Genomic DNA, 72,089 nt, shown 5'->3' with positions numbered 1-72,089 from the left:
GCAACTGTCCACCCAATTCAATTTGCATTGAGTACATACTTTAATTTCATGTGTTCTTGTAACAGTAAGCTCAAAGTTATGCGTATTTCGTCTACGAACTTATCTATATTTCATTAATAAGCCACTCTAATCAATTTCAGTTTCAAATTCCGATTGAACTACTTATATTGATCACACACCAGTTTTCAAAGGAGGCCGAGGAGCCTGAAAGATTAAGAGCCATTGGTCTAGTCATTCCCAGAACAAGGAAATATGCTCACGAAGTCTATTAACGCTGTGGTAAAAACTTTTTGATATAACGATTAAAATATTAAAGAGTTGTGCACATAAATCTAAAACAGTTCTTTAAATAAATTTCATTCATGAGTGTAAAACTATCTTTCAGTGTGTTTAGTTTAACTGTATATCCAACATGGCTGGCTACCCCTCCACTAACTAAGAGTTAATTTGCTTAAAATTAAATAACGCTGTCAAAAATCGGCGTAAATGACATATATCCAGAGCTGCCAACTACAGTTGAACCTCCATTAAGGGACACCTCCGAATAAGGGACACCTTTATTTAAGGGACATTTTTTCGGGTCCCAGTCCCTTTGAATGGGAACTTCCATGTATTTGCCTCTAATTAAGGGACACTCTGTTTAGGGGACAGTCACAAAGCCCAAAAAATACGAAAAATATTGTATAAGCTTATAAGAAATAGTGAATTTACTGGAATTAAAGTTTCACTATTCCTCTAAAAATTATTTGAGGTAAGTTTCACACAAATGTGAAGGAAACCAGTAATGTATTGTATAAAAACTTGCTGAAATTGACATGCATGATTTGTCCTCTCAAAAAATAATTCAAGTAGATTCAAAGCCGATGGAGAGCACACAGCAACTAATTAGCTTTGTATATTAAACTTAAAATTTGAACATTAATCATAATTCACATAGTATTGCATTGTAAATTACATAACGTAAATCAAATATATGTAATGAATTACTTCAAAATTATTTTTGTATGCTACAAAACTTTGTCATTTCAAAATTTTTGATTAAATTTTAATTAATAAAATAATATAAACTTAGAAATTTGAATGATTGAATTTTATTTAGCATATATGAAATATTTTCAGTATTTAATCATAAGTGTTAATAGTTAATGTTTATTGTGATATTATATTACTAAGTACATGGCATGCATCAATTCATCCACCTCCAAATAAGGACCACACCTATTTAAGGGGACAAAATGTCCGGTCCCCTTAGTGTCCCTTATTGAGAGGTTCCACTGTACTACGATAAAATCGTAGTTTCTGCGAATTACAGCTTTAAACTACGACGCTACGAAAGCGGATCCAAAACTACAATTTTCGGATATTTTAATATATAATCCCAAAAGCACACACACACACACAAAAGAGAAAGAAAACGAAAAAAAAAAACAGCATGAAAACTAAACCGGTAAGCTCAGAAAATCTAACTTCTACACGTGTGCTGACGGTCTCTGTGCAATAAGCATCGCTCTTCGAAAAGTGCATGGTGTAAAGATGGATCGGTTTTTAGATCGCGACGCTAATCCAGTCATTGAATCTTTGGCAAAAAACGGAAAAACTGAAAAAAATTCCATGAAGAATATAATTTTTTTTTAAAAATCTGTATTAATATTTTCTGTATCATACTTGAATGTTGTTATGTATCACTGTTTTTGTTCTTTATACTGTTGAAAATTCATCACTGTTCAAATTGGCGGCAACGGCCACGCTCCCCCCCCCCCCCCTTGCCGCAAAATGCTGATACGATTTTGGATTTTCAAAAGTTAGCAGCTCTGCATATATCCTTCACAGTCTCATGTCTAAAATGTAAATAATAACTTACATCTCATTGCCATAGGATCCAACTTGCGAAGTCCATTGAAAACGTGAAATCCGTCTCTGACACAACTTGTCGATAAGTTTAAACCACTCGAAAGTTTCATAGCATAAGGTAAAACAGTCTTAGTCAACTTTTTCATACCTCCTTGAAGCATATCGTTCATTTTTTGCCATCTCTCCACTGCATCGTCCTCTCCTTGGTAATTACTCAAACCCATCGCAGCTTTAACCGGAGCAATATTGGTAAATATTGCAAATAGCACAATCAATATTGGAATTCTCGTCATATTTTTTTCTTAACGTCAAACTATATTATAAAATATTTATTTGGATGCTAGGATATACTTTTGTGCAAAAAGATGGAATTCATATCTTGGTTGTTCGATAACGAAGGAAACAAATGCACAAGGAATTTCTAACGTTCTCGACGAAAAAAACCAAAGAAATCCTTTATTGTATAATATTTTTATTCTTCCTGAAGCTAAACTATGTAATAAAAATTACTCTATTGTTTGACCTTCAATATCGGTTTCGCAGATCAGTAGTGTTAGGCTTTTGCGTGCTCGCAATTACGTTGAATAAGAGAGATGAACAAGGAAAATAATTATTGTATTTTTATGGTTTGGACTAATGTAAAAGAAATCACAATTTCATCGGTCATTAAATTGGAAAATACCTAACATTGTATAGGAAATTGATCACTCGAATTACGAGTTTTTGGCGTTTTCTTTTGTGGAGAAACGAGAATTTACCGTCGCTACTTCCCTATATGCTTGACTGATTTTGCGCATAATCGCTGATCACTTGATATAAGTTTATCAAAAGATATTTTATGCGTGGATTGTTTTTTTTTTCTGATTTGAGAATACAGTACAGAAATATGTCTCAAAAGACGTTTTGTTATGAAGTTTTAAGCCCACTTTCCCTTGAAAAGCAGGAAAAAAAGGAGGGGGGGTGGCTAAAGATAAAGACTTAATAGTGGGCATCATTGGCTGCCGCGTATTGTTCTTTTGCTGGGCGCTAATAGTACCGTCGAGGCTTGTTAAAACATTAATATTCAATTTTGAACAGTTCAAAAAAACATCGACGCGATTTGTGGAAATCTAACAGAACAGCTGATTCTCCCCCCCCCCCCCCCCCCAAAGTTGATAGAATGGAAAACAAAAAGGAAAAATAATAGCATGGAGCGAGGAAAATCTTTTTCTTTTTCAAAACGTTTAATTTTTAATCAAGTTTTTAAAATGCCCGATTTTTCATACAAGGCATGGTCTTTATGACGTCACAAGTGGTGCGTACTCCGCTGGCGCGCTGAAATCTTACTAGGGTTTCCAATCCCGCGCCAAATTCAATCCCGCGGGATATCGGGATTGTAAGGAGGCCGTTAAAAATATAAAGCCCAATCCCAGGGATCCCGCGGGATTGACTTCAGTATTCTAAAATTAAATTTTAATTTCAAACAGAAAAGATTGTGCTTTTTGGAAAGAACTGTTTTTGTTGCTTGAATTAGTGGTTTTCCCGAATTCCGTACATCAATTGTAGAGCACTACAAAGTCAGAACCCAATTTGCAATTTTCGTTTAGTACGCAAAAACGACGCATCTTAACCACTTCAGACGGAATTTTGAAATACTTACCCAAAAGTGTTTTTATTTGGTAAACAGTGTACTATGATAAAGAGTGTTTTATACACAAAATTTCAAGTTTATAGGAGAGAAATTAAGAATTACGACACGTCCAACAATCCGGACATATGTTATTGAAATACATATTTCAGATAATAAAACGACGAAACATCAAACAAACTTCTTTGTAAAATATTCTCTAAACAGTAATAAAACATAATATAAGCATTTGAAATGATTAATAAAAAAAAATATATACTTATAAAAAAATTAGAAAAAAAAACTCGTTTTTGCGACGAGAAACCGTGGTTGGGAAAATGAGCCAGTCCCATTCTCTCCTAACCGATTTTCCTTCATGTTGTCAATCCCAAAATGAAAAATTCTTACACAGATAATAATAAGCAGACTGTAAAGAGTCAACTGGGAACAAATCGAGTAATTTATTCAATTAATAAATGATTAGCAGCTGTTTAAAGTTCATGTCCGGTATACCGGACGCCACGTCTGAAAGGTTTAGCAAAATATCGTTCGTATGGGATGGGAACGGATTTTTGCTCGAAAAATAATGCGCTTAATGAAAACGCATGTTGTGGCTTCTTTCTGTCTTGTGATATTTTTAACCAGCGACAAACAAAGGAAGGAGTTATAAGTTTGGCGTGTCTGTGTTTCTGTGTATCTGTGTGTCTGTCTGTGCCCGTCTAGCGCCTAAACGGATGGACCGATTTAAATGTATATATATATACATAAAAAAAATACATTAATTTGAATTTTTGGCATCTTGAATTCAAATTATGTTTTTCGCAATCACGAACGTGTGTGTGTATGAATGCGCGTGTGTGTTTGTGTAGGCGCATGTGTGTGGGTGCTTGTGTATGTGTGTATGTATGCATGTGTGTGCGTGTTGTGTATGCAGTGCTGTGTGTGTACGCGCTCGCGTGTGTGTGTAGGCGTTCGTGTGTGTGTTTGTGTAGGCGCATGTGTGTGGGTGCTTGTGTATGTGTGTATGTATGCATGTGTGTGCGTGTTGTGTATGCAGTGTTGTGTGTGTACGCGCTCGCGTGTGTGTGTACGCGCTCGTGTGTGTGTATGTAGGCATATGTGTTTGTTTCTGTGCAGGCATGAGTGTGTATATGTGTATGTGTGTGTGTGTAGGAGTGTGTGTTTGTGTCTGTTCGCAGGCATGAGTGTGTATGTGTGTGTAGGCATGTTTGTGTATGCGTATGTGCGTGTAGGAATGTTTGTGTATGCGAATGTGTGTGTAGGCGTGTTTGTGTATGCGTATGTGTGTAGGATATGGACGCAACCTGGAGACGGTTCTCGCTAGAGGAGCAGCATCGTGAGGCCGGTCGACGCGACGGTGGTGCTGGCGGGAAAATAAAATAATAGGAATTCAAAACAGTCAAATGAGAACAATAAGCAATCGTGATTGCTCAAAAAAAATTGTCCGAAAGGAGAGTTGATCGAGAGTGTTCTTAGTTAGGTTGCATTGTTGGCTGACATTAATTAACAAAGATATCAGTTAAAACCCTCTAAAAGTTTTTTCGCGATTTTTGAAGTGAAAACATAGTCAAAAAAATTTTAACTTAATCCCAAAATAAAGAGAATTTTTTTTCCGCGTCTGATAGAATGTGTTTGGAACTTCCATGTTTCATAGAATTCGAATGATAACGTTTTTTAAAAGCAGATTTTAATAACGGCTAAGCCTTGATTCACGCGATCGATAACCGAATTCATTGTTGGCCGACAAGGAAATAAAATGCAATGATTTGAAATTTTTATCTGTTGCTAGTTTCTATTTAATAACAAATAAAATACTTGACATCGGTTTTTAATAGTATAAGGCTTTTAAAAGTATTTTCAATTTTCCCTCTTGATTCTACAGTTGCAACTCAGTCGGGGTTTTTTTTAAATTTTAATTTTATCGTTGCTTGTCTTTATTTTTTTTCTAAAGCGTAATTTTCTAAATTTTAAAATTTACAGATTGTTCTCGAAACTGTTTATAATTTTTAAGCATTTTCTCAATTACTGAACAAATGGAAACTGAAACCTCGAATGAGCATACCAATTCGCACTCAGAAAAATGTACTCTATTTTTATAGTGTTCCGAAATGGTAAATTCACCGCACATCTCAATATTTTTCTTGCTCTTCTTGTAGAAATACGAGGAAGATGATTCAAACTTCAGATGATGCCTGTGAAAATATTCGTTTTACCAGCGGCAAAGGATGGAAAACCTATGCATGTAAACATTCTGTGGGATTCGAAATGCCGCGGGATTAATCCCGCTAAATATCATGCGGGATCCCGGAAGATTCGGGATCGGGATTGGAAACCCTTACGCTTGCTGTCTACCGCGTTTCCAGCTTATAATAATTCAGAAGCGAATTAAATATTGCACTCTACGCTTGCAAACAACCACATCGTTGCCAGTACATGCGAGTAAAGAAGCGAATTAAATATTGCACTCTACGCTTGCTGTCGACTATATCGTTGCCAGTACATGCGAGTAAAGAAGCGAATTAAATATTGCACTCTACGCTTGCTGTCGACTATATCGTTGCCAGTACATGCGAGTAAAGAAGCGAATTAAATATTGCACTCTACGCTTGCAAACAACCATATCGTTGCCAGTACATGCGAGTAAAGAAGCGAATTAAATATTGCAGTCTACGCTTGCTATCAACCATATCGTTGCCAGTACATGCGAGTAAAGAAGCGAATTAATTATTGCACTCTACGCTTGCTATCAACCATATCGTTGCCAGTACATACGAGTAAAGAAGCGAATTAAATATTCCACTCTACGCTTTCTATCAACCATATCGTTGCCAGTACATGCGAGTAAAGAAGCGAATTAAATATTGCACTCTACTCTTGCTACCAACCATATCGTTGCCAATACATGCGAGTAAAGAAGCGAATTAAATATTGCACTCTACGCTTGCTACCAACCATATCGTTGCCAATACGTGCGAGTGAAGAAGCGAATTAAATATTGCACTCTACGCTTGCTATCAGCCATATCGTTGCCAGTACATGCGAGTAAAGAAGCGAATTAAATATTGCACTCTACGCTTGCTATCGACCATATCGTTGCCAGTACATGCGAGTAAAGAAGCGAATTAAATATTGCACTCTACGCTTGCTATCAACCCTATCGTTGCCAGTACATGCGAGTAAAGAAGCGAATTAAATATTGCGCTCTGCGCTAATGGCAACAGTGAATGGCATTTCCTCACTTGTGATATCATGTGCAGAAGTGTAAAAAAGGAAATTGAATCTGAATTTAAAATAACTTTTAAAATATACATTGAAATTTGTCAAATTATTTAAAAAATGGTCAAATCCTACACTCACTGCCAAATGTTAAGCACGGAGAGGAAAATGTAAATTTCTGGAAGCCAATCCGAATTGGAGACGCTGCAATTCCCTGCAGAGGTAGATAGAAGTATGCAAATAAGTACGGTTACAGCCAATCTCACGATTTCGTGTCGAGAAATATGCAGAAAAAGCAGTCGTATAAGAAGGCAGCATTTTGAAGGGTTACAGGAGTTGCTTGTAACTGCCGATAAAAGGTGTTTAGAACTTTCGTACGATTTGTTTTCAAGACAGACGTGTTTGTATTGCTTCCAGAAGACGATTGGAAAATTTTGAGCGATGGCGCGGTGTCAGAAGCACTGAAGCAGGACAATCAATCACAGATGTTGCTCTTTTCTTTGGCGTTCATCATTCCGCCATTTCACGATTATGGAAACAGTTTCTAATGAGCTAAACATTTGCCTGAAGATCTATGACTGATCGCCCCCAAGGGTTAAGAACCACGTTGAAGATCGATATATTGCTGTTGTAGTCAAGTGGAACCGAAGAGAGACCGCTACACGTGTGACATCTACGATTGCAGCGGCCATCGGTAAGACGATATCATTCCCTACTGTGAGCCGAAGTCTATACATTAATGGGCTGTATGCACGGGTACCACATGTTTGTATTTCTCTCTCACTCCAATCCAGAGGGGCACGATTAAAGTGGTATTGCCAACATGTCAGTTGGACTGGGCCTGCTTGGGGAAATGTTATGTTCACAGATGAGTCAAGATTTGCTCTGTAACCCGATGTCAAGCGTGTAAGGGTCTGGCGAGAGCAAGGCACGCGTAATCGTCCCCAGAACATCACCGCACATCACGCATTCCGAAATGGAAGAATCGTGATCTGGGCAGGGATTTCGTTGGGGTTTCGCACCAACCTGCACATCCACAGACGGGATCTGTGATGGCTATGCGGTATCGGGATGAAGTCCTAGGCACCACTGTAAGATTGTACGCTGCAGCAGTGGGTCCTGCTTTCATTTAAATAGACGATATTGCGCGTCAACATAGAGCTGCCATAGTTGAAGACTACCTGTAGATTGAAGATATTACGCGTATGAACAGGCCGGCGTACTCACCCGACCTTAATCCCATTGAAAATCTTTGAGATGCCCTCAGCATTGCCTTTAGTACACGTTTTCCACCCGCTGTCACTCCCACAGAGTTAGCAAGTCCTCTACACGAGAGAAAGGGCGATTACTCGACTCTGTGGTGGTTGATCCCATCATAAACAGCATGTTAACACTCTGTAAACTTTGTATGCAGATGAGGATGCTCACATACCCTATTAATATCAGTTTCCGTTGTTTGTTTGAATTGAAAAAATATTTTGTAAATGATTACGATATGACGTCATCTTATAATTTATAAAAAATTACTTTTGTTTTCATCTCTGTATGTAATTCTTTGTTTTTTCATTGCATAAACATATTTGCTACTTTCCTGCCTTATTTCATTTCAATCAAAGCAGTACTTATCCATTTTTTCGCATTTTACCTCTTCGTACTGAATTTTTTCAGTGAGTGTATGTTTTTAAGCATGCTCTTTCAGAAAAAATACTTCTAAAATTTCGGAAACGACCCCACATTCTAACGTGTCAAATACTTTATTCACAACAATTTAATTCCCAGCGAAATGCATTTTCACAAACAGAAAAAATAAGGCACATTCACTCTTTAATTTGATTATGTAGATGAAAATGAGTCTCATTTTTTAAATGAACGCAGATTGACCTCACAAAACAAAACTCTATTTATATCTCCAAAGTGTCTGTTCTTCATGGTTTAATGGAACTTTTTAATGGCATTTTTAAACACACTACACACGATTCAGTTTAATTAAATCAACATTCGGAAAATTCTCCGGTCAATAGTTGACTGACTTTTTCCGTTGTATTCACATGAGGTAACTTGGTTGAAATAAGTTTACTTCTAATTAGCCGAACTTATTTGAGAAACTGCTCTACAACACTCTAAAACTGAACTGAATTGGCAGTCGACTAATTTATTCGTGTGTAGAGCGAACGCTCAGCAATGTCCCGATGATTTGAACCAACTAAAAGTAGATTCAGTTCATCGGGATGAGAATGGTAGCGGCACCCGTGCCTGATGAGTTGACAGTCGTGTAAAGGACGTCAGGTGGTTCCTTCACTTTTTCTACATGGTTAAGGACTGTTCACTTATCGGCCGTCCGTCACGTTCGCACCGATTTTTTCCACCCGAAACAGGTTTTCTTTGTTGGTTGCCATGGCAGCAAGCCATCTTGGACGGGGCCAGTTTCGATTAGAGTCGCTATATAGGTAGGCCGACGTATCAGCTCGAATTTAGCCATTTTGGATCGGATTTATTATTGTTGCTCTGCTAGGGCTACCAAAGCAAAGTTTCGGGTTTCGCCAAATTTGTCGAAAATAATACTTTATTTAATAAACAATTCACGTGCCACTAATAATCGCTCGTAGCGAACAATCACCAAACGCGATAACTTGTCAGAAAAGACAACCACTCAAACACGCTCTCCGATCCAAAATGGCTAATCTTAAGTTGATGCGTCGGCTCGTATATATAGGGGCCTTCGTTTCGATCAGAAGAACCTTGATATCTGACGGCCGTCAAAAGTAGGACAGCATTTCATTGGTTTCCGCCAAACAGCGCTCTCTTCTCTCTGGTGGGTGAATTCAGTCACGTGATTGATATACGGCGACCGTATGTGAATGCTACTCTGTTTTCGTCGGCAGTCCGTAACGTCAAATAACGGGATGGACGGGACGGACGGCCGATAAGTGAACAGCCCTTTAAACTTCCTAACAACCTTCAGAAAGCGATTCAACTAAGTTGTCTCGTGTGAAGAAGATCTCAATGTCTTTTAATGGTTTGCAATACTTATTTGGCAGTTTACTCTATATTTTTATGGAACATGAATTTTTGTTTCATTTAGCTGGCAAAATATTTTAGGTTTTAATGAAACGTTTAATGCTAAGAAAACACTTGTTGTAATGCATTTGTATATTTTTCGCAATGGGGTTGTTTCCTTTAGTCAAAATAGTACTTTTTGTCACAGAAATTTATAGAATAGGCAAAAAAAAAAAAAAATAATAACATGGACCCAGAAAAAACTTTCATTTTCCCTAACAGTTATTTTCTAATTAATTTTTTTAAATGTCTGATTTTTGAAACATGGCGCGGTCTTTATGACGTCACAAATGATGCTCTTTGGTGCACCTTTAATCGCGTTTCCACGTTATGATAATCAAGAAGCGAATTAAAATTGCGCTCTACGCTTGCTATCAACCATATTAGAGTCGCTATGTAGATAGGCTGACGCATCAGCTTAAGTTTAGCCTTTTTGGATCGGATTTTTCATTGTTGCACTCCTTGGGTTACCACAGCAATGTTTCAGATTTCGCCAAATTTGCAGAAAATAATATTTTATTTTATAAACAATTCACGTGTTCTTAATAATTGCTTACAGTGAACAATCACCAAAGCGATAACTCGCCAGAAAAGACAACCACTCAAACACGCGCTCCGATCCTAAAAGGCTGATCTTAAGCTGATGCGTCGTCTCGTATATATAAGGGCTTTAAACCATATCGTTGCCAATACACGTGAGTAAAGATGCGAATTAAGTATTTTGCTCTGTGAATGGCAACACTAAATGGCATTTAATCATTTCTGATGTCATCGACAGAAGCGTAAAACAATGAAAGCGCACCCATTTAAGTTTTTTTTTTAAATATTAATCTTAAACAAATTATTTAAAAAAATGATCAGATCCTATATTTCTAAGCATGCTCTTTTAGAAAAAAAAAATACTTCTAAAGTTTTGGAAACGATTCCATTGCTTTACTCGCTTATATGAAGGACTATTTTATCTGAGATAGTGAGAAGCAAAGGGATGTGTAAGTGGCAAAATTAAAAATTTGGAGATAACCAGTACAAATGGTAGATGAACCTCTCCTCTGTCTTTGGGCAAGAGATGGTACTGGTAGCCCCGGTAGTTGCTGCTATATAGCATGGTTAAGAAAAAATGTCAATGAAAGCCTACCTAGGATCTGATCTTTAAACGCGTTTTACTCGAAACTTGAAAATGTCCACTTACATCCTTTTGCTTCTCAATGCCTCATATGTCAATGGAGTATTTTTTTAAAAAATAAAAGTAGCTTCAATAGCATGTTTTATTTAAAAATAACTTTGAGATACAAAATAATATGTGATATCGCCAAATACGTAGGTTCAATTTCGACCCAGCAGGACAGCAATTAATAAGGCTACCGCACTGTAGCAGAATGTCGCCAAGTAATTAATCTTAAGTTTCCAATTGCTGCAAATTCTTACCACCGCCAATGCGTATAGCCATGCGATGTGATCGCATCTATTTCTGTGTCAAAATACGAAACAATAATAACTGTGAGTTTAATTCCTAATGCCTCATAATGATAACTATAGTTTGGCTCTGATAACTTGAACTCCGATGGAGGAAAGATTAAACAACTCTATTTTTTAATTAATATTTTAAATATAGTTGAGGAAAACTGGTTTGCTTCACTAGTAATGCGTTGCGATTGGTATTGGTCAATACAAGAATTCCTCTTTATTCTCTCTAATGCGAAATGTACGTTCTCAATGTCAGGTACTTCGTTATCAGAGACATATTACAATTCGATTTAAATTACTTTTTACAGTAAAACATCGAAGAATTCCCACAAAACTCCATTAAAACACCGAGACTACATCAGTAGCATTTAATGTTCAAGCCTTCCTTTTAAATATAATTTATTCATTTTTTTACAGGAAAAGATTTATAAATGCTTGTTTAAATTTTTCAAATTATTGAAGTGTTCAAAGTTTTCTACATTTTGTTCTGCAGTTCCAATTTGAGATTCTATTTTATTAGTCGACATTTGAATTTCTTGTACTTTTGCTTTAGCTGAGAACATAAATTTCTCCAGCGCAAGGAATGGAGCTTCAAGCATTGCAGTTCCAATGAGGGCTAGACCATACGAAGCAGTCACATAGGCGAAGAAAAGCCAAACCTAGAAAATAAAAATATTTTATGATAAACAGAAAATTGGGAGTCAAATCTTTAAAAAAAAAATAACGAGCTGATGTGTGCATCACATGACTTCCTTTTACACCAATTTAATGTTATTTCCCCATTATTGGCAATTTTAATGTGATTCAGTAGCTAACTCTCTAAATATCGCCAATAGTGACCAAAATGAAACCAAATTTAAAAACAAACGCCAAATTTATCGCCAAGTTGGCGACAAAACTCGGCGACCAAAAGCTTGGCGATATATCACCAAGTGTTTGCCAAACTATAACACCATTTGAGTTTGCATTGAAATTAGCACTGATTTCTCCCCCAAAAAGTTGTAAAAGACCCCCTTTGGAACATCCGAATGCAGTCAAAAAAGGAGGTGCACAACTAGACCCCACTAGGAGTCTATGTACCAAATATCAACTTTCTAGGACATGTCGTTCTTGAGTTAAGCTACATACATCCGCATATACGCACATACATACATTCGTACATACGGACGTTACGAGAAAACTCGTTGAAATTTACTCGGGGATCGTCAAAATGAATATTTCGAGTGTCTATATGTTCTTAGGCACGTGTCTTATCCACGTGTGGTCGTGTTGAAAAAAAAATCAACATTCTTTTGGTGAGCAAAATGGAAGTTAAGGTCGATTTTTGAGTGATTGTTTTTTTTTTTTTTTTTTTTTTTGCGAACACAATACTTCTTTTTTTGTAAAAAAGGAAGTTATAAGTATTAAAATAGTAGTGGACTTCCCCTCCTTCTTATCAGTCGTTTTAGGTACCTGCTTCGCAATTTGGGTTCAAAATTAGTGACAAGTGGGCGATATCTGACTAAACTTGACTTCGATCCTTGATGATGGGCGGAGATTGATTTTAATGCCATCATGTAATTAGTATCACCGGAACTAAGATGTCTAATTGCACTAAAGCAAAAAGCTTTTCTAATGTCATCCAGCAAAAATATCTTTAATTCGTAGATGTAAAGAAATATTCCTTCGACGGAAGCATTAAACTGTCAACTAGTTCCAGTAGACTTAGCAAGAGCTATTTTGCTTCGGTAACAGCTCCACTCTTGAAAAATAAATTAAATTAATTACCCAAATTTTGTTTAACGTCGAGTTCGAACATAAAAAAAAATAATTGATTTTCATGAATCCTAGATTGAAACACATGTTTCCTAAATAGTAAAAACAATATTTCTATGTTCTGTTTGATTCTCACTAAGCATTTTCTTCTTTTGCTTTGGCGGGCCGAAAAGACGAACAATGACAAAGACGACTTAGGTTGCCGATCCTAGAGGAATATGACCGGGTGGCACATAAACAATCTTTACTCAGCTAGGGACCTTGTAATAGTTTCGAGACTCCTGAGTGGTCAGTCGGTGCAAATGTGTCAGCCATGCTTTTTCCCCCATTCAACAAATTGAACTAATTTCGTTCCTCGGAAGTTATGAAATTGCGTTTGAATGTTTTTAAATTCTCACCCTCATCTAAATGACATGTTTTCTTGTTTCGAACTGAAACAATAATTAGAACTTGCAAAACAAGCTTTTCAGAAGATTGATGACGTTTTCATGAGGTAGCCAATCAGCAGTCTCCAAACTTTTACATAATCTCTAGCAGAGTAAAGTTTGTTCATATGCGACCGGGTAAAATGACTTCGTCGTATTTCCCGAGTACTCTGGCACCTGTCTCGACTTAGGACAGTAAGACAGTTTGAAGAATATGTGCGGCAAGCCAGACAGAGTTATTCGGATTTTAACATTATAGAGGTTTTAAAAAAATTAATAAGTTTTATATTTTAGCTCTACCATTCCAGGATGAAACGAGGAAACAAAATGAAAGGGCTGGAGCGTGATCCATGGATGCATTAAATGTATGATACGGTGAATTAAGCATTTGATAAACAAAAAATATTAAAGTTCAGTCACCAGACGTTACTTATAATGTACTTTAATTTGCTGCGTTCACTTCTTGATCCAAACGATAAGCCTAAGTCCATCATTGGAAAATCTTAAGTATCAGAGTACTTTACTTCTTTTGTCTTATCAAAAGGAATAATCTGAAGATTTTTTTACCCTCAAATTTTCCTGATACACAAAGGAAACTGGGAAAACTGAGATAACATCACAATGAGATTCATATCTTCACTTGAGATGAAATATGTTGCTACAAATTATTTTTTAGATGGGAACTTAAAAAAGCTCTCATTTACAATTCGAAGCAACAACTGGAATTGAAAAAGCTTTTTTAAAGTAGTTATGAAATGTTTAGATTTTATAGAGCTTTAAAAGTCATTTATAGTGCCGATCCAAAATCGGCTGTTCCATCCTTATAGAGTTAATGACGCACTCAACTCACGTCAATGAAAAAAAAAAAAAAAGAATCCAACTTGCTCGTAAACAACTAATTTGCGTACGATCATACATCTTTGCTTTTATCAAGTAGAGTCAACAATCAAAAATTAGATTAAAGAAATTTTTCTATGGTCGTTTGTTTTTTAACTTGCTTGAATTTTCCCCTTTGTCCTTAACATAAAATACTGTCTTGTCGTTTTTTTTAAATTTGTGATTTATATTATTGAGTGTGAAAAGTTTTTACAAAGTTGTAATTGTTCTGAAATCTATTTAGAAAAATTCGTGTTATTTCCCAATTTGTATGACTTTTGTATTGGTTGAATTTTTTTACCTTTGCATGTTTTACACTTCTTGTTACGTTGTAAACAATCTGTTCTCTGCGTTTTAAGCAAGTTGTTTATGTTGGGAATTCAAATACTTTTTCAACATTTGTTCTTCAATTTGTCTTCGGAAAATGTAAAAAGTTTTTTCTCACGTTTCTGATTGGTTAGTCCCCTTCAGTAATTCTTATATAGCAGTGGCTGACGTTTTATGTCGATGGATTTTTGTAGAATTTATTTGACAACAAACTGTTTCGATTTTTTTTTTTGAGCAATCACGAATGCTTATTGCTTTCATTTGATGTTTTGATGTGCTATCATTTTATTTTCCCGCCAGCACCCTCTGCAGCATCACCGTCGTCCGGGTCTTCGCGTACACACACACACAAACACATACACACATATGCCTACACACAAACACATACACATACACACGCCTACACACAACTATCCACACACTCATGCCTGCACACAGTCACAAACACATATGCCTACACATACACATCCCCCCCCACCACAAACACTCATACACACAACTGTCCACACACTCATCCCTGCATACAGACACAAACACACTCGTTATTGCAAAAAACATAATTTGAAATCCAGATGTCAAAATTCAATTTTTTTTTTTTTTTTTTTTTTTTTTTGCTGCTACTAAAAGTCTAAAATATTTCTGAGCAGAAACAAAAAAGTTTCTTTCTTTCTAGAAACGAGAACAGTAGATCCTCGTTTTACGCGGGTTTATTTTACGCGGTTTCGATTACACGCGGTTTAAGATTTGACACCTTTATTTTATTTTACGCGGATGAGTTTCGGTTTTACGCGGCTGCGGCAATGCAAACAGATAAAATATTCTCCTCTTTCAAAATCCAAACTCCTAAAGATTGCAGATGACGCGTAATCAACTGCATTTTGGCGTGCTAATAATCGAGCTTGGGCCACTGGAGACATTTTATGCGATTGGTTCCAGAGCTCTTTCCAGAAGTAAAGTTATTAAACTCACACAGTTCAGAACTCACCAGAAGAAGAGCTTTTAGGAGTGACAAAGGTGGCCGATATCGGTGACACACAACCAAAAACATTCACATTGAAAATTTTGAGCCAATCTTAGACAATATAAATGATCTTTCTCATTTGTTAGTGAAGGAAGATTCTATCATGGAAATGACGCAAGTGGTCGTGGATGCGTTAATGCTCTGCACAGAATTACAGAGAAAAATTCCTAATGACTGCCGTTAATTTATGTTTTCTTTACGCATGTTGTGGTATAAAAATCGATAACACATTAAACTTATTATACAATTATAGTCATCACTAGCATGAAGTATTTTTTTTTAATCTGCGGAACCTAACCCCTATTTTAACACTGCTATTAGGTCTCAATTTACGAGGTTTCGATTTACGCGGCATTTTCGTAAAACGTAACCCCCGCGTAAAACGAGGGTCTACTGTATATACATTATTCTTCCTAATAAATGCTTTTAAATGTTTGTTGTCTGTTTTCATATGATAAAACATGTTTTCTTTCATTTAATCATTTTAACAAAATCGCATTTTTTGTTTTTGCTAAAAAGGAACTTTTAATCATTATAATATATCATAATTTTAGAGACCACCGCAGTAAATAATTAAAAATAACAGAATTTTTAAAAACACCAAGCACTTTTCATAATGCACTCAAAAGGACAAAATAACTTTTCTGGATCAGAAAGTCATGAAGAGAATTTAGTATCATTATCTAGCTTTCAATCATAACTTTGAGTGTTGAAAAATGCATATTTTTCTTATTGGGGAAAGTTTGGTTTGAAATGACTAGAACCGCACTTTTCTTCGTTTGTGGTGTCATTTTCTTGGAATTTTCGAAAACTACAGGAATTCTTAAATTTCTGTCCTTTCTGACCCAGAAAAGCTATTTTGTCTTTTTGGGTGCATTATTAAAAAAGTGCTTGGTATTTTTTAAAAACATCTGTTATTTTATTCTTTTTAGTGTAAATGTATTTCAGAAATAGAATAATTTTACCACCACGAAACTTCACCTTTTTTTTTTTTTCATATAAATGCTCGGTACTAAAAGGGAAAACACCTATATATACGTGTCGAAACCTTTAAGCAGTTGGCACTAAAATTGAATCATAAATCTCTAGGATTTATGCTTGCTAATTTCATGCTTGCTTCAGAGAAGCCTCGATTCAAAATTTTCATTATGATTGCTTTTAACATTACTGTTGCAAGGCAACAAAATTTGTAACAATGGGTTTTATATTTAAACATTTAATAGGGAAATTACACGAAATTTGCTGCTTTCCATCCTAACTGAAATAATAATTTTGTTTTAGAATTTTACTTTTTCAGTGCTAAGTTGTACCTTAAGATTGAGCAAATCATTTAATGAAATACCCAAGTCTCTAAATAGTCTAGTTGCAGAGATATAAGCAAAACTAGGCCTCAGATTTCTCCGAGACAATCAGGCCAAGTGTAATAAAAGTGCTTAATAAGAAATTGTGTATTTTTGAGTAAATTATTTTCTTACCAGAATAAAATGGGCTGGTTCAATCAGTGTTTGCAGATTGGAGGCATATACCAATTGTATGAGTGGATGAAACAAGTAAACGAAGAACGTCAGTCTTCCCAACGGAATAAATGGTTTGAGCGACAAAATACTGCTAACAATGCCTGTAGAAAATAAAATTACACATAATAATTACGCAGAACAAAAAGAGTTGAAGATACCGATAAACTGAATTAAAATAGATCTCCATGGAAAAATATTTATATATTTTAATTATATATAAGAAATTATATACATAACAAATTATATATAATATTATATATTATGTATAATATTTAGAAGAGACAGAGGGGACATGATTCAGTTGTTTAAATTTATTAAAATGAAAGATGTTACGGGGCAAAAGTTTAGCACTGAAAGTAGGACAAGGGGTCATTGTTTTAAGCTATTTAAATCTCACGTAACATGAATATTAAGAAAAATTATTAATTTAGCAGAAAATGTTATTGATCTGGGTATCTTAATAAATCAGGGCTTCAAGTTTAGTCAACAGTGCAGCATTGCAAGTAACAAAGCTAACAGAAAGCTTGGGTTTATCATTAGATCTATTCCAAACAAATCTAAGAAGGTTCTTCTGCCTTTATATAGGAGTTTAGTAAGACCCCATTTTTGGAGTATGCTATGCAGTTTCGGCTCCTTATCTGAAGAAAGATATTTGTGAATTGGAAAGGGTTCAAAGAAGGGTAACTAGGCTAGTAAGGGAACTTTCAGATTTAGATTATGATACCAGACTTAATAGACTTAATATGTATAGCCTGGAGCAAAGGGGACATGATTCAGTTGTTCAAATTTACCAAAATGAATGATGTTAATGGATTAAATTTTTGCACCGAAAGCAGGACGAGGGATCATTGTTTTAAGCTATTCAAATCTCAGGCTAAACTGGAAATAAGGAAAAACTACTACTTTAGTAGGGTTGTGGGCACTTGGAACAGCCTACCGGAAGAGGCGGTGATGAGCAAGGGCGGTGGATAGCTTTAAGAGGGCCATTGATCTTCACTGGGGATTGTAAATTGACTATGACCAGCCTAGCTGGGCCCAGAGTCTGTTGCTGGTCGTCACATTTGTATTTGTATAAATATACAGCAATGAATGAGTATATGAGTAGAAATAGATGTGTAGACGATAATGGTTTGGATTCCAGAAAAAAATCCTAGTAAAAAAATTGCTGTAATTCCGAGAGTATAAGAATGGATTGAAAAGCTCAACTTTACAATTTGATTTTATTAATAATTTGTTGAAAAGTTCTACTTGACTATTCAAATTTATTAAGAATTTGTACGAAAACTTAATTTGGCAACCCGATTCAAATAATAATTAGACAAGAACGTGCGATTCCATACTTTTCTGTCGAATCGCATGAGTTTTTTTATGACAAACTATTAACAGACTTAACATAAATATTTTCTTCAAAATTTCCATTGCTGAGGGTAAGGATGTTTAATTTTCTTATTTATTTGGTTTGCGTGCTTAAAGTATTTGGTGAAAACGATAGGCTAACGTCCTGGGTTATAAATTGCCTAATTCATTAACCAGTGTTCCGGAATTCCTTACAGTCCTGAAACAAGTGCTTGTAATATATTTTGCAATTTTTGTTATAAACCTAATTTTGTTTCCATGTTAAAGTAAGCTATATATGTATTTCAGCATTTCCAAAATATTAAAAAGGTCAAAAAAAGTTTAAATTGCGATAATAGCTAGACAACTGTTTCATTGTTAAAAGAAGCTCTTTATTCAATGAAAAGAAAGGAGCTTATTTAATAACATATATATATGATAAAAGAAAAAAAAGCTGTTTTCTTTGCATTAATTTAAAAAAAAAATTTTGATTTACGAAACACAATTTTATTGTAAAGTAAGAATAACAACGTCAAAAAAAACAGAAATTGCAGATTATAAAGCTTGTGAAGCTCATTACTTTACTTTTTGCATTGAAAAAGGCGTTCCCTGTAACGCCGAAACATGTGTCTGCAGTAATCTACAATTTGCACTTTTTTGACGTTGTTATTCCTGACTTTACTGTTCAGCACAAAGGTGTTTATTTATCTTACAATTTTATTGCTATTTGTGAAATTTAAATACTGTTTTGATGTTTTCAACTTGTAGCAAAAAAAGTAAACATTTTATTTATTGATGGAAAATTTTGAAAAATATAAAGAATAAATTATCTACCTCCATGTCCAGTAGAGCAGACAAGGATAACCCAAGCAACACCTGCAGACCAAGCTACTCTGTGCAACCCTGCATACAATATTTTCTCCACAAATGTAGGTTGAGCACCTCTGTTCCATTCATAAACTCCATAAAGGGAGCTCACATTGAATACGACAGCTAAACACCAGCCAGCAACTTGATATCTCTATTTAAATATAAAACCGATTGCCGTTAACTTCATTAACTGTCAAAGAACTAAATTTAAAAAAATCTAATTTGAATTCTGAAACTTTGAATTCAAATTATGTTTTTCGCAATCACGAGTTGCGACAAGACCCTTCTCATTAGAGTTATTGTTTCTAGAAATGGCTCCCCCCCCCCCAAGCATGTCCCTCCTCCTGGGTGGTTATGTGTGTATAGTTGTGTGTGTGCAGGCTTAAGTGTGTGCACGTAGGCCTGTGTATGTGTGTAAAGGCGCTCACGTGTTGGCGAGTGTGTATGAGCATGCGTGTGAAGGACATGGACGCCATCACCCAGCAGAAGTGGATTCCGGGGGACAGTGCTCAGGAACAGAGCAGCCGTGCCGTCGCCGCGCCGGTGGTGCTGCTGGTTCAAGCTGAAAAATAATCCCAACGTCAAGGACTGTCAAATGAGAACAATAAGCAATCGTGATTGCTCAAAAATAATAATAATAATCTTATATAATTAAAACCTGAGCGTATGTATCTATGTATTTGTGACCTAGTTTCTTCTCTCAAACGACAGTGAACTGATCATCAAGCCAGGTATCGATGGTTTCGTAATTTTCCAGTCTTTATGTTTGTCGATTTAACATAATCCTCTGATAATAATGAGCGGAGATATCAATTAAAAGCTATTAATTACCATGAATCAGATTTTTTTTTTTTTTTTTTTTGCATGTAATTTTAAATGCAGTTTAAATGCAAAACAATATTAAATAGTTTAAAGTTTTATGAGTTAATTCGCCAACAATTTGTTTCCAAATTAGCAACGAACTGTTGTTAGCCAAAGAAACAACAAGCTATTGTAGGCGAATTATGAAGTTATTGTTAGCAAACAAGAAGAAAGAAATTGCTTATCGTATGATTCTGTTAAATTGAGCTATGACCTTGACAATATTTACCTCTTTTAGGAGTAATAGGAAAGGGCAATTGGTGCCAAGTTGAGTTGGGTTACTTTCGTTATAGCTTCGCAAGAGTATTCCAACTCAAATTGGCAAAAATAACCTGTCTTTTCTTCATTAAACGCCTCAAAAAGCGGTAAACATTATCAAGGTAATAGCTCAACTTACCAGAGCCACACTTTTTTTAATACTATTTTACATTGATAACATCATGTACTTAAAAGGAGATGAAAATCTATACGTAAGACCCTTAACGCATGGCGGAAAAGGATGTATTTCTCCTTTACCAACTGGCAACGACCTATTTGTTTTCAAATCAAAATAACGGAACTTTCCTTGAATGTGGTCTGGCTTAAGTTTAAAAGACACTTAACCTTGGAAGAGTTCAACTATGTTTGGTTCTCAATATTTATCACAATATAAAGCTTGTAAAAGTTTGCAAATACAATTTGTGATGAAATTAATCAAAGAATACGGGTCTAAGAAAGTCAAAAGACGGAAATATTTCGGAAAGCTTTGGATTTTGGCTCTGTCGCCAAATTTTGGGCTATCACCGCTTCGTTCAGGCGAAAAGCATAATTCAGACATCGTCCGCACATCACGTTTGCCATGTTAAGTGGACAGACGCACGTTTTCCGAAAAGGGAGAAGCATTTATATATTGTGAACGCGAGTAAAGCACATGTCAGTACTCTCACCCAATAGAGAGAGCACGCTCATCTCGTGGAGACCAATAAAATGCGACTCCCAACTCTAAGGACGTCAGATATCTAGCGTCTCGTCCCGTTGACGGGCCCCGTACAATACTGGTTTTGCTGTCATGGCAACGCCGATTGAAAACTGGTCTTAAGCCCTGGTTTCCTAGAAGAGAATCGCCGATCTTCGACGTCGCTCCTCGCCGTAACGCAGAAATGAAAGTCAAGTGGATTCCGGCGTGGCCATTCACGACGTCGATTTAACTCAAGCGCGCATGCGCAGAAGAATCAAGCTTTCGCCTCGGCGAGGAGTGACACCGACGATCGGCGTGTTCGCTCTTAGGAAACCAAAGCTTTAGGGAGAAAAATGTGTCGCTGACGTGCCGTACGAACGGCGTGTGAATGTCGCTTAAGTGCATATAAACGTCATGAACCAAGTTTTAAAACCCTACACGCACACATTAACTTAGAAATTTTAATGTAAGATTAATAATAAATGATACTTACTGTCGGTATTTTCAAATTAGGTTTTTTTGCCAAAATGTAGCCAGATAGCATTCCTATGCAATATGGACCCACATGCACAAAAGGCTTAAAGAAGTAGCTCCAATAAAATTCGTTTTGCCTAAGAGAAAAGTAATTCGTAAGTAGCCCTTCGTTACATAATAATAAAAACACAAGACTCTTTTATAATTTAAACTACGCAATATTTCATAAATTCTTAATGCCTTTGGCTGTAGGTGTAAAGGAGTTTATAATTTTGATATTAGAACCATCAGATTTATCTGATATTTTGTATTTAAAAAATACTAACTATTTAACTATAAGATGGCAGACTTAGAGTAATCCCCGATTACGTAATCGTAATCTGCGTAATAGATTACATCCGCATATAAATAACTAGCTGCGTTGAACGGCTTTGCCCGGTCTACCTTGAAAAAAAAAAACATTGCGTCAAGTGAAGTATCTTCAATAACCAGGATTAAATTAAAGAAAAAAAAAACCATCATGCAAAGTTTTCTCGCCAAACAATGACGACAGATACTAAAATACTTTTAAGAAATTAAATAAAATGAGAAAAATGGATTTAAAAGGCGTAACCATGGAAACACAAAATAAAATAAGTTTAAGAATTGAAAATGAGAAAGATGAAAATAAACAATGGATTCAAAAAGCGTTACCGTGGAAACGTAAAATAAAATGGTTAAAAACTTGTAATAGAGAACAGATTTTTGAACTTCATTTAATTCGCTTGTAACTTTTTTTCTAATGGAGAAAGAAGGTTAAACTGTCGACCATAAGTCGAGTTAGATCTGGAGTAAAAAAAGCAGCTCTATCCAATGCTGTCAAAAAGAAAACTGTAGGACAATTCCTTCACTTTTTATTGATGGATTTAATGAAGAAAGTAGTTCCTAAATTTCAGTTAAGCCTAAAAAACTTCGAGCTAAAAACGTAAAAAACTCCCGCCGCAATTAGTTAGATCATTGGAACAAATTGCGTAGAACGCGGAAAATTCTTCCCTTTCCAACGATATATAATACTATTATTTGCAAGTAATTTTTCTTCCCCATATTCGGGAATCTACGTGAAAATTAGACCTAAATTGGAATAAAAAAAAAACCTATTCATCGAATTGTTTTCGAACTGGTCTGCAAACCTTCTCAGGACTTAAAGAAACAAACTGTGCAAATTTCAGCAAAATCGGCCGGGTAGTTCTCGAGTTTTGCGAGTTCAAACACACAGACGCTTTTTGGAGACTTCATTTTATACTATGTCGAGATATCCAATAATAAAGTAACCCGCGTGTTTCAACAATGAAACTCGCGCCACGGCATGATAATTTGATAATATGTTTTGGTAATGTTTGACATGCATGGAAAAGCTTTATTGTGACAAGGCTGAACTCGATCCGGCGACTTAACAGTTTTACTGGTAAGACTGTCATTTTAGGAAAACGAAGGAACCAAAACTATTCGGAACTCCAATAAACTATAGGGGGGCGATGCAGCCACTGTCTAATGGCGGAAGAAAAAAGTAAAACAAACAAATACTGTAATTTATAACTTGCTTTGAAGATTAGTGAATGACACTAATTTATCATAGTGTTTGTAGGAAGCTTTGTTTTTCTATTGTTCTGAAACTACATTACACCACAAACTGTCTGAAACCTGTAATTTACCCCCAAAGAAAACACGTGGAATAGAATGTTCTACCTTCTTCGGTAGTATTGTTAATCATCGCAAGGTAGCGTATTCGAGATTGACGCTATCTACTGGAGTTTAGGGTTAATCCACTGGTGTTGGGGTTAAAATTTCAGCTATAAAATATCACCAAACAGGCAATTGCTTCGTTCAAATGTCGAAACAATTTTCACTCGTCATGCCTTGACGGGCGATTTTCCAGTTTATGTATATTGTTGACAAGTTTCACGAGCTAAACAGTACATTTTACTGCATTCAGTTTGTAAAAGCACCATCACTGTGAACCTTTTTCCAATTAGAAAGGTAGCTAAATTTGACTAATTGTTTGGTGAGAGATTTAATTTCATTTTCTACAGTGTCGCTAAGATTAACATTGTTCCTCAATATATTATCTATTAAGAACTTAAAAAATTGCATTTCCTTCCAGTGTTGGGAAAAGTGAAGGCCTTGCACGCTTATGATCTTCCACACAAAGACGCCCAGAACATAAATTTTTGGTGAGGGGAGGGGGGAGGATTTTTTATTCGCCGAATGATACTCTGAATTTTATTAAGTTATAAAATACGAGATGAGCACAAACAAATATCTAATGAGAAGAGACATTAAACATAATATTTTTTTAATGGCAATTTCATAATGCTATCTCCAAAAAAATGTCGAATAAGAACATTTTTGGTAGGCCACAGTGACCGCCTTCAAAAAAGCTTACGAAACTTTCAGAAAATTTGACAGCATACAAGAGAAGCATAATATTAAAATTTGAAATTAAAACGTTGAAAATTTGATAAAAATATGGACATTTAGAGCAATTAATGTTTCACTGCGCATGCGTGAAAGGTAGCAAATTAAAACTTTCATAATCTAAAGCCTAATGAACTTCTTCAACTCATAAAACATTCCAGTTCAATATTTTAAAAATTCAGAAAGTTATCAGCGATCTAATGAGCCGAATTTATATAATTCTTGGGTAGGCGACGAACCGACAGGAGTCGTTCGCAAGTTTGTAACATTTGCTTGCAATTGTTCAGTGTAATTCATTATAAAAACAGCTTATTTGCGAACGATCCCTCGCGATTCGTAGCCTATCCAAGAGTTATTGAAATTCGGCTCATTAGTTTGCTGATAACTTTCTACATTTTTGAGATATTGAACTGGTATTTTTTATGAGTTGATGAATCTAGTTGGGTATTAGATGATGAAAGTTAAAATTGCTATCTTTCACGCATGCGCAGTGATAAATTAATTGCTTTATTGACTATATTTTATCACATTTTCAACATATTAATTTCAAATTAATAGCTATTTACGATGAATAATGACCAAAAAAAATTTTTTTTTTTTTGTTTTCCTCAGTTTGTTTTTGACCCCCGAAACGCAAGGGTGATATAATTTTCATTTTAAATTGACAGCTGGAGTATATCTGCTATGTGACAAAAATTACAAAGCAATTAGTCTTTTATTTCTCGAGAAGTTCCTAAAAGAGTGAATTTTTGAAAGTGTCCCAATATTTTTGGTCATATATTGCATATAATAGCGAAAACCACTGATCGAGTAACGTTGACGTCACAAACAATGAAATTTGCGCCATAGCATGATAATTTGATTATATATTCTGGAGTTTAGGGTTCATCCACCGGAGTTAGGGTTAAAATTTCAGCTATCAAAATATCACCAAAGAGGCAATTGCTGCTTTCAAATGTTGAAGCAATTTTCACCCGTCATACCTTGACGGGGATTTTCTAGTAGCATTCAATAAACGGCACGGCATTAAAATTACTATAACGATAAGTAAAAGTGAAAGTTCTTTTGTGTGGTGTGATATGTATTTAGGTACTCAAGTTTATTTGCAACATGTATAGTTCTCTCGCAGATGACGTGGGGTCTGAAAAACGGATATAACGGTATACCGAATACCGGTATTTTGAGCAATTTTGCAATTTCATAATACCGGTATTTGCTAAGGTAAAATACCAGTATTTTCTGTATTAGCTAAAAATAATATTTTTTTTTAATCGATGAATTTTTAATTGAACTTAATAAACATCTACTTATATTTTAAATGTGTATATCTTTTTTTCTATGTTAAAAAAACAAAATCAATCTATTGATGTAAAAATTTGGCTTCAAAAGCTCAAACTAATAGAATATCATTAAACAAAAGTAGCGGAAAGACTTCTAAATGATACTGTCATTACCAGATGGTGAAATGAATGCTCTTTTCGTGCGCTTTTGAGCACCAGGTTTCAGTTTTTTCCCTTTCCCTGATCACTCACTTTCTCTTTTGTGAAAGTTAAATTCGAGTATAATTTTGAATTTATTTGTCCAAGGAAAAAGATATTCCAACCATATTGAAGACTTTGATTTTTGTAAAAATGTATTTGTCTTAACTGTACTAAATTTTGACAGAAACTTTTTCTTGAAAACATAACAAATGGTAATTTGCTGTCACCAGTATTGGTTTGTTGTCCTGTCTCGCTGTTTGGCTTTGCACTTGAAAGAGAATACTTTGAAATTATACAGTGCCTTAAATTTTGCATGGAGGTAAAGGTTATTCAATTGAAACATATATTGAGATATTTACATAATTATCATTGTAATGAATTTTGAAGGGGGAAAAAACGAAAACGAATAAGATAAAATAACAAGATTAAATTTAGTCACTGTTATCGCAAATTTCAAATAAAACTGCAAATAAAAAGCAAACACAAACCTCTCCTTTTCAAGAGACAACGATGTTAATATTGGAAAAGTATCGTCTCTCGAAAAGAAAATACAACTAGCTATACATTTAAATAATAATTATACACACAATACAAAAGAAAACACACACACACACACACACAAAACCATTTATCCAAAAATAACAAGCAAGATACCGAATTGTTTGAAGGTGAAGTACTTCTAGACAATTAGAGAAGATGAATTGCACATTGTTAACATTATCACAGACCTGCGTGAATTCAGAGTACAAGGCTTAGACAATTAAATAAATGCACTATGTTTTTTATAATTATTAATTTTTTTAATATGACATTTGTTCCTTCATTTTATATTTGTTCACAATACGTTTTCATAAATAATACAATTTTTGTACAAAAGTATGAAGTGCGCAACAAAACAATATGTTTTCAAGCATTTTTTGAGAAATTTAGAATACCGGTATTAATACCGGTATTCCGGTATTACGGTTTTAAAATACCGGTATTGAACTTTCAGTCCGGTATTACAATCCCTACTAGGGGAGCTCTTTCGGTTGAGTATTTAATTCCAGATGATCATGTAAGGAAAACAATAGGTAGGTGAAGTACCTTGGGTCAGCATCAGATGGTAAAGACGTCGGTGAAAATCCCTCCACAGAGACAACATAGCCACTATATATCACTGATGATAGTATTGCTGCAAAGTTCAACGTCAGACCAACAAGTGGTTGCCTGAAAAGAGGTAAATTAAGTGCGAAAATTCTGCAATGAAAGATGGCTGGTAATTACTCAGGGGTTAGCAATTATTCAAGTAAGGGTAAGCGATTGTTTTGTTTCCAATCTACCTTATTCAATCTGTTTTAAAAGTAGTTTTGCTATCCACGTAACAATATAAAGACTTCCGATTAAGCTGTAATATCACACACACATATGGAATTCAGATTTGAGAGCTGATATGACTACTACAAGTTGCATTGCCTTGTATTTTATTTCAGTTTATATATTCTAGTTAGTAAATTAAAATTAAGTAGTTTTTATTGAACCATTTCGAACTATATTTGTTCTCCAAAACAATATTTGTGCCAGGTTTTGCCACTACTGAGGCAGAGTGTCAATTTTTCCCGTGTGTTTATTTAAATAAAAATTGTTAAAGCCGAGTTTCGGGATCGAAACAATTATGACATTTTACAATTATGTCCATTCGTGTCATCAATGCTTGCTAACATAGTTTCAGTTGCAAAAATGTTGTTGAAATTTTCCCGAAAAAAGAACATACGCTATAAGTTTGCCAACCATCCCCTAATCCCCAGTGTTTCGTTTTTTGTTCATGGTTTTTTTTTTTTCAACAATGTAAACATACGATTGAATCGCAACATTTGAACCGCAAAGGATTGGCCTATAACTTGACCTTGATCATTTCAACTCTGATGGACAAAGAAGTAATTCCAATCCTTAAAGACGTAAACATACGATTGAATCGCAACATTTGAACCACAAAGTATTGGCCTATAACTTGACCTTGATCATTTCAACTCTGATGGACAAAGAAGTAATTCCAATTCTTAAAGATGTAAACATACGATTGAATCGCAACATTTGAACCACAAAGTATAGCCTATAACTTGAACTTGATCATTTCAACTCTGATGGACAAAGAAGTAATTCCAATCCTTAAAGATGTAAACATACCATTGAATCGCAACATTTGAACCACAAAGTATTGGCCTATAACTTGACCTTGATCATTTAAACTCTGATGAACAAAGAAGTAATTCCAATTCTTAAAATGGAGGTAAATAAAGTCAGTGTGTTTTTCCAACAACGGTTGTTGGTCTCATGCCAGTGTGAGAATTTCAACTGTTTCTCCTCGAGAACAGCTTAACTCATACAAGGTCAGACATCTTGTTATCAGAGCCATGTTGTAACTGAAATTAAAGTTTTGTCAATTCAACGTTTTCCTTCATTAAGATACACAACTAAAGCTCCATCGGAATTATAATAACATTGGATTCGACAAGTCATGGAAGAATACATGTGTGTCCCCTGCGATCACTGATTTCCTATTCAAGAGTAATTGGCTGGCGCGTTTGATTCAAATGGATGTATAGTTCCACGCTGCTTCGCACGTAAACTTGAAAATATGTAATGATTGACAGAAAGTATGACAAAAAGAGCTGATGTGTGCATCACATGACTTCCTTTTGCACCAATTTAATGTTATTTCTCCATTATTGGCAATTTTAATGTGATTCAGTAGTTCACCTCTAAATATCGCCAATAGTGGCCAAAATGAAACCAGGTTTTAAAAAAAAACCGCCAAATTTGTCGAAAAGTTGGCGACAGAACTTGGCGACTAAAATCTTGGCGACATATCGCCAAGTGTTTGCCAAATTATAACACCACTAGAGTTTGCATTGAAATTAGCAATGATTTCCCCCAAAAAAGGTGTAAAAGACCCCCTTTGGAACATTAGAATTGAAGCAAAAAAGGAGGTGCTCAACTAGACCATACTAGAAGTCTACGTACCAAATTTCAACTTTCTAGGACTTACCGTTCTTGAGTTATGCGACATACAAACGCACATACGCACATACGGACTTCACGAGAAAACTCGTTGTAATAAACTCGGGGATCGACAAAATGGATATTTCGAGTGTCTATACGTTCTTAGGCACTTATCCACGTGTGGTCGTGTCGGAAAAAAACTCAAGATTCTTTCGGAGGTGAGCAAAATGGAAGTTAAGGCCGATTTTTGAGTGAAAATTTTTTTGCGAATACAATACTTCCTTTTTTGAAAAAGGATGTAAAAATGGTTATGTATGCATGGGTTTAACTAATCCGATTTCTAAAGTGGATAGAGTAATTTCACCAGAATATTGGACAAGGCGTTAGGAAATCTGTTTCCTGATCTGTTGATGTGAAGGTGATGGAAGGATCTGTTTTCCTGAAACAGATGAGCTTATCTTATCCTTAAGTTATCTCCTACTGTTAATTTGGGCATCTTCAACATGTCATGTAATTTAAATTATGTGTATTATATATGTATTTAAAAAAAAGTTCGCTTACCTCAAAAGTGGTATCAGTATCAAAAGTGCAGCAACATGTAATTGAAAATCGCACGCCAAATACCAAGTGTGCTGCAAACACTGCAAAATAAATAAATAAATAAATAAATAGTATTATCTTGATCAAAAAGGCAGCACTATGTAATCGAAAATCACAAGCCAAATATCAAGCATGTTGCATACACTGCAAAATAAATAAATGAAGCCTTTGTAATCAAACCGTCTGAATTTCCTGCATAAGTCGCAATTTTTAAAGAATTTTCATAGAAGAAAATTTAAAAAATATAGGAAATCCGAAGAAAATATTTTTTACGTCACGAGATATGCATCGCTCTCAGAGTGTTTTCATCAAATGTATGCAATGACCATTTTATTCAAAAGCACCTTAATAGATGTATCTGTTGGCAGCATAAACTACACTCGTGCTCAAAATTAAGAGAATTTTCAGATTAGGTCCATTATATCAAGAGTTACAGGACCGATTTAAATGAAATTTAGAATGCACATACATTGATGTGATACAAAACAATCAGCCATTCTACATTTAAATATACAGGCATGATCATCAACAACACTCGTTGGAATCGTTGGTGTGATTTCTTGGTGTGTTTTTGCAACAAGCTGTATTTTCTGATTCTAATAGTAACGAGTTTATGGGTGCATCACGTGACTTCCTTTTACACCAATTTGATGTTACTTCCCCATTATTGGCAATTTTAATGGGATTCAATAGTTATCTTTCTAAACATAAATTTTAATTTTTAAAATTGCTCTCTTGAAAAATCACGTTTTTTGAGATACGAAGCTGTTAGAGGAGTGAGTGATATACAGGGTGTTCCGTTTCAACCTGCAAGACCTTAATTTTCGCAACCGTTAGTCCTAGATATATTTAGTATAGATGTTAGTCCTAGATGAGGCAGTAAGAAGCAAAGGGATGTAAGTGGACATTTTCAAGTTTTGAGTCAAACGCTTTTAAAGTTGCGGTCCTAGGTAGGCTTTCATTGAATTTTTTTTCTCAATCATGCTGTATAGCAGTACCTACCAGGACTATTAGTACCATATCTTGTCCCAAGAAAGAGGAGAGGTTCACCTACCATGTCTACTGGTTATCTCCAAATTTTTAATTTTGCCACTTACATCCCTTTGCTTCTCTCTGCCTCAATTGCGAAAATGTTCAAAATCAGATGCAGAGTTAAGATATAGAAAGTTTGAATCAAAAATTAAAATGAGTCAAAAAATAAAAAATTGAACTTTTTATACAAGCTTTAGGTCTCTTAACTAATATTCAGAGAAATAATCTCCATTGAAAACTATTACCGACACAAAAAATGCGACATTTGTGCGATAAAAACGCAAGAAGATAGTACAGTTCAAAGTTTTAAGGGACCATTCAGAAGATGAGATTGGAACTTATCGCCCTTTCTGAAGAATGACAGGTCATCAAAGTAAGAAAAACAAGGTATTTATATTTTTCATCGCTTTTCAAAAATAAATGCAAATATTATACCATGATACGCAAAAACACGCTACAAAACCTCGAACAATTTGAAAAACCACACTCTATTGTACAGTAATTTTAAACACTTGTTGAGCGTTTTTTTTCCCCCAACAGGTGTTATAGACGGCGAGTGTAAAGTGGTTTGAGTCACAAAACGCTGAGGTGAATATGGGTCGTACTAATTTCAAACTGTTTGTGTTAGTAATATCTTTCAAAGGAGATTATTTCCCTAAATATAAGTTAAGGGATATGGGGTGAGTACAAAAAGTTACATTTTGTATTTTTTGACTCATTTTTATTTTTACTACAAACTTACTATGCATCTGATTTTGAACATTTTGACAATGGGGTTGTTTTCTTCAGTCTAAAGTACAACTTTTAGTCACTGAAATTGATAGAATAAGCAAAATAATAATAATAATAATAATAATTATATTAGGCGAGAAAAAACTTTCATTTTTTCAACAGTTATTTTTTAGTTCTTTTTTTTGTCTGATTTTTCAAAGATGGCGTGGTCTTGATGACTTCACAAATGATGCACTTTGCCGCATCTTTCTACCTCGTTTCCACGTTATGATAAGCAAGAAGCGAATTAAAATTGTGCTCTACGCTTGCTATCAATCCTATCGTTGCCAATACACGTGAGTAAAGATGCGAATTAAAAATTTCCTCCGTGAATGGCAACAGTGAATGGCATTTCATCATTTGTGATGTCATCGGTAGAAGCGTAAACAATAAAAGCGCACCGATTTAAGTATTTTTTTTAAATATTAAACTTTCACAAATTATTTAAAATATGGTCAGATCCTATATTTTTAAGCATGCTCTTTCAGAAAAAAATACTTTTAAATTTTTGGATACAACCCCACTGTAAGTATACATCTAAGACTAGCGGTTGCGAAAAAAAGGTCTTGCAGGTTAAAACGAAACACTCTGTATAGATATCATGCTGAATTGCGTAAAATAAAATGTTACCATATCTTTTGGATCGAAGAAGTTGTTTATAAATATAAGATTCCTCCACCAGTTTGTTCTACATGCAGGAACATACGTGTCGATCGTTTCATGCCACAGTGGGCCGGAGCCCATTAGAGGCACCAGAAATGCTGCTAGAAGACAAAACACCAGCAAAGGAAAAAGCCTGGAAAGAAAAGCAAACATTTCCGAAATAAAAGACGGGTACAATGTAACAAAATTACAAATACAGTGCTGGTAAAAACAATTGCATCACCCTCGCATTTTCACAACAATGGGGTTATGTGAGAAGTTTTGGTCGACCGATTAGCGATGAATGTATGTGAAATTCTGCAAAACTTATGAAATAAACATTTAACAGCAGGAATCCGATCATTGTTTACGTAGATCGGGGCTGTTTCCAGGCCATGGCAAACTACTGACCCCATGCTCATTTTTCCATTTCTGAACCTGCGTGTGAGTTTAGAGAAAAAAACATTTACTTAACCCCGAGTCAATTTAAGTCTAATGGCAGGATAATGGTTTTTGAGTTGTTGCTTATCAGTTTTGCCCTATGGCACGGAGCAGAATCATCCTGGAAAATGACGTTTGGAACTGAAGTAAAGCGATTCCGGATCGTAGGAAGCAATTTCTCCTCCAAGATGCCAATATACAACCGAGCGTTCACTGTTCCTTGCACAAAGTGAAGCCCACAAACTCCTCGATCAGAAATACATCCCCAAATCATCTGGGATACGGGATGCTTGACTGTGTGTTGAGTGCAGTCGGGATGATATTCCTCTCCTTTGCGGCGCAGGTGATGCACCTTCTTTTACCACCACTGTACTATAACTAAAGCATCTCTAGAACCCTCTGCACGAGTTACGTGCTCAGAAATATATTTTCAATGGAAGTAAATTAAAAACAAATTACCTCCAAAATCTGTGAAAGATGTAAAATAGTGTGCTAAAGCGATGACCATCTTCCGCTGATTTTACTGTTAAATAGCAAGCCAAAAAACCACTGCAAAAAATAGAAACCGTTTCAAAAAATCGTTATTTTACGTTCATGCGTTTTATTAATGAAGTTATGTTACAGAAATATTGTGAGACTCTGAGAAGTTGAGCTCCGACTCTGACAATGTTTACCTCCGTTTCGGTAAATTGGGAGGGGTAATTGGTGCTAAGTTGAGTTGAGGAACTTTCTTAGTAGTTTTTCAAAAATATCACAACTAAAATCCGAGCCAATATTACGTCTATTTTTCACTAAACTCCCCTAAAGCAGGTAAACATAGTGAAGGTCACAGATCAACTAACTAGAGCTGCACTAATACAGTTGATAGTGTTTACCAAGAACAAAACTCAAATGTGCATTTTTCGAGGAAATATGTAGCTGTAGCGTTTGTTATCTTGATACGAAAGGGAGGAACTCAGAAAATAATTAACAAACTAAGCAAAATGAAAATCATGGTTTATAGTTGTTATAATAAAAAAAAAATAATATTATTAGTGCTATTATGATTATGATTATCATTGCTATTATTGTTATTATTGTTATTATTATTATTATTATTATTATTATTATTATTATTATTATTATTATTATTATTATTATTATTATTATTATTATTATTTTATTATTATTATTATCATTTTATTATTATTATTATTATTATTATTATTATTGCTATTTTTTGTTATTATTACTATTATTATTTTTACTATTCTTATTATTTTTATTCTTATTATTATTACTACTACTATTATTATTATTATTACTATTAATATTATTATTATTACTGTAATCATTGTTATTAATATTGTTGTTTTTGTTGTTATTAAGAGGGATTATGACACCTAGAAGTAATATGGTGGAAAGGTCATAGGTTTAAACTTGAAGGAAATTAGTGCAGGTGGAAGGAGCCGAGATATTGCTAGGAGTTTTTTCAAGGCTTGAAAACACTCGCTGACATTTTTCAGAAGAGTGAAATTCGTTTTGGGGGTGTGAAATATAAGACAAAGGGTTTCGCCTAGAACCAAACGAACCTACTTTCCCGTCCCAATATCGACTTTCCGGTATCTAATCAATATTCTCTAAAATAGCTTAGACTAAAAATGGGGTCGTTTCCAAAATTTTAAAAGTATATTTTTCTGAAAGAGCATGCTCAAAAACACAGGATCTGACCACTTTTGGAATAGTTTGCCTAAGCTCTTTATTTTTTAAAAAATACTTTAATCGGTGCGCTTTTGTTGTTTACGCTTCTGCTGATGTCATCAGAAATGGTGAAATGCTATTCAGTGTGACCATTCACAGACCACAATATTTAATTCGCATCTTTAATCACGTGTATTGGCAACGATATGGTTGATAGCAAGCGTAGAGCGCAATATTTAATTCGCTTCTTGATTATCATATCGTGGAACAAATGTGCCAAAGTGCATCATTTGTGACGTCATAAAGACCACGCCTTGTTTAAAAATCAGACATTAAAAAAATGATTAAAACATAACTGTTGTGAAAATTAAAGTACTTTCTCTCTCTCTCTCTACGTTTTTTTTTTTTTTTTTTTTTTTCTTATTCTATCAATTTCAGTGACTAAAACTAGCACTTTTGACTGAAGGAAGCAACCCCATTATGACGAACAACTTTTTAACATTTTAAGCAGATTCCTTAAACCAAAATATGACTCGCTCATCTGCAGAAAAAAAATACATAAAAAATAAACCACGAATTAAGTAGTAGGTAGCAAGTTTTAAACAATGCAGCCATTTTTTTTTCTTTTATTAAAAAAAATAATAATAAAATAAAATCTTAAATCGCTTTCAAAAAGAAAAAAAAAGAATTAAAAATAATAAGCGTATTAAAATAAGTGCATTATATAAAAAATGAAATCGTTTGCTAAGCTCTTTCTTTCCGGTTAAAAATAAAACGCTTGCACTTTCTCCCACCTCTTACTTTTCCCCGTTTTCAAAAAAATGATTATAAATAAATAAATGTAATATAAAATTAAATAAGAAATAATAAAAATGGCCACTAAAAGAAGTAATTTTCATTATCAAGGAAAAAAAAATCGTCTGCACCGATCTTTATATTAAAACAAAGAACTGAATTTCGCTTAATTTTCCCGTTGCTAAAAATAGAATACACAAATTAAAACTTAAGAGTGAAAGCAAAAACAAATCGTTTCAACAATAATTTTTTCAAAGTAAAAACCAAAACTGCGGAATCGAATTCAGAATCGATCTGGTTTTGGGGTAAAGGAGTCGGAGGTTTTAAATTCAAAGACTCGGAGTTAGAGTCGGTTATTTTCCCTCAATGTCCGTAACTCTGCCAGTGCTTGCGAAATCGGAGTCAAACTGATTTGGGGGCATAGGAGTTGGAGCCCCTGAAGTTCCTAGAGTCGGTGTCAGGGTCGGAGACTGTCATTTTTCCTCCGAATCCGCAACCCTGGCAAAACCAAGAGCTGCAGAACCGGAGTCCGACTGATTTCAAGAAAAAAAAAAGTCAGATTCGGAGTCGGAAGTTGAAGAGTTTAAAATTCCAAGAGTTGGAGTCAGTCATTTTCCCTCCGAATCTAAATTTCTGCCAAAGGCTTGCTTGCATGTCTAAGTAATTAATTACATTCGTACGCGCATAGACAAAAAAAAAAAAAAAAAAAAAAAGAAAAAAAGACTCACCTTATCACGAAAAAGGTTTCTACACAAATACCACCATTGGCTATTACTTGGAAACCAAATCCCTCAATTAAGTCTCTTATTTTTAGCATTTCAGCTGGAAAAAAGTTGCAAAAATCATTTCTCTCATTTCAGAATTTAAGAACGAAAACAAATAAATGACAAAATAAAGTAAAATAAATTTATTAAATAGTTAATTAAGTAAAGAAAGTAATACTGCCTTGGGAAAGCAAAGCGCAGCATATGCATTTTTTTACTTTCTTCTAAATGTAATATATAGAAGAAAGTATTGGATTCGTACAAATTTTCCTATTTCGAATTTTGACGGATTCGAACGATTTGAGGTGTGCTGAGTCCATTTCGACTATTTTTGGAAAATGTCTGTCTGTCTGTCTGTGTGTGTATGTGTGTGTGTATGTATGTCCGTGTGTGTGTCACGTCTGTGTGTGACCAGTTTTTTTGTGGCCGCTCTACAGCAAAAACTACCGCATAAAATCGAACGAAATTTGGTACACGTATGTGCCCCTATGTGAACTTGGGCCCATTGATTTTCCAAGGATTGATTCCCGAATTCCTCCAAGGGGGGTGGAGCAATGGGACGTTTTTTGAGTTACGCGTGCTTGCTATTCCTCAGGAAGTAACTGGCGGAATCAAACAAAATTTGGTCCATATGTTGCCATTACCAGGAACAGGCGCTGATTCAATTTTAGTGACAATAACTCAAGCGGGGATTGAGCTATAGAACGTTTTTTGTCGTCAATTGTGACTGCTGTATCTCAAGAAATAATGAACGGAATGAAAAAAAAATTTATCGGCAAGTAGCCCTTAGTGGGTATAAGAGATGATTTTATTTTGGTGACAACAGCTAAAAAGGGGGTAGTGCAATCGCCCGTTCTTTTTTGCGAATTAAAATAGCTTTATTAATGCAACAATAAGAAAGATAAATCGTAATAGATTGTCGTCTGCGTATTTCTCGTGATTTTAGTTCGCAACTCCAGCGCTCGAATACGCTACCTTGCTGTGGTTTATAAAACTGCCGAGAAAACTAAAACATTGCCACGTTGAGTTCCATGTGTGTCTGTTGACATAAACGCAGTTAGCTTGTTCTGAGTATTTATTAACGCAATCGATGTGTCTTAGTTCGATTTCTGTAGCTTTCAGCTACAGAAATTGTTTCGTCCCTTAGTAGTATTCTCGAGCTTCTCAGAATAAGGTTAGCTTTCCTTATCTCCTTCTAAAATGTGAGTTGATTGAGAAATGGTTAATGCGAAAACTCTGGATTAACAAACTTGGATTACGTTATACAAGGTAAAAATTTTTATTGTTTTGTATGAATTTGTAAGAATGTGGGGGTTTTTTTTTTAATCTTAAATTAATTTAACTAACCATATTTTGCAGCAGCATTCAGTTGGAATGGATGGTATGCAAAATATTTTCTTGAATATATTATCGTAGAACAAAATGAAAAATGTTTAACCGAGAAAGAATTTACTTTATTCCTTTTATTCTCAGCTGAAAGGTTTCGCCAAATTTGTTTAGGGTTATAGTTTTAGTATTGTGCGAGCAAAGTAACCTTGGCGAGATTTCGCGTTTTTGGTTAAACTATTTTTAATTTTATCATGAGTGGAATAAAATGGAAGTAAGATTACAGAATTCGATAAGTAAAAAGAAATAATGGTCAATCAACTGAAAAGAAAACTACTACCATATATCCGTGAGAATTTTGTTGATGATTTGCATAACATGACATAATTAAATCGTAACTCAGAAATTAGTAACATCGAAACAAAAAAATTTTAAATTAACCGATTCGGGAATTTGAGAGAAATAACTCATCTACAAATGCAAAACAATAAGCGGTAGTCAAGCAAGGCAAAGAAGTATCATCTTCTTTTGATAATAATTTGTAATGGCATATTAAATTTTCTAGCATTAATTGTTATTCTTGTCAAGCCACAATTATTATTTAGTTTTATCAAGAATTGATAAATATCGAATTCATCATCGTGAAAATGGCTGCTTAGAACTACGAACTACGTAGTTTGCATCAATGTTTGACGTTTGGTAATGCTTCTTGAACATTCATTTTTTTCTACGTGGGCCGGAATATCAACAAGACTTTGAAAATTAATTTAAAATGAATAAAGCGAAAAAATCATGCATACGAACTAAATTTACTAGACTTATTAGCATTTTCTTCGTTACCACGTGCGTTTGTTTTAGTTTTTTCGTCCGCCATTAGACAGTGACTGCTGTGCCTCCTATAGTTCGTTGAAGTTGCAAATTGTATGTAAATGATCGGAAATATTACCTCAATGATTTAAAAAATTTTAACTGTTGCCATCTTATGTTAACAAATAAAATATTTGTAATTAATTCAAGCAAGGCTTTTAAAATAACTTTCAATTTTCACTCTTTGCTTTGCTTTTGCAATAATTCAGACATTGGGATGGTCGTCAAGTTTTTGCATGTGTAATTTTGTTTTTGTTGGGAATATTGCTTTCTCGTCAAGCATGGGGAGGGATCAGAAAAAAAAAAAGAAAAATATAGAAGAAAGTTTCGTGATGGCCACAGCATACTAGTTTTCATTTGTTGTACTTTAAGTTTTATCGCATAAGCTTGATCATTTGATTTCCGCGGAAAATGAAGCACGGAAAAGGAGTCAAATTCCAACGTTTCCCTATTAGTCCAGTCATCTGGTAGTTTTACCTGGAAAGTTTTCCGGGAGTTTTGAAAATTGGTAATTTTATTGATTTTGATGTGATCTTTTCGAATTTCCACTTTGCCACCTCGTATCTTTGCCGCTCGCGCTGTCATATTGAAAAAATGGCGTCTAAAAGCGGTATTTGGATGATATCTCCGTTTTGACTTATTTTACGATAAAAACATATTTTTACAAAATTAAACTAGAGAAAATTTCCTACAATTTATGTCACAACAATTTTTTCGTAAAATAAATAGCTTCGGCGTACGAGCGCCGCAAAGTATTATTTAACACGCGTTATCGCAGAATAAGTCGTTCCACACTACTTTGAGGTTTAGTTGTAACACATCGAGGAAACTTAGAGTTTAATTAATAAGCATATAGTACAAACACAAATTCAATCGATTTACAAGTTAATTTACCAACTGCATAAAAACTCACAATCCACAAATTAAAATTCTTTTTGTGGTAGAAATGAGCGAGAGGAAAAAGGCAATACGGAAACCAAATTCCATTTCAGTTATTTCTTCCTATCTGCACTAAAACACCGAAATAGACTCTTCCAACCAGGCGCCACGTGGACTCCCCCCTCTCTCCCTTTCCAAAATTTCTACCGGTAGAACTCAATAAAATATTTTAGTCTGCGTCATCAGTATACTTGTTACGAAAAAATTATTGAAAAAATGGCGTCTAAAAGCGGTATTTTGACGATATCTCCTTTCTGACTTATTTTACGACAAAAAAAATCATATACAAAACTAATTTAGGCATTATATATATATATATTAATTTACATACAAAATTAAACAAGAAAAATTTCCTTCAATTTATATCATAATTTTTTTTTTTTTTAATATTGTGGTCAAACAAACCACAGAAGATGCAGACACTTTAATAATCAATACTGCGATAAGTGTTTTTTCAGCATTCGATTCCGTAATTGTTGTAGGCGAAGATGTAGATCTTCATATTCTTTTGACAGCTCTATCTAAGCGATCAAACATATATATGCTCAAACTAGGAAAAGGAAAAATTTTGCAACAAATATATACAACTGACAGTATCATAGATAAGACAGCCGCAGATCATACTTTATTCTTGCATGCCTTTAGTGGCTGTGATACAACATGAGCCCTTTTCAATCAAGGAAAAACGAAATTTATTAACGTACTACGAAAAAATCCAAATTTAAGTGAGTCTATTAAAGCGTTTAAAAATCCAAATGCTGATCCAGAAATCATTGTTAAAGCTGGAGAGGACTTCCTTCTTGACTTATGCGGTTTCAGTGAAGTAAAAAGTAAAAAAAGCAAGAAAAACATGACTTTAAAAGCCTACAGATATGAGTGCTTTGTAAAATCCGCATATAAAAGTAAATTTAATATTTCGTCGCTACCTCCAACAGAAGCAGCAGCAAGACAACATTCTTTTCGATCTTATTACCAGATTCAGCAGTGGTGTAGGAATGAAAAAACCACAGAGTAGTGGGAGTGGAATAGAAATAAGAATGGGTTAATTCCTGTTATGACGCTTGATCCTCCAGTTCCGCAAACCTTACTAAGACTTTCTTGCAAATGCAAAAAAGATGTCAAAAAGCCTGTGGATGCAGAAAAGCCGGGTTAAAATGCTCCGTTATGTGTACTAGTCGTACAGGAGATAATTGTGAGAATTCGCAAAGTTTATCACATGATAGCGATGAAGAGGAAGAAACGGAGACGGTTTTCGAGCAAACGAATGATGGAATAGAAAACGAAGAAGCTCATGATGAATTTGATGATCCCATCGCAGATGATGTCGAAGAAATTGCATGACGTCTGAATCGATACTGAAGACGGTGAACCAGTAACTCTTGGTCGATCAAAAATATCTACGTGAAAATGCTGTTAAATAACACTTTCCGGCGCTCGTATACGCATAAACTATTTATATTGCAAAAAAAAAAAAAACTTTGATGTAAATTATAGGAAATTTTTCTTGTTTAATTTTGTATGTAAATTAATATATATATATAATGCCTAAATTAATTTTGCATATGGTTTTTTTTTTTTTTTTTTTTTTGTCGTAAAATAAGTCAGAAAGGAGATATCGTCAAAATACCGCTTTTAGACGCCATTTTTTCAATAATTTTTTCGTAACAAGTATACTGATGACGCAGACTAAAATATTTTATTGAGTTCTACCGGTAGAAATTTCGGAAAGGGAGAGAGGGGGGAATCCACGTGGCGCCTGGTTGGAAGAGTCTATTTCGGTGTTTTAGTGCAGATAGGAAGAAATAACTGAAATGGAATTTGGTTTCCGTATTGCCTTTTTCCTCCCGCTCATTTCTACCACAAAAAGAATTTTAATTTGTGGATTGTGAGTTTTTATGCAGTTAGTAAATTAACTTGTAAATCGATTGAATTTGTGTTTGATATGCTTATTAATTAAACTCTGCGCTTCCTCGATGTGTTATGATAACTAAACCTCAAAGTAGTATGGAACGACTTATTCTGCGATAACGCGTGTTAAATAATACTTTGCGGCGCTCGTACGCCGAAGCTATTTATTTTACGAAAAAATTGTTGTGACATAAATTGTAGGAAATTGTCTCTAGTTTAATTTTGTAAAATATGTTTTTATCGTAAAATAAGTCAGAACGGAGATATCATCCAAATACCGCTTTTAGACGCCATTTTTTCAATATGACGGCGCGAGCGGCAAAGATACGAGGTGACAAAGTGGAAATTCGAAAAGAGTACATTAAAATCTACAAAATTACAATTTTCAAAACTCCCGGAAAACTTTCCAGGTAACCCCTTTTTTTTCGACCAAATGACTGGACTATATTGTTAGTAAGGATTCCGAAACGAAAATTTTTGCAGATACCGCGCTTTACCTTCTCTCGTCAGAAAAAAAATTAATTCATCAGAAATGATAATATGCCATTAGTCTTATCCTAAGCACAGAGTTGGTCCTCCGTTTATTGCAAAACATTTGACTAAAAAAATTCTTATACAAGGACGACAGCGTTCTTGATGAACACTGATTTCCTCAGCATATAGCATTGGAGTATACAAAGTAACGAACGATTGATTGTTTTATATACATATATATATATATATATATATATATATATATATATATATATATATATATATATATATATATATATATATATATATATATATATATATATATATATATATATATATATATATATATATATATATATATATATTATATCATCGGTAGCTCTTTTGAATGACAGAACAGTAGTAAAGTATATAGATGAAAGTTATAAATTTATTAACTGATTTAACAATGTTACTTCAAATGCATGAAGAAAAGGAAAAAAAAAATAGTCAAATAAATAGGAAAACACAGCTATGTGAAGACACACAGGACTATGTGCCAGAAGGAGGGGGAAATTCTGGTTGAGGATGAAAATATTGCCTCGCAAATAGTTCTGTGCGTAACAACAAAATCATCTTACAAAGAAATTGCTGGAAAACTAATGTTTTCTTCATTTGTTTATTAACACTGGCGTGTGTGTAGGGGAGACTGTTTTATCTTGACCATGGTGTACATTGCGAAATGCACTCTAATCAGCTGGCGCTTTTACCTAGTGAGGAATCACGGTACTATGTCAGCCACGACAGTCTCTTTACCTGCCAGAGTGAGTTGTTAGTAGAAACTCCAGCTTTTATGTGGACAGTGATTGTTTTGTGATTTGTGCAAACAAAAGTAAATAATTCTAGTGTTACTTAAATGAAATTGGACGTTTAAAGACAAGTGTTACCCATCTGATTGACCATTATATCTATTGCCTATCTCTCGGTAAGTGCATTCAACATTTAGTCTTTCGTAGCTGTTAGGTTAGGGTAGCCACTTTTCTATGAACATGCACCCTCATGTACCTTGAAACCAAGCTCCATCTTGCACCTTGAACCACTGGATCAAGGTACAATAGGTACAATAGATTGTAATGATATTTTTTTTTTTTAAGTTGGATTTTATCATGCCTCGAAGTAAAACTGGAATCAAGAGGGATCCAATAGATGTTGAGGCATTGCAAAATCCTATTGAAGCAGTAAGAAGTAATGATCCTGACAAAAACAAAAAGACTTTTAGAGAGGCCGAAGAAGTATTCAAAGTGAGCAGGTCAACCATTACTAGGCATTTAAGAAAGTTGAATGAAAGTAGGTCCAATAAACTTGAATACAACGTAAGTTATGCAGTTAAGCAAGTACAATAGGTCTGTCTCAAGGTACACGAGCATCATGTACCATGGACCAAATTACAGAAAATTTGTGAAAAATATACAAAATTGAAATTTTTTTTTTATAATCCGAAATATTTTTATACTTATGAAAAAAGGCTTGAAATTAAGTTTTAATAACTAAAAACCATAAAAATCACACATTCTTTTCTTGAAAAGCGAAAAGTTTTAGAAGTGGTCCAAGGTACAAGTCTCCCCTAAGTGTTTTTGTGTGTTTGAGTTTTAAAAATAATGGAATTAAGAACTAAATGGTTGGGGAACGTTTCTATTTTACAACACTTAAATTGTTATAATCAAAAACTACTTACTAAATACTTGGAAGTTTATTACATAGTGAGTGTGGCTGAGGACCACCCACGTCATTGTGAAAAAACGGATGCCATTCAAGAAATCCAAACTTTTAGACTTTGAATCCGTGCTAAACAGTTTTTCGTAGTTTCGAACTAGCGAAAACGCCATCAGGATTTTTAAACTTGCGGCTGCAAAGGAAGAGTAGAGATTATTATTGTTCTTTTTTTTTTTTCAAACATAGATGGCGTAAATTCACAACTCTAAAGCTCGAATACGCTACCTTGCGGAGATTAACAATACTAAAGAAAAAGGTAAAACATTCCATTCCACGTGTTTTCTTCGGGGTAAATTACAGGCTTCAGACAGTTTATGATGTAATGTAATTTCAGAAGAATAGAAAAGAAAGCTTCCCACAAACACGATGAAAAATTGCTGTCATTCACTAAGCGTCAAAGTAAGTTATAAGTTAAGGCATCTGTTTGTTTTACCTTTTTCATCCGCCATTAGACAGTGGCTGCAGCGCCCCCTATAGTTTACTGGAGTTGCGAATAGTTACAAAGCAGGTGTTCCTCTAATGAACATCAAACTGGTAAATTTTTGATATCCTACTAGAAAAATTATTTTGCAATTTTTCATTTCAATAATGTAGTTCACATTCTATGCTATTATTATTGAAATTATGTCATTGGATGATGAAAAAGTTGCTGGTTTTTTACTTGTTCTCAGGCTCGTCATTTAGAGGGACTAAGGGGTTGCAATTGAACCCCCCCCCCCTACGACTTTCATAAATTAATGCATTAACATAAAAGTGGGAGTGTTTTTTGTTATAATTTGCATCGAGTTTTTACCCTTTGCACCCTCGGGGAAAATTCAAAATGATGGGCCTGCTTATTCTGCACTTCATTTATACCTGTGAGAGAAGGTGAAATTTCTAAATTTGTTTTAAATAAAATAATTTATTTAACCTGTGAAAACGTCAGATAATTTTTTTTTTCTAGGAAAACACTTAGAGTATAAAAAGGATTGAGTGTAAAAAAGAACATAAAACGCAATGGGGTTGTTTCCTTTAGTCAAAAGTATTACTTTTAGTCGGTGAAATTTATAGAATAAGCGACAAAAATAACATGGACCCAGAAAATACTTTTATTTTCCCAACAGTATTTTTTTAATTAATTTTTTTAAACGTCCGATTTTTCAAACAAGGCGTGGTCTTGATGACGTCACTAACGATGCTTTTTGGCGCATCTTTCTACTATGTTTCCACGTTATGATAATCAAGAAGCGAATTAAAATTGCTCTCTACGCTTGCAATCAACCCTATAGTTGCCAATACACGTGAGTAAAGATGCGAATTAAATATTTTGCTCTGCGAATGGCAACACGAAATGGCATTTCATCATTTGTGATGTCATCGGCAGAAGCTTAAACAATGAAAGCTCACCGATTTAAGTAATTTTTAAAAATATTAAACTTAAACAAATTATTTAAAAAATGGTCAGATCCTATGTTTTTAAGCACGTTCTTTCAGAAAAAAATACTTTTAAAATATTGGAAACAACCCCATTGCTGTGTAAATAAAAACTGACTTAAATCTTGTGGTGCTGTGAAGTACAAAGGGGGAGTTTTTAAACAATTAGAAACTTTATTTGGCTGCATTAAAGTTCACTATTTTTATTAAAATAATTTATTTTGTGTTTCAATTCTAACATAGCTCAAAGGGATTCTAAATGACTGATAACTTTGAATCAAGCTTCTAATTCATTTTAAATGGATTTAATAAATATCAGAATTATCACTGATTTTCCAGAAATTCATTGTTGAATGATACTGCACCTAAAAAGTAAAATTTGAAGATTATGGAATTTTTTAGATTTTAACCTTCAGTTTTGAGGGAAATGACTTTTAAAAGTATACAGTCATTGTGTGGATAGAAAAATGACAAAAGTGTTTTAGTCATTTTTCTATCCATCTATTAATATAACTTAATTCTAAGTTGTTAAAAATTTAAGTTAAACAAAAGAAAGCTAACTAGGGAGACTTGACCCAAAGACTAATTTGATGTTTTTGTTTAATATGATGTTTTTTCAATGGATTGTTATTTTTAAATAGCTAAAATATTGTGATTTAGACCTTAATGATTTGCTTTTATTTGAGCAATAACTTAAACATTGTGAATATGAGTGGGGAATTTTTTTAACTTAATAAATAACTAAAATATTTTGGTCTAAAAAATTGTTTTCTTTGACAAATAACTAAAATATTAATGATTTTTAAGCCCAATGACTTGTTTCTTAATAAAATAATTGAAATATTGTTCAGGTCTTAGCTGATAAAGTTTTGAATTAGACTTCTGCTTTTCCGCTGAGGTGCAATAAGATTAGTTTCAAAATAATGTGTAACAGTTCACCTAAAGAAAAAACATTTGTTCATTCACTTCGTTTCACTTATTTAAGCAAAAAATACAATCAAACCAGCGTTTTTGATTTCAGTATCTATGAGTCTTCTTACATTCATGGGGGGGGGGGAATCATGTCTCTCTAGGTGTTGGGTTACGTCTCCCTATCTCTAGGGACACTTGACCCATTTGCATACTTGATAAACATAATTTTTTTGTACCATTTATACTTACGCTATTATTTTTAGCCATAATTATAATCAAAATAGCAAACTATTTATAGATATTTTTTATTTCGTTCAACTATTCTAAAAAAAAAAAAAAAAAATAGAAAATCAAAAATTGGGTTAAGTCTCTTTAGTTTTCCCTATATTTCATTTTGTTCAATTTGCTATTGTTTTTAGTTTTTATAAAATTAATGTGTACAAACAGTTGAACTATGCTCACCTAACAAACACTTTAAAGCGAAGTTTCTCTAAATTTTAGCAATTTTAATAAATTTTCCGAGTTATATTGGCTATTTCATTTTTAGATTTATCTATTTGCTTTTTTTTATTTATTCATTTATTTTTTCTATTCATTTCTTTCTTTTTTCTATTTTCTATTTTTTTCTATTTTTTTCTATTTATATGTTCATTCATTTTTTCTTTATCTCATTCATTTATTTTTCATTAGGTTTCATTTATATTTTTTTATTTTCAACTTTTTTTAGTTTTATTTTTTTAATTTTTACTTATTTATTTATTTTTTTGTCCTTTCATCCATCCATTTTCTTTTTTTAACTGGACAAAACTAAATAAATGCAAAAAAGAATAGAAAATTCTAATTTTAATCGTCCAGCAACATTTTAACTTGTGAGAAATAAAAATTTCAATGCAAAAAATACAAAACCAATTTTTAATTTCAAGCTTTTTAATATTTAAGATTAAAGCGAAGGCGTGGAACCTATAGTAGCTCACTGGGAAAACTTACCCTTGAATTGCATGTTGCATCGCTTGGTATAAACATCCATTGAAGTTGCAATAAACACAAGGAGGCCCAGAATACAATAAACAGTTCTGAAACAGAACAATACACTTCATTAAAAGCAACCGATAGTAGGAAATTATTATATATGGTGCTTTGACATTTCAATTAGTTTTGATAAAATGCTGCATTCTTCAAAATCGATTGCGGTTACTTCATATAGTGATGTTACTTAAAAGAAAAAATTATTAAATAAAAACAAAAAACCCGACTGCGTGAAAACCAAAAAAACTAAAAAGAAAAATATATAAATCCATTAATTTAGAATGTTCTTAAGTATTACTGAATAACTACACCGTTGAAATAGTTTTATAACCGTACACAGATAAGGCAAATCATAAATTCAAAAGCAGAATAGAAGGTCCAACAGTCGGGGCTCATTCCTTTCTGATTCAAAGAACGCCGTAAAATTTGAATGGTCCAAGACTGTTGATCCTTCTATTCTGCTTTTGAATTTATGATTTGCCTTATCTGTGTACGGTTATAAAACTATTTCAATGGTGTAGTTATTCAATAGTACTTAATAACATTCTAAACTACTGGATTTATGCATTTTTCTTTTTAGTTTTTTTTTTGGTTTTCATGCAGTCGGGTTTTTTGTTTTTATTTAATATATTTTTATTTTACACTTTTTAGTTAAATTCCATTGATTATGTTATTATGATTATAAGACGGTACATTTCGCAACCTTTTCATTTCATTGGGAGAGTTTGATTGTATCGTGAGGTTTATTAAGTAACTTGCGGTGGTCTAAACTACTGATAATTAGTCCCTCTAGGGACCTAACTCGGCTTAAAGCTACATGGGCCTGACCTTCAGCAAAAATGCGCGAACTTAAGTCAACCACAGCACAGCTATATAAAATGCCTGTATAACTCATGATGACACGAAATCGGAAACGTCGTCAGTCAAGTCTTTCTCGCAAAACTAAAAAAGCCTCTCAAGAAAGTACACGTCGCGAAACTCAGCCCCTTGAATCAAGGCAAAACAAATGCAACATGTTAGAAATGAAAATCGAATTAGTAGACTCTCTTTCTTTGGTGCTTATTGCACGGGTTGATTTTGATGGGGACTACAATCCGAGTGTATTGCCTCCGTTACGTATAATATATTTTTTATTACAGTACAAAATACATATAAAGAGCACATGAAAAAATTTACATCAGAAAGAGCGGGGAAAGTACATCCGGAGCGAGGTTGTCTTGATCCACCGCCTCAAGTGGGAGAAGCAATCGCTTAGACCACTCGACCAATGAGACCCCAATTAGTATTCCTATTCCTATTCAGAGTCACAACTGACTACAACTGTATTTATGTCGAGGACTGCATACTAAGTGCCTTGCCTCCATTATTTTATATACCGATAGATGGCAGCACCATCACCGGATCGAACAGTTAATGAGAATTTAGAACTAGTTCAGGAGCTAATAGCTACCTAGTACTAGCACCCCCAGAGGTATCGTTTCACTTGGAGGACATTGAGACCACGAGCATATTTAACGTCGCCCAGTCACCCCAATTAGTAGACTTAGTAAACAAAAAATTTCAGGCAGCGAAAACTACCTGTGTCGCACGCTACCTGCGTGCGACACAGTTTGCAACACCCAACGTGCGCCGATCCCAAAGTGACAAAATATGGCAACTGGTTGTTGAGATGGTGAATTTTGATTACTGTCATGTGTTTAGTGACACTCCCAAGGTTACGACAAATCGATTGACGTAAGAATTACCAAAATTGGCCAAGGCGTTTAGCCTGCAGAACGCCACATAGGAACAAACATACATACATAGACTTATAAACACATTAACTCCTTTGCGTCCCGCACGCACAGTCGGGTAAAAATTCAGGCAGCGAAAACTACCTGCATTTGTAGCACGCAGGTAGCGTGTGACACAGTGTGCGACACCCAGCGTGTGCCGATCCCAAACTGACAGAAATGGCAACTGGTTTTTGAAATGGTACTTTTGATTACTGTCATGTGTTTAGTGACGTTCCCAAGGTTGAGACAAATCGATTGACGTAAGAATTACCAAAATTGGCCAAGGCGTTTACCCTGTAGAACGCCACATAGAAACGGACATACATACATAGACTGATAAACACATTTCCCTCCTTTGCGTCGCGCACGCGCAGTCGGGTAAAAAGAAAAATTTACGAGTAAAAAGTAATTCCCTTCTACTCTGAGTGCAATGTAAGGGTTAACCTCCCCCCCCCCCAAACTTCGGTGATAAGCCACAGTGTCAACTCTAAAATGACAATGCATGCAGGGGCGGATACAGAAAAATCTTTTGGAGGGGGCACGGGAAATTGAATTGCAATCCCTCCCCCCTCTCGCCGCCTTCGATGTTTCATAACAAAGTTTTAATGACTTTATTTTTAAATGTGCGTGTTTTTTATTTAATTTAATTTATTTATTTATTTATTTATTTTTAAGGATTCCTTCAGTCCAATGAATCTACTTCTAAGTACTTGAATATTATGCACTACCGTAAAACGGTAGAACTTTGTGCCAAGGGGGCAACAATGAGCCACTGTTGCCATGGCGATGCTTTTGCTTTCTAGTGGCATATTTTTTGACCTTACGAGCTCCAAAAAAAAACCATTAGATCGTGTAACCATTTAGGTGGTTGAAAACGCTTCATCAGAGATTGCCATTGCTTTTGTATGCCTCAGATAATTTAGTCATTCTTAGTGCGTGATTCGACACACTCGTGGAAGAACCAAGTCTCCTTTGGGCAGAATACTCACTGTTTTCCAAGATCTGGTAAGTTCAGATTTGCTTTACTAATTCGTCAGTTATGAAATAAGCCGTTTGTTGACTTAAAAATATTTCGTAGTTTTCACAAGATCTCGGCAATTATCGAAAATGGGAATGTTGGGGTATAACAACAGGCCATCTATTTTCCATGGTTTTTAGTGGCTTGGAACTTCATTCTCTGTAGGGATGTTTTCGTCATATTTTGGGTTATTTATTGTAAATATTAGCAAAAGAAAAGACAGAAGAAGACTTGGGGGTCGCCCTATCGCCCGAACTCATGAGCCCGTATTAGGAAATTTTTAAGAAGTTGAAAACTGAAAAAGTTGCTGACTGAAAGTCGGACGAAATACAAACTGAAACAATTTTTAAAAATTATTTATTTTGATGAGATTTGGAATAAGAAGTGTGATTTCATATTTTATTTTTATTTTTTATTGATCTCGTTTAAAATTCCTCAGACCTACGTATTTTGTGAGACCTATGTGTATGTACCTAGCCTTTAGTAAGTGAGATTGTTCTAGTTTTATAATGTTTCTATATCAAAATCTAGACAGATAATAAAGAACGTTACCTACGTTTACCATATTGAACTTGATTAATCCCTCAAAACTACAAGTGACGATTAAGTCTTAAAAATTGAAAAAAAGAAAAAAAGGTAACTGATGGAATAAAAAAATTTTTTTATACACTTTCAAGCAGAGGACAACATGTAGTCGCCGACAACAAAAGGCCAGATCAAGTTTTCACTGTTTATTCTAAGTAAAATGAGGTGGCCCATAGTTGTATCCAATAGGTGTACAACTATGGGCCACGGGGAAATAGTTCCCCTTCCTGTTCTTTCCATCTTAAAGTTTTTTAAAGTATTTCATTCGAAAGACGAGATGTATAGCTACCATTGCTAAAGTCCTCAAATTTCTAAATCAAAGATATACACGAAATTTTCATTGAAATCATAGAAAAATGTCCCATACTTGGACCATTTTACGGTAATATACTTTGAATATGGATCGGAAAACATATTTAACGTATCAAGCCATTTAAATACTAAACCCAATATAATGTCACCGAGATGCTAGATAATGAGCGACTTTACTTAGGAACATTGTCATACTGATTACAACACGAGGGCAAGATGATTAAGTAAACCCATACCTCATGTGAAATTTTTAAATTAATTCATAAAGAAAATCATAACTTCATAACATATAAGTTTTACTGAAGAATTCAGAAACTATTTTTGTGTGAATTTCAAAACAGTTGCTGATTTGTTCTTAAAGCCATGATACAGTTGAGATAAAATATTGATTCAGATTACAACCTCGATTATCCGAGCTTCGATTAACCGATGTCTCTGTTAAAAGAGCCGACAATGAAGTCTTCTTTTTTTTCTTTTGTCTGAATAATTAAGCTCTAAAGGACGACGTGTTTTATTTCTCTGCCTGCTGTTCTGCCTCAAAAGTTAACTTCTAAGAAACATAAGACAGACCCATATTTAGAGCAGATGACAGATAGTAACTACACCAACAGAAATTTTTTTGCTTAAAAAATTGCTTGATCTAAGAGCTATTGCCAGAAATTCGGGACTTTTGCAAAGAATGGTAACAGATTTAACAACAAAGCATTTCTTTTTTATAAGCTGAAAAAGAAATCTATTACTTCGCAAATAGGTTCCAGGATCAAAATGACTCTTTTAGGTGCGCCTACGCATTTAGAAAAAAAAAATACTAATTATTGATTCTATCAATGGAGAATTAGTGGACAAATCGCGATAATACGGTCCCTTGAATTCGAAACCAGTGAGTTTAATGTATTCTGTCACTCTGGCCCTCTGACTCCAGTAATACCTCTTTAGCAAACACAAAATGCTTTTATTAAAAGTATGCTGTGTTTTGTGTTCTTTTTAATTAACTACGTAAAAAATGCAAAAAAAAAAGTCAATTAAAAAGTAATAAATAAAATAGTAAAATTAATTCATCCTTTTGGGGGGCACGTGCCCCCTGCCCCCTCCTTAAATCCTCTACTGAATAAATGTAGATGTAAATCCTGATGACACCCAGGATAGCATTCTGACTTCTCTCCCCCCCCCCCTCCATTTAGAAAAAAGGGAAATTCTGGCTGCCTCTAAAATAAAAACGACCATTAAAAAATAATAATTAAAAAAAAGAAAAAACAACTTGTATACAAATGGATCTCAATGTCGCGAATTATTTTCCAGTCACGTATACTTTAATTCATGACAGACATGACTTTTTTTTCTCTCTTTTGCTTTATTTTCTCCTCTAATTTACGGGAAAAGTTCTTCAACGCTTCCGTAACAAATTTTTAAAAATAACGTAAGTTAGATGACAAAAGTTAATTGTGCATTCGGTTTTCTGGGCAGTCTTTCAACTCATATTTCTTTTTGAATTTCACACCTCTTTCGTTCAAGATGTATTTGAATATACAATAGCTACTTTATTTGGTTATATCTTTTGGGTTACAAAATAGTTTGTTAGTTTTTGAAAGGCATTTGACGTACGAAATACAGTCAATTCGCAATAACTTAAATCTAAAGGGACCGACAAAAAACTTCGACTTATCAAAAGTTCGACTTACCGCTAGTTTTTGTTTTCGACACTTTAATATTAGCAACCATCGAATATTTTAATTTATATGTACATATAACAGACAAAATTACAGAACTTAAAAGTTTTTAACACAATATACACAGTTTAATCAATAAATTACTTTTAAATAAAAAAAAAACCGCCTTCAAAAAATACCCAGGAACTAAAAAGCAAAAAATAACTCATTACACTTACATTCTATTTCCTACCCAAACATAGAAATGAAATTTATTTTACAATTCCAGTACAAAAATCAACTAAACACCTAAATATAAAATAAATACTGATTTAAATTACTATACGATGAATGATTTTAAATACCTAACTAATTATATACCACCTCTTAATTTTAATAACCTTTTGAAGTCGGGGCCTCCTATAAACAACTACACCTGACAACCCACCGAATCCTGAATTAAACACTAATTTAACTATACGCGAAATTAGTCTTTAAAAGTAAACCTACTCAGTCACGTTAGGTAGTAGTTTATAGGAGGACCCGACTTCAAAAGGTTATTAAAAATTAAGAGATCGTATACAATTAGTTAGGTATTTAAAATAATTCATTGTATAGTAATTTAAATCAGTGTTTATTTTATAATTCGGTGTTTAGTTTAGTTGATTTTTGTACCGGAATTGTAAAATAAATTTCATTTCTACCTTTTCGTAGGAAATAGAATGTAAGTGTAATGAGTTATTTTTTGCTTTTTAATTCCTGGGTTTTTTTGAAGGCGGTTTTTTTTTTATTTAAAAGTAATTTATTTTTTTGCTTTTTAGTGGTGTAAATAACACGGCGAACGTCTCGGAAACTTCCGACGACTGTGAAGAAAGGTTTTTTCAAATCCGTAACCAATATACAAAAAAAAATTGTCTTCATCATTTGTTCAACTTTATCAAAGTTTGCTTTCCGAAAGCAAATGCACGAGTCACTAAAAAAAATCGCTTTAAGTTTAAATTTGTAAAATTGTAAATTTTAAAATTGTAATATTGTAATTTGTAATTTATGTTTCGCAAATATTGTCATGTAACTCGTGATAAAAGTCGCATGTTTCATCACATGGTCCCACTATAGATGAACATTAAAAATTTCACTGGAATGAATTTTATGTTTGCTTCAGAGAATCCTTAATTCAAAATTCTCATTATCATTACTCTTAGTAATATATATATAGTTTTAGTTTTTTTTTAACTATAGGTAAAGAAAGTTAACTATAGGTAAAGACCTTTGTTTTATTGACTTTGTTTATCAATGGTTTTTATATTTAATCGTTTGTGAGGGAAATTGCATGAAATTTATTGTCTTACCCTTAACTTTTCCCTAAAGAACAAATAGGGTAAATCAAAGATTTGGAACCTAAGTTAGACCACCCATAAACAAAACCACCACTAAACAAAAAAAAAGCATAAAAACCGGTTCACTAAGTGAGACGATATACAAAGTTAATAAAGTACAAATCGATTTAAATGTGAGTATGATATTTGAAGAGTTCTGTCAATTTCATCAAACCTAAACTTGATTAACATTAGACCGCTGAGGAACTATGCTGTTTCAAACAAAAAAAAAAAAAAAGACTTTTCCTTATCGGTACAGGCAGGGGCGTGCACAGAAATTTTGGAGCCCATCACAAGTGACTTTTCCGGGCCCCTCTCCATATTTTTTATCCGTATATTTCACCGTTAGGTAAAAAAATATTGGGCCCCCTCCAGGCTCGGGCCCGAACCAACAGGTGTCCCTCCCCCCTCCCTGTGCACGCCCCTGGGTACAGGTGTCTTCGAGTATTTATGGAACATTGTACAAAGAAAAACCAATCCGACGAGTTCAGAACCTCCTCCTTTTTTTGAAGCCTGCTAATTAATATAAACCTAATTTCAAATTGAACTGACGGCGTCGTGAAATAGTAAATCTAGAATATTGGTCAAACTTCAGAAATCATACACAGTTATAATGTGTATTATTAAAGAACATAAATTAAATCGTGGGGGAGAGGTGTTCTGTATTCAATTCCCCCTCAATTGAACACTAAATATATTTAAAAATTCGAATATTAAATAAAGAACTTTATATTTTAGTGCCGAAATAAAGTTATTTATTAGTAAATAAAATATTAAGGTAATTGATTTAACTATTAAAGTAGCAAAATATATTTAATTTTACTGCTTTGCTGCGCAGTAATAAATACATTAGTAACACCTATAATAAAAAATTACCATGTGGCGCAGCGTTGAGAAAATTAATCATCCATGTGCCGCGAGAATTAAATATCGTTCAAGAGTAAGCCAAAAGCTTAGGTGTGAAAATATACCGATCACAGCAACACCACGTGATCATGACGTATGAAATTTAAAGTTTCTTGGATTTCTCCGGAACCTCTAATCAGATGCAGACCAAATGACAATGGGACCATCTGGGAAGTATACCCTTCCAAACAAAAAAAAAATTTTTCAACTCGGTCCAGTAGTGTTGGAATAATTCGAAAACACACATAAAAAGCCGCAATACGAAATCATAACCTCCTTTTTTGAAGTCGGTTAAAAATATTGAGAGAGAAAAAATCAAAAGCATGGTTTTGATTTCGATACTGCTGGAACCACTTGAATAGAGCTGATTCTACTTCAGGAACGGTGCACATCTTCATTCGTTTCAAATTCGGAGCACATCTTCATTCGTTTCAAATTCGGATTCAGGGATTCTACCGCTTTAGAAGTTTCTCTTTCTTTTATTGTCATTGACAGAGTACTTGCGTAGACATCTTTAATGGTAAAGAAAACTCACTCTGTCTCTCAGAAACTTATCAGCAAATAATCTAACTAAAGAATGAAGGGGAACGCATCTATACTTAAGTCAGCCTTTGAATAAAGGTGCAACTTGACAGCTTAAAAAAGCAAATTTCGTCAGCAGCATGTCAAAGCGTAAACAGTACAGTACGACAAAAGAAAACAAGCTAACTCATTTCCACATATGTAACTCATTTATCGCACATTGGCTTAGGTGCTCTTCTTGCTAATTTTTTCTCTCATAGTCACTTGTTTCTTTCTTCCTTTTTTTTTATTTTTTTTATTTGTTCTTTCGAAATAAATTTCGAGTCATCATAAATAAAACTTCGAGTTAAAGAAAGTTAACTTCGAAATATTGAGAAAAATAACATAGAATAAAAACAAAGATGTCGGGACTTCATAAAAACTTTGAGTTATAGTAATATTCAAGTTATCGGACTTCGAGTTATCGCGAATTGATTGTACTATGTAAGGAGTTTTCCTGCATTTTTAACTCAGCTGTCTGACGTGATTTATGCAACTTTGTTTCTATGAAATGTTGCTCTTTTAGGAAAATGATATAGTGTTCACAGTCTTGAACTTCATTATAAAGCGCAGCATTACTTTGTTCCGCTGATAATTCCAAATAATGCTTTTAGCTTTGACACTTTTGTAGGAAACCTAATTATTAAATTAAAAAGAAAAAAGTCCATCAGAGTAAAATGTGAGAAACTTTTTCGCTTCTTTATCTGTAGAAAACGAATTGTAGTGTTTATGAAAACTTCCCACTCAAATTTCAACCTATATTTCCATTTTATTGGCACATGATTGAGTTTTGAAAAGTTTTTTCGGCATATCCGTACGAATAAAAATATGGCAGCGAACAACAGTTAGTGGTAGAAGGTTGAAATTCGTATGTAGGATCTGTATACGCGTGCGCACCTCCCGTTTCTGTTTCAATCGAATGTTCATAAAAAAATTATAAAAAAAATATATGCATAAAAAATATGTATAAAAAATAAATTTGAAAAAAAAAAGATCTTTTTACTCGATTTTATGATCAGTCATTGATTGGTGATGGATCCGCAACTTTAAAACATATCTCCAAGTTGCTCTTTTGGCGACAAATTTAGTTCTAAAATGAGGTGCCAAATTCAGTGTACGCGATACTTGACAAAATATTTCTTTGAACTCATGCAAGTATAGTGGATTCTTCTATCATAATTCTGAGGAAAACTTTTTCCTGCCTGGCTTTGCAATAAATTAAAGAGTGTGGGTACTTAAATAAAATTTCCTGTTTCTCACTCTAAAAACCACGTTTATGCACTTTAGTTTTCTTAATTTTGACTTAAAAATCTGTTATTGCAAATTTAACGCCGTAAAAACATCAAATTAATTTAAATTTTAAAGTGCCGTTCTTTATATTTCCACAGAAAATAAGAATTCACACACAAGAGTACCGAAAATTTTATATTAAAGTTGTACGTTTAAGAAATCAAACACATGTATCAGTACAACCACAACCAATTCTAGTCATCTTAAGTTGTTTCTGGTTCGTGAAAACTCCCTACAAATAAAAAACACATCACTTTTACGAAAATATAAATAAGAAACAATCAGTTAAAGCATCTATCTTACATTTAACGAATAAAAATAAAAGGCTCGCTCAGCAAAGTTTGCAGTAAATATGTCGTTACGTTCATTAAAATCCTGAAATATTTGCTTAATTTGCCCACGAATTCACAAGGAAGTTATTTTTGAACGTCAACTGTGACAATGAATGCCATTTCTTGAAACACTAATCCCTATTTATAGCTTCCTTTATGAGTTTTTAAGTGTGTAAATCAGACAGACGGAAATTTTGTCTAGCATTATAACAGAAACAGTTGCATTACGAACATCCAACTATATGATATAATGCGATTATGTAGCGTAACAGTTGAGGTGCGTTTGGAATGAAATTAAGTGTGCAGTTAAGAAAGAGAAAAGGGTTGCCGAACTACAGAAGTTTTCCGCAAGCTCTTCTGAGAATGTGAAAGAAGTTGTAAAGCAATGCTAAGTGCTTTTATCTTGCTTAATTTATGGAAAAGAATTTGCCAGAAGAGGGCAGTTGCAACTTTCATAACGGAATTGTGTGAAAGGCTACAAAAAATTCAAATTTGGTACGAAATACAGCTTAACAAACCCAACGTGGATGTACAACAGAAATGGCACGTGTGTATTTTGAAGATGCAAAAGAGTTTTTCTTTCATGCAGAAGTCTACAACCTACGATCCGCGAAAAGCTAACAAATTGGTTTAAAACAATTGATAATGTATTTCCTTTTAAGCATTTACAAAGAAAATTAAGCTCATAGAATCACAAAACATACTACTGAGTTCTTAATTTTAAAAAAATAACCTTATTTGTTGGGGGGAAAGGGGGCAGCACTAAATAGACGATCTAAACTGATATCTTGATGGATCGTTGACCGTCTGGCTTCCAAAAATTGTCAATGTTGCCCTTGAATTAAAAGAAAAAAATTGCAGGCCGCTGCTTTGATGCATGGTACGTTTATTTATTTACTTATTTATTTTTTAATTCTTATATAGCTTCATTGTTTCACTAAAGAAAGATGCAAAGAAACGCTTGGTACTCATTTTATCAACCCACTGAAGGAATGAAAGGCTTGAATCCACCATGCTCAACACGGGATAGAACCCGAGTCTGGACTAAATACTGTTACAAATTCTGTAAATAGTAATTATTCTTATGATTAATTTGTTGTAATCAAGTTAAATTTGGCGTTTATTCCATTATTTTGTATCTAAAATTATCTTAGTAACGTAATCTGTAAATAGTTTCTTGTAATGTACATACAACCTCCTAACATTCGACTGAAGTATAAGGTCCCCGGATAGCATTTGTTAGTGGAATAAAAAGAAAATACGAGAAGCATTTCGAATTTTTTCGAAACTTCTCTAGGATTTATAAATAGCCTCCGCGCGTGATAAAGTTTAGTTTTGCTTTTTTTAACTGTCTGAGCCGTTAGCTTTGTTATTGTGCCTTCGCACTGTGTTTTTCGTGTATTTGGATGTAAATACGAGTGTAACCGTTGAGTTTACGGTGTTAATTGATATTTGCCTAATTGCTATGGTTGGTTTAGCAGTTGCAACTACATTTCCTGTACATAGCTGTAAGTAAATCTCCTGTGCTTTTCTCAAGAACTGTGTCGTCATTTAAAGAAAGTTTGAAGTTGTATTACGAACTCTTATAACAATACTTTACTCACACTGTTAAAAATTTTCTGAAAAATTTACGGTAATTGTTACTGGCATCCATGTTGCCAGTAACTATTACAGTAAAAATCAAATGTTACTGTAAAACTTTACGGTTTCCTCGGTAGGCCACAGCAACCAATTGGCGGTGGGATTGCTTATTTCTCCGGTATAAATTACCGTAAAAATCAGCGATGCTGTAAGTCCGCCATTTCACAGTAACAATTACCAGAAAATCTTCCTGAATTTTTAACACTCCGTCGGGCGCAATATGTTGTAGAACATGATCGGGCGCATTGAACCTGGGAAGCACACTTTGATCTACTGATCTTTTCTACGCATATTCACATTTTCTTACGAAAAAATTGTCAACTACAAACACCAAAGAACAGAAATAAAAGTTTTCCATGATTTTCGAATGTAACATAAGTTTATTTGAGAAAATGAATATACATTGATTGAAGCTATTGAGGGGGCGTGTCTAACTAAAGAATTCGAGGTGTGCCTAATAGATCAGATGCGCCCGACGGAGTGTTAACAGTGCGTTCATTTAAGCTCTAGGAATTATATGCCCTTGTACTTCTTTCGTTATAAATTAAGCCCAGTCTATCAGCGTTAGAAGGGTTAAATGTTGGTGGAATAACTCATACTCATCACAGTGAAAATATTTAAACTATTCAAATTTTACAAGAATTGGTTTTTAATACTTGCATTGAAAGAATAGCAGAAGTAGTGAACTTTTTTGCTTCTTTAACCTCACATCGAGCAGCACTTGCATCAATCTTGAAGAAACTTCCAACTAATTGAGAGAAAACGAACACCATGTGAGATATTGAAACTGACCAATAATCAATTCTTCAACAGTTTAATGAATATTCCTCAAACATGGTCTATTTATTTTAACTTTCTCTGAATTGTTTATCATCGTGTAACATCTAATCTCAATTTTCTGCGGAGCTATTATGCACGTACAGGTAGACATACGGTCATGATGTACCAAGCATACAGGTACATCAAAATAATGGAAACACTTTGTGACGAGTGTGTTGGGAGTCGCTACTCTTCCATAAATGTTCTGTTGATAAAGGTGCCTTCCGATTCTAATTCCTATTCCTATTCAGAGTCACAACTGACTACAACTGTATTTTATGTCGAGGACTGCATACTAAGTGCCTTGCCTCCATTATTTTATATACCGATAGATGGCAGCACCATCACCGGATCGAACAGTTAATGAGAATTTAGAACTAGTCCAAGAGCTAATAGCTATCTAGTACTAGCACCCCCAGAGGTATCGTTTCACTTGGAGGACATTGAGACCACGAGCATATTTAACGTCACCCAGTCCCCTTTAATGACGACGGTGGGTCTTCGACCATCGAAGTTCGAACTCAGGACCCTCCGGCCCCGAATCCGACACTCTACCGATCGGGCTACCACGGCTCCTTCCGATTCTAATCACTCACACTGGTGAATTCAGATGGTGATTGAGTTCTGTGGTCACTTTTGCTGATTTTGTTCGCTTTTTAGACATTACAATCCTCTTCAATACCCGTCGGTTTCTTTCACTGCGTTTCTCTTTCAGTCCACTATTTTGCTTTTCCGAGCTTGACTTATAGCGCTGTGTGTATGCTGTCATGACTTTAGACACTGCACCTCTAGAAACACCAAAAAGTTGAGATGTTTCAGTTACACTTGCTTCAGCTAGACGCACTCCAACAATTAGTCCTCTTTTAAAATTTGAGAGGTCAGATATTTCACGCGCTTGAAAAAAATCCAAGACTTCCAGAAGTTCAATTAAGCGACCATATATTTCCAGAATATATACAATGCTATTTATAAAAAAAAATTAATTTGAATTTTGTCATCTTGAATTCAAATTATGTTTTTCGCAATCACGAGTGTGTGTGTGTATGTAGGTGTGTGTATTTGTGTTTGTGTGCAGGCATGAGTGTTGGTAGTTCTGTGTATGAGTGTTTTTGTGCGTGGGGGCGGGGTATGTGTATGTGTGTGTAGGCATATGTGTTTGTGTCTGTGCAGGCCTGAATGTGTGGGTAGTTGTGTGTATGTGTTTGTGTGTATGTGTTTGTGTATGTGTGTAGGTGTATGTGTGTATATGTGTTTGTGTGCGTGTGTGTAGTTGTGTATGTATGCACGTGTGTGTAGTTGTGTGTGCGTGCGTGTGTGTGTGTGTAGTTGTGTGTGCGTGCGTATGTATGTGTAGTTGTGTATGTATGCACGTGTGTGTAGGATATGGATGCAACCTGGAGACGGTTTTCGCTATAGGAGCAGCATCGTGATGAGCCGGTCGACGGCGATGCTGCAGAGGGTGCTGGCGGGAAAATAAAATGATAGCACATCAAAACAGTCAAATAAAAGCAATAAGCAAATGAAGCGTGAATGCTCAAAAAAAAAAAAAAAAAAACAGGTATTTCGTTTTATTCTTTATTACGTACGAAGCACATTCAAAACTTTCACTTTTATTCACAAGTGTTTCCATTATTTTGATAACCACCTGTATATTTTTATTTACCTAACAATATCTTCTAATAACTTACACTATATATGCTGAAGATAAAGTCTTGAATTCTGTGTGAATAAAGTCTGAAATTTGAAAAAGAACTAAAAATAATATTCTCACAAGTTGCTTTTATTTAGCCTACCTTCGTAACAAGAATGAAACCTAATCAAAACTGAAGATAAAAATATGTTTCAAATGGTTATATTAAATACACAGAAGTTAATTACCTGCTTTAGAAACTTTGTCAATGTCTTCTGTCGAACATCCTGATGGAACACAGATTCCCAGTCTTATAGATAAAAAGTAGAACGTGTGAGCAATCTTCGACAGATCACTTATTATCTGAAAGAATTCGGAAAATAATTATACACATAAATAGGGAATGTCTTTTTTTTAAACAAGGGGAGATCGTTGCACCATCCAGAGTGGAATGCGATCTTCATCCAGAAAAATTTAAGGGCTTACAGTACCTCAAAAATGATGAAACGATCAAAAAAAATTTTAATTGCTTATTTCAAAACAAAAAACTATTCTGAACACAGGGGAAAAGTTTCAATGCTTTACTTGAAATATTTAAAAAGTTATGAGTGGTTTTAGGCCATGCTCGCTATGTGTTCTTATGCAAAAGAAAAAACTTTAAATTCCTTTTTCTCGATGATGGCTTTTTTGTGTTTTCATGTCATTAGAATCCCTAAGGATTTTTTTCTATTACAAATACAGCTTTAAAGTAGCACTTTTTGCAATTGGGATAACATATTTGACAAAACTGTGCACTAGATAGGCATTTTATAACTTACTCAAATGTTTAGAGCATGTTAAACCTTTAAAAACCAATTTTTTTAAAAACAAAACTTTGATTTTTTACATAATTAATCACAGAAACTTTTCTAATAAACTCATAAGCAAATGAATGCACAGATTTTTAAAGACGATTATAGTGATCGTTTTGCAAAAAACTTTTTTTTAATTAGTGCAAAAATAAAAAAAGCCTTAGGGATTTTAAAAAGTTGAAATTTTCCTCATTTTTTTTTGAGTTTTTAAAAAAAGTAGTCAATATTTTTAAATTTTGAAAATAAATTATTGATTACGAAATAAGTATGCATGTTATGGTTTCAAAGAAATATAAAATTTATATAAAGTAAAAGAAATTGCTTGAAAGGTACTGTGATCCCTTGAAGAAGGCAGAAAAAGTAAAATTAGAATTGTAGAAAAGGGATTGTGTGGAAATATATATATATATCTCTACCAGTAGATAAATCAATGCGCAATACTTTTTCGTTTCGTATATTGCGCACTGCATGAAAGACAAAGATTGCTTACTGATTAGCCTACTTGTAGAGTCCTCAGTACGTTGTTCCTGGAATTACATCTTAGGCGAATGCGAAGCGGTTGAGTAGTACTAAAAGTTGCATGCTTTGGTTTAGTGACGAGGAAAAATTGAATTCAATCGCGCGAAATAAAATAATCGTTTATTTTTAGATAGACTGATAAAAAGATGGTATCCATCAATCTACTTTCCTACCTATCTGTCAATAATTCTCTATCTAGCTTAGGGTCCCCCAATTGCGTTAAAAACATTATAGAAACTGTGTTATCTTCTTTACAAATAATAAAGCTAAAAATCTCTCTGGATGTCTGGAGGATGTCTGGATGTCTGTGACGCGCATAGTGTCTAGACCGTTCGGCCGATTTTCATGAAATTTGGCACAAAGTTAGTTTGTAGAATGGGGGTGTGCACTTCGAAGCGATTTTTCGAAAATTCGATTTTGTTCTTTTTCTATTCCAATTTTAAGAACATTTTCCTGAGCAAAATTATCATAAAATGGACGAGTAAATTACCAAGTTATCATAACGTAGAACAGTAACATGGGCAAGCCAATTGGCGAGAAATTCACCATACATTATTTGTAAATACACAAGCGAACCAAAAGACCTTTCAATTTTCTAATACGATCAAAGCCGTACGGGTACCACTAGTTACTAAAAAAAAAGCTGAATGTCTGGTTCTGTCTGTCTGGATGTCTGTATCTCTGTGATGCGCATAGCGTCTAGACCGTACGGCCGGTTTTCCTGAAATTCTGCACAAAATTAGTTTGTAGCATGGGGGTGTGCACCTCGAAGCGATTGTTTGAAAATTCGATTTTGTGCTTTTTCTATTCCAATTTTAAGAAAACTTTACCGAGCAAATTATCACAACGTGGAAGAGTTAAATTACGAAATTATATCATAACGTGGAACTGTAACATTGTCGAGCAAATAAACATAGCCAATTGGCAAGAAATTCATCATCCATTATTTGTAAATATAAAGGCGAACCAATTGACCGTTTAATTTTCTACTACGGGCAAAGCCGAACGGGGATCACTAGTAGATAATACAACTCCTGCAATGTTTCCAAGACAATTGGAAGAGTTTTCCACACGCACACAGTAACAAAATATCTGTGCCATTAGACCTCGAGATTCCACAAGCCTTAGCCTCCGACTATTTTAACAGGAAATATGAAAAGCGCTTTCATGACCATCATTATTAAGAAAAAAAAAATATTGTCCGTTTTTCAAGAGAAGGCACTTCGGGAAGCCTCCTCGAACGCAGAGTTTCATTTTATGCGGGGTGATCGGTAAGCAATCCACGCTTTTCTAAATCAGACAGCCAGACAGCCGTAGCTTGAGCGTGGATTTTAATGTGAAAAAAAAGTCTTAGTGCGCTTTACATCACTTACTTCAATTGTGTGTTGTCATTTTAGTTATTCTTACATTTTAAAAACTGCTGCTTTTTCGGCAAAATGCTACAATCCGAATATACCATCTGCCGAAAACAGCGAGATACAGGTAGTTATCAAAATAATGGAAATACTCTGTGACGAGTGTGTTGGGAATCGCTACTCTGCCGTAAATATTTTGTTAATAAAGGTGCCTTCTGACTGTAATCACTCACACTGGTGAATCCAGATGGTGATTGAGCTCTGTGGTCACTTTTGCTGATGTGTTCGCTTTTTAGACATTACAATCCTCTTCAATACCCGTAGGTTTCTTTCACTGAGTTTCTCTTTCCGTCCACTATTTTGCTTTGCCGAGCTTGACTTATAGCGCTGTGTGTATGCTGTCATGACTTTACATACCGTACCTCTAGAAATGCAAAAAATTGAGATGTTTCGGCTACACTTGATTCAGCTAGAAGCGCTCTAACAATTTGACCTCTTTTAAAATTATAGAAGTCCGACATTTCACGCGCTTGAAAAAAACCTAAGACTTCCAGTGCTTCAATTAAGTCACCATATACTACCAGAACATGTATATTGCTATTTATAAAAAAAAGCAGATATCTATCTTTATTCTTTATTACTTACGAAGCGCATTCAAATTCCACTAGTATTCACAGGTGTTTCCATTATTTTGATAACTACCTGTAGAATCATCGAATACCACGTGACGAAGGAGGAGTCAAGTGCCTTCTCGTGGAAAACGGACAGTACCAACTTCCAAAATTCTATTCGATCTTAAAAGACAGTTTAACCCCAATTAACGCTGGTCGAAGACCCACCGTCGTCATTAAAGGGGACTGGGCGACGTTAAATATGCTCGTGGTCTCAATGTCCTCCAAGTGAAACGATACCTCTGGGGATGCTAGCACCAGGTAGCTATTAGCTCTTGGACTAGTTCTAAATTCTCATTAACTGTTCGATCCGGTGATGGTGCTGCCATCTGTCGGTATATAAAATAATGGAGGCAAGGCACTTAGTATGCAGTCCTCGACATAAATACAGTTGTAGTCAGTTGTGACTCTGAATAAGTAAATAAGTAACCCCAATTAAAATACTCACGTTTTCTCCTTTGGTAAAATTCTTAAGCTCGTCCATAGACTCCCCCAACTTGTAGAATCTGTCTAGAGGGGGCAGCGGCGGCTTCATATTTATTGTGCAATATTGCCCACGGAAAAGTATTTTATCCTTTCTTCTGTCGGATATGGCTTCTGTTTCCAAACACTCGTCAAAAGAGCCAAGTGAACTTAAAGTACCACCCATCAGTCCGTCGATGCTTTTAGCACTGGAGTCAATGACTGCAATTCAAAGACAAATACAAATACAAATGCAAAAGTGACGACCAGCAACAGGCTCTGGGCCCAGTTAGACTGGTCCTAGTCAATTTACAATCCCCAGTGAAGATCAATGGCCCTCTTAAAACTATCTACTTCCTTGCTCATTACCACCTCTTCCGGTAAGCTGTTCCAAGGTTCCACTACTCTGCTAAAATAATAATTTTTCCTAAGATATATTGAGATTTAAATAGCTTAAAACAATGACCCCTTGTCCTGTTTTCAATGCTAAACTTCAGCCCAGTAACATCTTTCATTTTAATAAATTTAAACAACTGAAACATGTCCCCTCGGTATCTTCTTTGCTCAAGACTACATTTTTAGCCTTCTAAGCCTGGAATCATAGTAGACATGTGAACAATAAATTTTTTTTGACTTCAAAGGGATATATTTTCCATTGCAAACTTTAATATTGAGGAGAAGTTTAAAATGCAGTACTCAAGGAAGTACGTTACCAAATGCTTTACCAAAATCCACTCAAAGTCAATTCAAATGGAATAGTTGGCGAAAGTGTCGAGTCGGTTTACATTGTTGGTATAATCGGTTTATTGCTGTTAAAAACTTACGAATTTTTATTGAGCGGCATTCTATTCAGCCATACAGTTGTAATATACCACTATGTTTGTCAAACCAATATAGAATCTATTTTTTTTTTAAAAATAGTACACATTATTTTATATCTTTACTTGTAAATGAAGCAAATCTTTAAACAGGATTAAAAGGTCCGTTAAAATATAAAAAAAATCCTACATCTGTCAATTAAGTTAAAAACATTAAAAGCATCCATTTAAAACGTAAAATTAGGAGCAAACGTAGCAGCAAAGTATACACTATATTTCTGTTTTCGGCAAGGTTCTAACAAGTTGCCAAATATCAACGTGGGGTATCTCTTAGTGTCTTGACATTAGGTGACTGAGTTCATACTGAATATTCAAAAACTTACGCGCTTTTGAATTCCCGCACCCTTCCCCCGCTCAAAAAAATAATAAGTCTTGATCTTGATGAGCTCAAGAAATATTTATGCCCAGTTTTCAGAAATGTATAGAACATTTTGCAAATACGAAGTGGCGTTTTTGAATTAGCCGCTAAAGGTTTTGAGATTTAATTAAGAAGTGAATCAACGTTTCGTTTTCACATTACATGATTCATTTACAAGAACTTAGTTATGTTGCTTATAATTTTCTAGTTTTTGTACTTAATTCTCTCATATAATCTTTCAAAAATGGGAAATAAATAAACAATATAAATGATTTTTAGACAAAATTTTCCATGTTTCGGGATTCAATTGCGTCTTTTTACACGCTGCCTTGCAAGGAAATGATATGTTTCTAAAGCTATTTACCTCGCAATGAATATTGCTAACAAATACCTTCTATTACGCCTTAAAAGACAAATTATTAACTTTTCGAAATGATAGTTTCACGGCAAAGTATTCACTAGCAAACATTTCATAAAAGTGTTCAAATAATGCTTAAAATTTCAACTATGTTGTTGCTGTAACGAGCTTTAGGAGTACCTTTCACACAATGAGTAAAGTAGGCAAAAGAACCGACGGTTGTGAAAGCGTGGCCGTTATATGAGCAGGACTCCTAAATTAGACCCTGACTGATAAATCGCAGCAACACCTGTAACCCCTTCTACAGTTTTGCGTAAATCTGAAGGGAAAGATTTGCCAATGAAACCATTGTGAAAGTAACCATATTGACTACAACAGGATTTTTGGGGTCCAAGGGTTTAACGAAAGGGTATTTGGCACTCGATCAGTAGTTGGCGGTGACTGACAGGTCTTAAACCCGTAACTTTTTGGCCCCAAGCCCATGCTCAAATATTATCCCTAAGAGCCATGGGTAAAAATATTTAGCTTTCTATGCTGAGGCTAATTGCGAGAGAGAGCAATGTTGTAATCCCGAAATTTCAAAATTGGTGCACTTATACAAGTGTTTTTACTTTACGAGGAACCTCTTTTACACTGTAAAAACTGAGGTGTAATAATACTCCGAGTTTGGTGGTAAGCAACTCTAAAAATTGTGCAAATCTATACTTTATTTCAAGTCAACACCATATCTAGCTTTCCCATTCACCAAAAGTGGTGTAACTGAAACCAAACACCGATATTGGTGAATTCTTACACTTACGTCACATGCGCAAACACCATTTGAGGATCTGTTGACACCAACTTTGGTGAAAAATTGGAAAACAACCGGTGGCAACCAAACATTAATCAGTCTCAAGCACATTGCAACGTCGTCAACACACAATCGTCGTCTACACAAGATTGAAGTTTTCAAAAGGTATGTTACATTTTATTTGTATTGAAATGTCAATTACAGTAAACCAAAGCTACTTTGCACCATTGTTAGAAAAGTCTTCAGTTGATCCGAAAGATAAACTAACGAATATATTCCTTTATGAATGATCGTTATAACTTTAGCAGCCATTTTCAACATGGCTGCTTTACGGCTGGGCTAACGGTATATCAATTCATAATAAAATAACATGTTTGTGTGTGTATGTGTGTGGCGCGCTTTCCGGGAAAACGGTAAGGCCTAGTAAACTTTTTTTTTTTTTTTGTAATGTAACTTTTTTTGAGGAGCGAGAAACTTTATCGTTATTGTATCGTGATTTTTGAAATTTTTATACTCGTATTCTGCTGGTTTTTGTTATTCGTTTTTAAGTATACCAGACTTTTAAGACTGATTAAGAAATCTTCTTGAATAAATTTGATTGAAATCTTAAACTGTACCATTTTTAAGTTGTTTTTTGAAAAGTGTTAATTTTATTGTTCTAATATACACATAATTTTAGTTTCCTTAAGTGTTTTTGAAAGTTACTTTTTTGAACAACTTATAGGCATAAATGTCCATTCCTCGTATTAAAAATAAAAAGTTGAGAATCTTCATATACAAAATAGTTATATGTATTTGTGTTGTTAATAATCAATTGGGAAATTAAAATTTGTATAATATGTTCACTGTAAAAAAAATTTGGTGTATAACACACTAAGAATAATCTGTGGTGTTTCACTACACGACGCTTGGTGTAAAGTAGTTGCCACCATTTTTGGTGTTGACATACACTAAAATTTTTTACAGAGTACAATGCAAAAATCTCTAGAGCAGCAGTCACAATGAAAACACTTCTTAATTCAAGACTAATAAAAAAAAAACATGCAAAATCGTTCGCGTCCATGTCGCATGATCCCGTGGCATGTAAATATTCATTGAGTTTACTTGGTCCTGGCATTCTCGACGAAACTAAATTTCTAGTGCAGCTCCTCATCGTGAGAGCGCAGGTTTCTCCATCTAGACCACACTCCCGAGGTTAAGACAAATCGATTGACGTAAGAATTATCGAAATTGGCCAAAGCGTTTAGCCTCTGAAACGCCACATAGAAACAAACATACATACAGTGGCTCCCAAAAGTGTTCGTACACTTTGAAATTTTTTAGTAAAACCAAAATAACTCGAAACTGAATTCGAATATGGAGTCCAATATTTTTTCACATCATTCCTATGTCATTCTTAATACAACCCATTGGTGGTTTTAAAATATTGACGGATTTTCTTTTTGAAATGGGTCAGAAAAAGAAGAGACAGAGAAATAACACGCCACAAAAGTCATCGTACACTCAAATATTTTCGAATAAATTCATCATTAAAAGTATCATATGCCGTTTTATTAATATTTTTGCATTGTGTTGACCCTTATAAGTCATTTGGCTTTAATTTTTTGTTTATTTATTCCTTAATATTGTGCTTATTGCTATAAAATCGCTGTTATTCGTAAAAAACCGCAAACACAATTCAAAATTCGAATTTGTTTCTCACAGTAGCGGTAAATTGGTTTGAAATGACTCTAAATTAGTTAATTTGTTTATTTGTATAGTAGAGTGCTTGATAAAATGCTTTAAACAAAGGAATCGGACCGAAAACAAGGTAAGAAAAGGTCAACCGGCAAAGTTGACAAAACGTGATCGGAGATTTAAAGTTGAAAAAATTATAAAAAATACACATTTGAGTGCTGTAAAAGTTTCTACAGAGTTAAAAGAAAAACCTTAAGTTTAATTTTCACCTAAAATTTTTCGCCAAGTTCTCTGACTAGCTGGATTAAATGGGGCCTCTTCCCGCAGAAATTTTCTTGGTCGCGCGAAAAACACAAAGCTTACGCTTTTCGTCGCAAAATCAAGGATAAATAAGCTCAAAACGTTTTAGAATTACGTCTTACTTACAGATAAAAATGAATTCAACATTTTTGGTTAAATTGTTGCATAACTATAAGTAGAAGAAAAAATTAGGAACTTAATCTTAAGAACTTAGTTGGATCAGTTAATCACGACGGTGGAGGTGTTCTAGCGTGAGGGTGCATATCAGCATCAGGACTTGGTAGTTTACAATTTTTTGATGAAATAATGAATCATGCTGTTCCTTTAAATATTTAAAAAAACAATTTTGAACTCTTAGCCAAAAATTTGGTTATTGGAAACAACTTTGTTTTTAATCAAGATAACGATATGAAGCACACGGTTTTCAACGTTTGCGTCTAGTGCCTCAAAAATCGTCCTAAAATTTAGAAAATACCCCCTCAATCTCCAGATTTGAACTTAATGTAACGTATTTAGAGATATCTATAGCTTAGATAACGAAAATACGGCTTTAAAACGAAAATAGAGCTAGAAACGGCAAGACTCGAAGTGTGGTTGAACACTTACTCAGAAATTACGCAAAAAAAAAAAAAGAAAGAAAGAAAAAGAATGAAATTTATTCCCAAACGTTTAAAAGGTGTTATGAATACTGTATGATATTCTACTAATTAATAACTTAATAAAAAGTTAGATTATTCAACAATATATAGACAATTTATAAAGTGTACGAAGACTTTTGTGACATAGAATTTCCGGCACTTTTTGGTTTTTGATTTTTTAAAAATTAAGTTTTAATACTTTTTAAAAACTTTTCATGTAGTTTTGTTTAAAATTGATCATAGATCTTATAATTAAATACCTATTCCGAAATATTAATTCTAACCAATGGGTTGGGGCCTATTTCGTTGAAAGTCGTAGGTGTACGAAGACTTTTGGGAGCCACTGTACATAGACTCATAAACATCTTACCCTCCTTTGCGTCGCGAACGTGCAATCGGGTAAAACGTGATTGCTTGAATATGGGGCTTGCACTTGGTGTGCACTAAGCCACTAGATATTAACATATATCGCTCGTTTGAAAGATGAGTGCCACAATACAAAAGTTTTAATTTTCTTTTCTTTTTTTTTTTTGGCTTAAAGGTCTTCAAAGGGCGTTATCTTCTTTGGGAAATAATGACAGGTTTTTTGTTCAAATATTAACCGCTGGAGAACGCAGCAAACTTACTTTTCTTATTACAAATAGGGAAGTTGCAACCTATTAAATGTTCATATTTTTACTATTGGATATTGTTAATTGGTCTTCAAAACTAAAAAATTCACCATCGCCGAATTTTAAAACACCGTGATTGATTTTTAATGATTTTTTTAAAATCCACGCGCAAAAGGGCGCTTTTCTGAAACGTCACGATCTTACGTCACAGGGCACTAATAGGCAGCCTTCCGCCGAAGATCCCTTGTTTTCGTTACGCACATTTTGAGCTCGCTGATATTTTTATTTTTTAGAAATTCAATAATCCTTTTGAACACACTATGGGGGCCAGATTCGTTAAAGCACAATCTAATAATCTTTCTGAAGTAACATCTATGATGATATTCGAATATTTTCGAGAGGATGAGAGGTTTAATGTTCCAGAAACGCGAGGAGTTAAATGCGAGGAGGTAAGCCTTATGTTTTGTCTTCTCACGTCCTTCGGTTTCTCCCACGGCGGAAGAGCGCATGACGTCACTTCCTGCGCCATTTGACGTCACAAACGCTTGAACTTTAAAAATTAATTTTAAAAAACTACTTATCGTATCGCAAAAATTTTTTCACCTATGATGTTCATACATGTTACTCTATCATAAAAAAATAAAATTGAAAAACAGAAAACTTCCCTATTGCCTGAAAGTTCAACTTCAAACGCTTCTCCTGTAAAATTGCTTCTCCTGTAAAATTTCATTTCTTCGTATTGTGGCACTCTTCTACCAAATGAGCGATATATTAAAAACATTCATAATAATTGCTTAAAAAACATTTCGTTGATAAAGAAAATACTTAAAATAGTCCTGCACCTAATTATGTAATGCTAACCGTCGTAACATTCACAGTAGCTTCTAAATATTTAGCTGAAAAATGAAATAAGTAAAACATGCTTACATCGAATTGCCCATGGTTTCAATTTCATCATGTTATTCAGCAGCAGCATTCCATTGTTCATGCATTGTGCAGAAAGTTCCAATTTTGTTGCTGCCTCCATCAAAGAAGGCAAAACACTTTTCACTGCATACCTGATTCCAGTTTTTGCAGCGCTTTCGAATTCAGTCCATCTTTTCAAAGTGTCTTCATGCGAAATTGAACTATTTCCATTCCTATCATTCGCTGCTGATGATGAAAATGGTAGAAAAATTAAAATTAGACAACAAATTTTAAATTTGCAATGTTTTACGTTTGCCATAACTTTGAACGATTTATGCTCTTTTAGTTCTGCAAACCAAACTGCAACTGTGTTGGCTTGGACAACGCTTTAGACAACCGCAGTTTCCTTTTTGGGATCATTAAATTTAGGAAAGACGAAACGAAAAACTTTTTTTTTCCTTTCAAATAGCTTTGATGGTTTAACAGGAAAAGGTCAAAAGCTTGGAGCATTTCAGAAGGACCGAAACTTGATTCATTGTTAAAATCATGAGCACATAAAGATTTTATAGATATTCCTTATTACGAACGTGTCTTGTTATTGTCCTACGAACGTTAGTTATCCTTTGCACGTGTGTTAGTGTGTCTCCGTGTCATGAACTTGGTGCATCTTTTTAAGGCAGGAAAATTGAAACTAATCCGTTCATCTATTTTTCTGCTCGATTATCGACAAAATTGCTCAAACTACTTCCTCAAATTAAACATCTCTTCAGATAAAAGAGATTTGTGTCGTGCATTTTCATTATCTTTGCTAATAATAAAGCTGAAAATCTGGATCTCTGTCTGGATGTTTGTTATGCGAATAGCACTTGGACCGTTCGGCCGATTTTCATGAAATTTGACATAAAATTAGCTCATAGCATAGAGGTGAGCATCTCAAAGGAATTGTTTTCTTTTTTTTGAAAATTTGATTTTTTTTTCGTTTTCTATGATTTTATTTTTACCACCATAGGTGGATTGAATTCCTCTGCACCGAGCGAATCTACATAAGATGGACGAGTAACATACTTTCCAAGTCTACTGTTTTTAACGGGAGACTCCCGTTTTTTGCTTCCATCTCCCGATTTCCCGTTTTTTACGATTTTCTCCCGTTTTTGCAGTTTTTTCAATTAGTCATCAAAAAGTTTCACTTTTTTCTCAGTAGATGGCGCCCTTTTCTATTCTACCAATGTCAGGGAATGAGAATTTTTCCAATTAATAACTCATTTAGTAAAAAATAGTTTTTTGGAAGCTTTCCACATTGCATGTTCAACGAAGCACGTGCATTACCGAAAATTGCAGCAGATTTCAATCTTTTTGCATCTTGAAAATATTTTAATTATTTTGAAAGAGTGAAGTTATTTTAGCATGTGTGCTACCCTATACCTACTTATTTTATATTTTATTTTCATTATATATTGATTTTTTTTTTTTCGGATTCCAAAAGGGGTCTAAGTGCCTTTTATCTTCAGAATTTTTGATTTTCTTGAAAAAATAAATGTTATGCATAATTTTATTCTGAACAATTTGATACCTTATTTATTACCATACGCCAAAAACTTTTCGAGTTATTGTAAAAATGCGTAAACTTTTCCCGTAGAGATTTATGTTAACAGCAGCTGTTTAAGCCTCTTTTTCTCAGGTGCCGATTTCTTCGGTTTTCTCGTTTTGCGCGCATGATATTTCAGAAAGTTTTTTAGATATTTCCGTAAAACTTTTCATGCATGTTTGTCTGATACATTTTAATGATCTGAACCGAAATTTCAACTAAAAAGTTAAAGTTAACATTTAAAAATAAATATTTTTTTACCCAAAATTTTGGAAATTTTCGATATTAACTTACCAAATTTCAAAAAAATAAATAAATAATTAAAAAAAAATAAATAAATTTAGGTTCATGTCATAAATATAAACCA

At 34.2% G+C, this 72,089-nt stretch overlaps 1 protein-coding gene across 1 annotated transcript; it reads right to left on the bottom strand.

The window, feature by feature from the left end:
* Positions 1-11,608: 11,608 nt before the first annotated feature.
* Positions 11,609-70,468, bottom strand: LOC129226817 (nose resistant to fluoxetine protein 6-like). Its single transcript, XM_054861447.1, has 15 exons — positions 70,159-70,468; positions 63,608-63,843; positions 60,012-60,126; positions 57,975-58,062; positions 45,834-45,919; positions 42,484-42,654; positions 35,220-35,313; positions 32,476-32,565; positions 31,564-31,729; positions 29,092-29,171; positions 26,635-26,757; positions 21,633-21,750; positions 19,306-19,492; positions 17,095-17,237; positions 11,609-11,874 (listed from the first exon to the last, which is right to left on the bottom strand). The coding sequence occupies exons 1-15, from the start codon at positions 70,454-70,456 to the stop codon at positions 11,641-11,643; spliced, it is 2,229 nt and encodes a 742-aa protein (XP_054717422.1). The 5' UTR covers positions 70,457-70,468; the 3' UTR covers positions 11,609-11,640.
* Between the last annotated feature and the right edge of the window lie 1,621 nt (positions 70,469-72,089).

Source organism: Uloborus diversus, chromosome 1 (genome assembly GCF_026930045.1).
Source record: "Uloborus diversus isolate 005 chromosome 1, Udiv.v.3.1, whole genome shotgun sequence".
Classification (NCBI taxonomy): domain Eukaryota; kingdom Metazoa; phylum Arthropoda; class Arachnida; order Araneae; family Uloboridae; genus Uloborus; species Uloborus diversus.
Note: the sequence above shows the minus strand (reverse complement) of the source record. Positions and strands in the feature narration are given on the sequence as shown.

Coding starts and splice junctions, on each gene's coding strand:
- LOC129226817 (XM_054861447.1), bottom strand. CDS start 70,456: ATGGCAAACGTAAAACATTGCAAATTTAAAATTTGTTGTCTAATTTTA. Junction 45,920..57,974: donor ACTTCTGCTATTCTTTCAAT/GCAAGTATTAAA, acceptor GTTCTGTTTCAG/AACTGTTTATTGTATTCTGG. Junction 32,566..35,219: donor GAAACCTTTTTCGTGATAAG/GTGAGTCTTTTT, acceptor TATTTTTTGCAG/TGGTTTTTTGGCTTGCTATT.